Genomic DNA, 72,089 nt, shown 5'->3' with positions numbered 1-72,089 from the left:
GACCTCTATTCTTGTCGGGTGAGGTCGTTTCCCTGCTCAGAGTTTGTAACTTTGGTAACTGCAGCTCCTACTGCCTTCTTGGCAGGTTTCACCGGACAGTCTCGAAGAAAGTGCCCTGAGTTTCCGCAATATAGGCATAATTGCAACTGTTTTCTCCTTTCCCGCTCCTTTTGTGTTAGAGGACCTTTCAGACCCCCTATTTGCATGGGTTCCCCGGAGTCTACTCCTTTGGAAGGAGTTGGCGGTTTGGAAAATACTCGAGCATCAAACTTGGAACGGTCGGCCTTCCTGTTCTGCAGTCTATGATCTATTTGAACGACCAAGTCTATATAATCCAAACAGTCTTGTCGGGGATTCACTACTTGGGCTAAAACGTCTTTGAGCTCTCCACGTAGACCTCTATAAAACAGCGTAATCCTTTTGTCCTCAGGCCATTGAGTTTCCACTATTAGTCTATTGAAAGATGCAATATAAGCCAAAAGGTCTTGATTACCCTGTCGCAACGAAAGAAGCTCATTGTCCAAGGCCTGCCCCTGTGAATGTCTTGCAAACAGTTTTTCCATACTAAGCTGAAAGGCTTGAAAATCATGGAGAACCGGATCATCTTGATTAACTAGAGGGATCGACCAGTCTGCCGCATTGCCACTAAGGTACGAAAGTACAAAAGCTACTTTAGCTTGATCAGTTGGAAAGGCTGCTGGCCGGCATAAGAAGTGCAACCGGCACTGATTGATAAATACTGCAAACCTCTTTGGGTCACCAGAAAATCGTTCGGGCGGAGCCAGAGGTACATTCCCAGGTAGTTTGATCTGCACTGGATTCATAGAGGATGTTGAAGGAAGATTTGCCCCTGATGCGGGTAACGGGGTTTGTCCGGCTTGTGACTGTAGCAATTGTTTAGCAAGACCGTCTGTTCTCTCCTTGGAAATAATTAGTTCCCTTCTTAGAGCATTTGTTTCCTGACGAGCTGCATGCACTTCCGCCCTTAGTTCCCCAAGTAACCGGGCTAGGTGGTCAGTATCCGAGGTTCCCATAGCGCCTGGGCGAGAGTTTTGCGGTAGGCTTTGCGTTCTGTAACGCTCACCTGATTCTCGCAAAGGTGCCGGTCTTAACTGGGCGACTACCGTATCTTCAAAGATGATGTGTAGCACCCGGTTGGCTCTTTGGGCTGGACCTCTGTGCACTGTATGCCTGACTTCAAGAGTAAGATGTCTGCAGATAGAAAATATGGGATTAATGAACTGGGGTTATTGGGGTGTCCCTAACTCTTTCCTTTTTGCTCTCCTGTAGACCCCCAAAGGTTAACGCTCTTACCTTAGGTAAGTGAATGCCGAGCTCTCCATCTGCCTCGGGGCAGGGTGCTGTAACCAGTTTCTTCACTGGATCGGTAGCGCAGGCCTCTTGACTTCAGAGGACTGCTGTCCGTCGTTTACTGCACGAACGGTAAGTTTCGAGTAATTCTATTGTCTTTAAAGTCTTTAGTAATGATGTCTCTTGTTTTGCAGGTTCCGGCGATGGCGGATGACGGGCTGAAGTGAGTTGAAGATGGAGTCCGTGTGATGAATAGAAGCGCCTGGAAGCACGTAAGTAAGCGCTTGTTGCCTGCTTCACGATGCGCTCTAACTGTCTTTTATTTTGCAGGTACGAGTTCGGAGCGGATGCAGGATGCCGGAATACCCACTGGGTTAGAGTAATGGCACGTGAGTATTAAAGTTCCCCAATGTCTTTAAACGCACCTTGTTTTGTCTTTCAGATGCAGGATGCAGCGTCGAAGGCCTCCGGAGCGTGCGAAGAGTTGGTAAGCTTTTGTCTTTCAGATGCCGGAATGCAGTGTGAAGACCTCCGGAGCGCACGAAGAGTAGGTAAGCCTTTGTCTTTCAGACGCCGGAATGCTAACCTGTTCTTTCTTGTCTTTATAGGTGTTGCTGAAGACTGGATTCAGGATGGTAAGCCTTTTTCCTTAGGCCCAGGATCCGATGCAGAAGACACGATGAGCGTTCTGCTGCAGAGGATGCAGAATAACGCAAAGCAAGATTCATCCACCGGGTGTGGTTTAAATAGCCTCCTGTAGTGCTTAGGTGTCTCCTTCCACAGCCACGCCTTGGTAAGAAAAGTTCCTGCTTTCCAGAAGAGTTCCAGTGTTCTGAATCTAGGGAGTGGCTCCTGCCCCACCCAACAGGAAAAGTAGTTCCAAACAGAAGAGGATCAGAGGCTCAGCTGGCAGGCAAGTAAGCAGCATGGTCTGCTGCAGGTAAGTCCACCCAAGCATTATGAGCCCGGCGCTTCCAGCGCTGGGACTGGGCATATTTATGAGCCTGGTGCCACTGGCGCCAGGACCGGGTCCAAAAGGTCCCAATTGGGACTGGTTGGCCCTCGGAACCTGGGTTATGGATCTGCTTCCAAGGGAGTTGGGAAAACCCTGACCTTTTGGAAGCAGAGATCATGACACAATGATAAGTTGAGAGGGTTGGGCATGGAGAATTAGCCGACCCATCCACTTTCTAAACACATAAAAAGAGCCACTGTAAGCCAGATAGGACTTTTCTTTTTGCACTTTCTGCGGAGCATTTTGACAGACAACACCACATCCTGATTTCAGACTTCACATCCAGAAACTCCAAGAACTCTAGAACCCAACAGCTGAACTCCTATCAGCAGGCCTTCAAAACCTAGCAACCAAACCAAACTATTCAGACAGCTGGGCTGAGCTTTCTGATTCTGGCTAAAACCCTGTGAAAGAAACACCCGGAAAGCAGATCTGTACCCGGAACCAGAAACCAGACCGCCATTCAGTGCCAAGAACTTTTGTCAGAACTAGAGATCCAGACCGCTGTGCAGCGCCGCTAGCAGAGCTGACACAGATCGCTGTGAGCAGAACCAGGCCGAGATCGTCCGTGGAGAGAGAACCGCCAGGAGTCCAGTCCAACCGGTTGACCCGATCCGTGACGAAGTCGCATTCCTGTCCAAAATCTAGTGTGAGTACCCAGCTAGCACTGTGCCAAAACCAATCTCTTAGTTTAAAATAATATAATCCAAACTATTTTAACCTATTTAGAACTGCCTCCTAGAATCGTGTCATTCTGTCATCTTTAAACCTGGAAACTGTCATCTGTCATTCTGAGCTTTCAAATTTCAAATCCGAAAAACTACCTTTACTAAATCGTCCGTATCTCTGGAACCGTTTGTGCTAGGAGCGAGGTTTAACTGTCATCTTAAAGCTTTCCAACGAGTCTAAAACCGACATGCTAGCCCTTATAGTGCCTCCGTAATTGCGCTAGACGCACGCAACTAAATTGCAGTGATTTGACATTTTGCTTCATTTTAGCCACGGGTAAAAATATTTTTCTTTGCTTCCATTTCCAACCTAATAACCATCCCTGAATCATTGATAGGGCTGGCCTGAACTATCACCTACCCTGAACCTCCTATATGGAATTAAAAGCAATTTGAGTATATTTTTCACTTCATTGCCACCACATTTAAAAGGATTTTGCCTGTGTTTAAAACTCCTACCTGTTTTCCTCTAAGCTTCCTAGGGGGGAACTGAATTATATTTGATTGCATTCCTGAGAACTGTGTGCTTTCCTTCTATCTCTTTACATTGCATAAAGGGGGAGGGGGGGTGAATTGCTACCAGGGGGGAAAGTGATTTCATTGTTTTGGTTGAAATCATATCAAGTTTATTTTCTGTACTGCATTTCATTCATCATTGCATTGTCTTTGCAGCCATAAAAGCATTCTCAGCTACTTTATCCTCTCTATATCACTTCTAAGCCATCGAAAAGAGTGTACCACTGTAACATTATCCATTGTTGATCACTATCATCTTCACAAGTGTGCTATCAAATATTCATTTATTATAAAAGTGCGATATATATATATTGTTTAATTTTCAAATGAACCTTTTAAATTTGAAAAACAAACCTACTTCTTGGCTCAGCAGGGTCAGGGGGATTTTGAGAGAGGGGTGTTATATAAGGGTTGTCATCCAGAGTAAACAAACTGGACATAAAAATATATAAATAAGGGCTTTCCTTGAGCAATCCCAGACAAGGCACTGACTTAGTGGGACTGCTTGATTGGAGTCTTTAACAATTAGTGCGGCCCACGTGTCTGCACACGTTGCCTCAACATGTGACTGTGCACGAGCCATGGCCCTCGTGCACACGTTACAACAATCACACATTTATTTTGGTAAGTGCATCTCAAAAATATATGAATAGGGAAATAATTATAAACCATTTGAATGCTCTTACATTACATGGTATAAAGATTAAGGTCTGGTAGTTATATGGTGTTAGGAAACTAGATTAAACATTTTGGGCCTCATTACGAGTTTTGCATAATGGGTTAACGGGCTCCGCTAAAGGAGGAGGACCCGTTAATCCCATTACGCAAAATGTCAAGGTCCCCTAGCGGGATCCGGTAAGGATGCCTGGTAAGGATGCCTGGTAAAACCAGGCGTCGTTACCGGGTCCCGCGAGGGGAAGAGGGAGCAAACAGCGGGCCTCTCGTAATCGGCCCGTTGTTTGCTCCCTCTCCCATTCCCATTGAGCCCTATGGGGACTCAGATGGGAATGGGGAAGGTCCGGGCCCGGGTTCCCAGAGGGAGGTATTACCGGGCCCTCCGTACTTGGAATGGCCCAGTAATTCCCCATTCTGGGAACCTGGTAAAGGAGCCTGGTTTGGCGGCCGCCATGGAGCTAATAGCTCGTAATGAGGCCCTTTATATCCAAAGCAAGGCTCTGGACATTGTGAGATTGAGGATGCAGCCCAAGGTAGAAGAGCTTATATAAAATGGTTTGTGGGCCATGGGGTTCGAAATGGGAAGTGTGAGCTTGCTATTGAGGATGTTTGTATATAAGTACTTCTTCCATCATGTCGGTGCTAATCAAGGGCTTGGGGAGTACGGGGATTGTTCCTGGAGCAGAGCCTCAAACTGGGCTGTGATTCCTTTTTTACATTTTTTACTCAGGCATGTTTTAAGCGGGGCATTTGTGGTAAACTAGTTTACCAGGGCACTGCAGCAGACAGTGGATGCAGGGGTAACACTCTTTCTTTCCTGCACAATCACAGTTCACCTTCAATGATACTGTTTGGCTGAAAAGTTCTGTGACAGAAACCTCTGCATCACAATGTCCCCACTTAGCTCCCAAGCTGTACCTGCTTCAATGTAAATAGCAAGCAAATCTGATCATTCAGTTACTCTTTTTGTTAAAAATGTACAAGGCTGAAAAGGCAAGAGTATGAGGTTCACGGTCGACAAGCCATACCTTCTAGAGCCTTCCATTTGTAATGGGGCTTAAGGGCCCCTGCACTGCCCCTCTGGTTTGTCGCCCCTTTATGGGCCCGACTATGCACCAATTACCCAATTTCATTCCACAGCGGGGCGGGAGGGGACGGTCTGGCATGGACCCCTTACTGTCTGATTACACCCATGATAATAATGATTTGCCTCCCTCACCAATGTTAACTGAGGTTGCCTGTCCACTGTATGGTCCAGGGTTTGCACAGAGCGGACTGTCCTCCAGCCAGCCCATTCCAAGTGTCTCACACTCACGCTAACCAGTGGCACAACAACCATTAGGCAGATTGGGCTTTAGCGAAAAAAACAAATTTGGGTTACGTTGACTTGATCTGGCTGATCCTGGCTGAACAGAACAGGACATAGACAATAAACAATGCCTGCGGGCGCATAGTTAATAAGGCCCAGCAATTACTAATGTAAAGCGTTTCATTGTTAGTACATCCATTCCTATGCATACATTTTTATGCAATTGAAATCGTCATTGGGTGTAAGTACTTGCATGTCAAGAGGGTGATTGGAAAAGTGGCTGGGACAGGAAACAGCTCATTCTCACAGCACTCCTCAAGTGTGTGGTTTCAGACGTGAAGTAGAGAGTTAACTGCATGCAACATCGAAGCTGCACTAGAACAGTATCAGAATGTGTAAAGAAGTTAGATGCCCCCTGTGATGGATCTATTCTGAAAGAGGACTCTAACAATAACAGGCTATACAGCAGTGGTAAAGGTTGATGCTAATAGGGCAGTACTTGAGGAATTGATTGACAGCCTCTTCTACCAATAGGATTCAGATCTGGAGAGGTAGGGACCTTTTTTCTAATCTGATCCGTATATTTCTGTTGCCTGGAGACAGAAGGAGAGGAGAGCGAAAACGTCCGTTATGAGTAGGCGTATTAAAAAAAGTACAAGAAAGAAGAGTTATACATTAATTGCAGAAAACGTTGCGCCGTTGCGCTTAAGAAAGTGTGGAAATATTTGTTTGTTGCCATTGAAGAGAAGACTGAAAGGTCTTTAGCAAGAGCGGCCCCTTCCGCGACCGCTCTGAGGTGGGGTTTGTCTGTATTCCCTGCGTTGAGGAAAACAGAGTCCGTCAGCTGGGAACCAGCTGAGGCATACATAGCCAATCGGGGCGTAGTCGATGCCCAGAAGGGGAAGGAGAAAACCTGTCACCTGGTGAAGGACGAGTCCCGAGGAGGCCAATCAGGGTGAGGTTGACGCCCACAAAGGGAGGATCCGTTAGCAAAGTCACGGCCTCGTCGAAACTATGATGCTGATCATAAGAGTTGCTTTGAATGAGACTCTTACGGGCAAATCTGTGCTTTGTGAAGGTACGTGAGTAACCTCTGTTGCCCCATGCTTTGTTGCCAGCCTAAATGGAAGTACTGAGTAATTGAAGACTGAGCTAAGAAACGGGTGTGATACAGATTTTCACACAGGAACTGGTACGCAGCTGAGAACGAAGTAACGCTCTTTTGTACTGAATACACACTTGTTTTTTTTAAACTCTTGAGTACGAAACGTCCAGCAAGAGTGAGATGAAGAATAGAGAGAGTGCAGAAGGGCTAAGTCCCATATAACAGATATAACAGATGGCTCTAATAAGGAAGGAAGAGTGAGTAACAGACTGTGAAATAAGTAAAGAGCAAGAGGAGAAAGAAGGAAAACTGAGAATATAAACTTACTGTAATACTTACCAAAACAGAGAAGAGTCTCCTGTGAGCTCCTGAGGAATCTCCAATGACACGTATCCTTTAACAAAAGAAAAGAGAGAGAAACCCAAAGTTAATACAAATAATTTGTTGATAACTTACCTCTGTGTCAGTGTCTTACTCTTATCCAAACAACTGAAACTCTGACACTCCCACACAAGTAAGTCTGCCCCTCCCCAAAGACTCTGAAGTTAGCCTTGCTCCCAAATTTAAAGGTTTACCCTGCCCCCCAATCCCTGAAATTGTAGTCTTGTTGCACCAGTGTTACTTACCCATTTGTATTTGTATGTGTGCGGCAACAGAAAGGCACTACTACCGAAGGATTCTAAGTGTGCAACCCAATAAAACCTGGGTGTTAGGGAGTATTTTAATTTCTGTGCCAATTCCCCTCAACCTGAGAGATCCCCAGCACTTTTGCTGGACTTCTGGGATCTTCTGCTTTAATCTCCTGAGTGAGTGGGACTTTTTACCACTAATTCTTTTTGCTCTAACATGGGAGCCCTGTTTTTCTGCTACTTTATTCTTTTTACTTTTTACATTAAAGGCATCTGTAATGCATTGTGGCAGCTCACAGAACCCTTTGTGCATTGTTTCTAGGGAGTTCCTTGGGCTCCCCTTCCTATTTGTATTACTTTTTCCCCCCGAGAACTATTGCTCTCAAGGATAGTAAGATACTCTTATCTTACTTACCTTTCTTTTTGTGGGATCAGCACACCCCACCTTATGAGGAGTCCAGAGAGGCTACACTGTAACTCCTTTCCTACTGCCCCTGTAACTTTTATAGTTACAGTGACAAACACACCTAAATGGCTGGTGGCAGTGGATACCTTTTTTACCATTTTAGTGTTAGTCACTCTCAGGCTGTTTTCACAGTTACATTACAGCACCCTTAGATGAAAATGTTTTCCAAAATGGCCCTTTCCTCTTCTATCGCCATTCTTGTTTGCGTGTTCCTTCTTGGCCCTTCCAGGTGGGTGTGGTTCCTCTTTGAGTTTTTCCTTTGGTGGGATCCCTTTGTGAAGCCAGCCAAGGCTCCAGTGTGTCTGCTGAGGAAAGAAGTGAGGGAGGAGCCCAAAACCTCTCTGGCCTTTGCCTTAGGGTGAACCTGGCTGCAGCCAGCTTGAACTGGGCGGGTGGCTGTCCTGCAAGGACAGGCACTCCCAGGTGGTTGTTAGGTCCATAGGACTGAATGAATAGTCTCCTGCATAAAAGGCAAGTATTTTGGGACAGAAGCTTGAGTCAACCACTGGAACTGAAGCTCTGAAGAAAAAGATGACCAGAGACGCTTGCAGCACCTACAGTAACCAAAGAAGCACCGCTGCTGTCCTGAACCCATATTTGAATCGACAGGCAAGCTCCGTCAAGGACAACTTCCTCCTCTCGGCCGGTGGGCATAACCAGACGACTCAAGCCACTCTTCAATTTGAGCTGTCCCCCGATGTATGACCTTCCTGGGGTGCCGAATCTCATTAACCGGGTTACCTCGACCACCTTGTAGTGCATTGCCTTGCCATTGACGAATCTCGCGGGAACTTTGGTGGCATCCGTGTGGACCTCCCAAAGCATGAATCCTCTCCTCAGAGTCCTCTCACCAGAGTGCAGGACTGAGAAAAGCAGAAGATTCCAACCTGCAGTGATAGTTCACAACTGGTGCTGAGAAAAAAGTGGCAAAAACACAAACCGACGTTGGAGTCCTGGCGAGTGCCTCTCTTGACTGCTGCTGCAGGAGCCCATCCGGGGTCCCCCCTTTCGTCACCATGACCAAGAACTAGGAGACCGGATTTTCAGCCGTGCATCCAGAAGGCGTCCATCTGCATCATCTTCTTCACTCTGCAGGTACTGTGGGGCTCTTGGTAACCTTAACTTAAGCTATTTGTGTCGCTCCTTTGCTTTTGGAGCACTGTTTCTACTTTTTAGGTTTTCATCTATTTTCATTCGCCCAAGGCAACATTTTGTGCCCTACAGGAAGGCTTCTCTTAAGCTCCTGTACTTTTTACAAAGACCAACTAACTTGTTACATACCTGTGCTAAGAAGATTTGCATCAAAACTATTGCTTTCCTTTTGACTTGGGCATTGCTGGTTCCTTCACAGTACATCTCCTGACCCTCTTGGCTTTGGCAGCGCTCGTTTATCCCCAAAACCTGAATTGAAGAACTCCTTTCTGGTTAGGGAAGAGACTGCCAAAACCTTATAAGAGTTGCTACAGTTTTGCTTACCTGTGATTGTTGCTCTTTACATTCTTGAACTTACCTATACTTGGATAATGCAGAGTTAATTTAAAATAAGTACTTGTACTGACCTGAACAAGTCTCTCCATGTGTGGGTAAGAAAAGTATATAACAATTTAATCACCTGCTTTATTTTTCCTTATTATTCTAAATGTATGTTTGATGTTGCTAGTTGAGAAAATATTCCTTTTGTTTCTGTCTTGTGTATATACAAAATAAATCACTATTTTTGATGTAACTACAAGTGTGAAAGTGTTTCTTTGGGTCTATGTATGTTCTGATTTCTTTGTACTGATTTAAAGCTTGCATTTCTCCTTCTAAAATAAGCCTGGCTCTTCTGCCACTCTACCAACCTTTGGTAGTACAGGCCTGCATTAGATGCTGGGGCCCTAAAACCAAGGGATAAGTCTTGTAGAGTCCAGTACCAATTGGACTTTAGAAAAGCTTACCTAACACTGCACAAGGGAAGGAGATCAGAGAGATCAATTCAGGGAAGATGAGATTAAAAGAGGTGGGTTTTCTGCTTTTTATGAAATAAAGACAGATTATTGGTGTCATAAATTTCATCGGGGAGAGCGTTCCACATCTTGGATCGCAGGAAGACAGAGGGCCTCATTACGAGTCACCCGGTATGGAAATAACGGTGGCGTTAAACCCGATGCCACCGTTGTTTCCATACCGGGTGATCGAGTCCTGCAGGCGGAGGTGTCATTCCCGCCAGGTCTGACCTGGCGGGTTTAACACCGCCCGCCTGCAGGTGGTTGTGGAAACACCAGCACCATCGCGAGATGGTGCCGGTGTTTCCATGGTCCCCATTCCCATTGAGTCCCTTGGGACTCAATGGGAATGGGGATTTACCGAATTCGTCCTCCGGAATTCCCGGGTCACCGGAGTTGTAATGCCCCGGTAATTCTGGGAATCGCGGAGGCGGAATGGTAATACTAGTCCGGCGATAACCGAGCCTGAAAAACCGACAGGTTACCGCCGGACTCGTAATGAGGCCCAATGGATCTAACAAAGGCGCTCAATCACTTAAAATTGTGAATATATATGCAATTACGAGTGATCAGTCTTTGAGGGCATGAGGACTGATGCGATTTAAAGCTGTGTTTGAGGTAAAATTGGGCAGAGAGAAAAAGAGTTTGTGGGCTAAAGTAAGTCCTTTAAATGAAATCCTACTCATAAACAGCCAATGCAATTTGCCAAATACAAGAGACATGTTTGTAAATCTAAGGTGTTAGTGGCATGCACTCTGACTTCAGAAAGAAATGATTTCTTTCTGAAGCCAAATAATTTCTTTCTGTAGTCAGATTTGAGAAAGCATTCCAGTTGCCATGCAGCGATCTGGCTCCAATGTGCATGACAGGAATCTGGGGAAGATGGATAAGTAGGTAAGAAAATAATCTATTTTGTTGTGTGCGTGCGTGCAATGGTGTTGCATATTTTTGATGTATGTATGTTTGTATGTATGCAAAACAAAGGGGTGTCTGGGAGTCTCTCTACCAGCACGAACACAGCCCAATGACCTGTTCTTGGGTGAATAACCCCTGGGAGAGACTCTACCAAGTCTTTAGCTCACTGTCCCTTTCACAGAGAAGAAATTTCCCTCCATAGCAGCCTTTGTCCTGCCCTGGGACAGAAGAATTGCCTAGCATTTCGGGGCTGGACTCCCCCTGGGCAGGACAAAGACTGATATGCAGGGAATTTTCTCCTCTGTGAAAGGGACAGTGAGCTAAAGACTTGATTGAGACTCTCCCAGGTGCGACCCAACCAAGAACACTTTTTTTTAAAATTTTGTATGTATACCTGCGTGCATGTACGGCTGTCATTTATTTTGTAATGTTCCTCTAAATGAGTGAGTGTACGATTAGTATGTGTGGCTGGGTAGGTGTGTGAATGAGCGGGTGTATGGTGTATCGGGCATGTTTGAATGAGCAAGTGAACGGTGTGAGTAAATGAGTGTTGCGTGTGTTTGTGCTGGGCTGGCCACAGAAGATATAATTTTGGTGGTGGGTGGCAGGGAGTGTGTGTGTGCTGCTTGCACGTTTAGGCTCAGATTCATTTCTGACTTTTATGCATACTATTCGATTGCTCAAAAAAGAAGATAGCCATTTTACAGATTTTTCAGCTGCTAAAGCCACCTCTCTGAAACGTTGATAGAGTAGAACATGATTGATGGTTTCCAACGCGCAGAGAAATCAGTAGCAACAAAATGGCTACCTGTACTTCAACCGGGATCTGGAGGGTTGCATTTTTAATATCTAATAATGCCATCTCATTACCTCTACCTGGATGAAGGCCCAAATGGTATTCGCCAAGGAGTTGGTGTGAATCCAGGTGCAGTTGGAGTGTGAAGCGCTTTTTGATAAAATTGTCAGTAAGAATGCAGTGCTTCGTTTTGGGGATAGCTGGCGTAATCGTCAGGATCCAAAGTGGGCCTTTTCAATGCACCCTGATCCATGTTTGTTTGACCACATCCGGGACAACGTCGCCATCTTTGAAATACTCACAGGGCAAAGCGGGTATGCAGATTCCTTAATAAAGGCACTGTGCAAGGATCACTAAAAGAGTTAGATGGTTTAAGGGATGCCAACATGGCCTTTCCGAGTTAGATGGTTTAAGGGATGCCAACATGGCCTTTCCTTTATTTGCTGAGACAAAGAGAAAACAGAGAGAAAACTAACCTGCTTCAAACTGAGTTCTGAGGATATGTAAGAGCCCTGATCTGTATGTTTTTATTTTTGAAGAAAATTTGGATTTTGTTGGGCCATAAAGGTTTACCACTTGGTTAGAGAAAAATAGACCACAGATATTTGAGGTTATTCAGAATTCTGAAAAGCTCCTTTGTAGAATTAGAAGCATTATCAATCAATTGAGCATAGAAACATGTATTTGCTTCAACAGCTGCAGATTTATAAGCTTGTCTAGCAAGTTTAATATTCTTGTTATTAGCACTGTTTGTCACGCAGCTTCCGCAGCACGCAGCCTTACCTTGGACATGCTGGCGCCTGTATCCTTGGTAGGTTCTACTGGTGGTGGCGAGGAGTCACGGAGCTCGCGGCCATTACGGCTGGGTGTGCATGTTGCGACACTCGCAGCCACTCGTTGTTTTATCCCATTGCCATGACGATGCGCAGTGGTCCAATTTATTTATTTACCCTTTGTATTGCGCCAAGACAGCAACCCCGGTGGCATCAGAGAGCCCACTGACATACAAAACAATTCAACACACAGAAAGAACAGTAAGTCCCTACTCTAATCCAAAAAACACCACAGGAAGAGCTAAAGATAAATTAGTTAAGTAAAAAGGTATATTTTCAGAGCATGCCTAAATGGTTTATAGTGATAATGTCGAATTACAAAAAGTCAAAAGTGAAAATGTCGAAAAAAAATGTCTGAATTTTTTTTTTTCGAATGTCCTTTTTTTAAAATGTTCTGTTCGAAATGGGGGGGGCCATTTGTTTTCGACATTTTTGTCATTCGACTTTTTGCAGTCGACATTATAACTGCACACCTGCCTAAATGGATCTAGCAAGCAACAACACCGAAACTCGGGTGGCATAGCGTTCCAAAGCTTAGGGGCAACATAGCTTATCACCGGAAACCAGATTTCCTCTTGGCACAGTCAGCAAGTTGGTACAGTTAGACCTCAGAGTTTTCTGCATAGGTAGCCAGGAGATTATCTTCTCTAGGGCTAGCTGCATAGAGACACTTCTGATTCAGGGTAAGGAGCCGGAAAATGATCAGAGCTTTCACAGGCAACCAGTGAAGTGCACGCCTAGCCTGGGAGACATGGGGGCTCATTACAAATCAGGCAGTCCGGAAATAACGGTGGCGGTAAACCCGCCGCCACCGTTGTTTCCGGACCGCCTGATCCCGACTCCTGTAGGCGGGAGGTGATGTTCCCGCCAGGTTTCACCTGGCGGGTTTAACACCGCCCACCTGCAGGCGGACGAGGAAACACCGGCAGCATTACGAGATGCTGCCAGTGTTTCCATGATCCCCATTCCCATAGGACTCAATGGGAATGGGGATTAACACCATTCCGCCTCCGTGATTCCCGGAAAACCAGAGTTGTAATGCCCCGGTAATTCCGGGAATCACGGAGGCGGAATGGTAATAAGAGTCCGGCGGTAACCAGGCAGTTTTACCACCTCGGTTACCGCCGGACTCGTAATGAGGCCCATGATCTCTTCTTCCCAGTCTTTCCACCACTCGTACTGCACTATTCTGAATCACTTGTCATTTAGTAATACTGCCCTTACTTATTCCATTCAGCAGGCTACCACAATAATCGATTTTAGCTCCGATTGCCCTTGCTATAACTGCGCAGCTGTCCCTAGATTAAAAAAAGGTCTAATTTGGCTCAATAGTTTGAGGTTGAGACAATATTGTTAATATGAGCCTTCATGGACATTTCTGAGTCTTAACAACTTTATCTGTGGTAACAATGGTGCAACGTGCAATCGTAAAGTTTTTATGCCCAGGACCTAATTTCCTGAGTCTAGCGGAATTATCTGCTAGCATTAGCTCTGTTTTAGAGTCATTTAGTGCCAACCAATAATGTGTCATCCAGTGTTGGATAAGGGAGTACACTTCATTAATACATTCAGAGTTCTTTTGATCTCCTGATATGGGAATGAGGCATTGAGTATCATCCGCATAGTTGGTATAAGTGATGCCTTTATTGTGCAATAACTCAAACAGGGGTTTTGTAAAGATGTTATATGATGTTGGTGCTAAATATGAACCCTGAGGCACCCCACAAGGTATGTTGATAGCATCAGCCGCTACAGTCCCACTGAACACTCTAGCCGATCGATCCCACTGAAAGGATTTAACCCACTTACCCTCCAAAGTTGAGAATTTGGCATAGTGAGACAACCTGTTCACTAAAATAGTATGATCGACTAGATCAAATGCAACCAATAAATCTAGTAGAATCAGCAGGACAATATTACCTTTGTCCATAGCCTGCAGAATCTTGTCTTTCAGATCCAGCATGGCCGTGTCAGTGCCATGTGCCTGCCTAAAACCAGATTGACGCTTGCCAAGAATGTTTTGTTTGGTATTCCAAGATGGCCACGATGCTGGGAGCACTGTAGCAAAAGTTCTCCCGACCCGCATGGCCGTAAAACCATCTTAAAAGTTTTTGCAAGCCCTCCCCAGGCTCGAGAAGCAGAGTGTATAACCCCGAGGCCCAGTGGAACCAAGAGGCAGACACCGGCATTCACATCCACATTAAACAACGGCTGTCGAAACAGGTAGAGGTTTCGCCTGTTATCCGCCAATGTGATCAACAGTGTTCAGCAGGGGGGACTTCGAGGCCGAACCCACCGGCCTCCGGCAGCGCTCGGAGGAGTGAGAGTAAGCGAGGCGCAGAGAGGGAGAACGAGAAGGCGAGATAGGGGTCAGAGCGGAGCTACCAGCCCGCTTCCCCTGCCCTTGGATCTAACAAGACGGGCCAGGGCAGAACGCCGACCATCACTCCCTGGCGTATCCACAGGCACTGGGCCACAACAAAAAGCGCAGAGGACTGGCAGCCCGATCCGTGCCTGGAACAGGAAAGGAGGCCAGACCTCCCACAGAGGAAGTGGCAGCCCGCCAGAGAGAAGACCGTGGCGCAGAGGGACTGCAGCGGACACGGCAGAACGCATTCGACAAGTAAGCACAGGACGAGTGAGCACCCAACCCACACGATCCAGGCACCCTAAACATCTGGAGTGACAGAAGAGTGGGGGCATCCACCACCATCCCCACCGAGCAGGTATACCGACCTCCCAGAAAGAGGTAGGGGCGCAACACATTCAAACGGGCCCCGGGCAAGAGCACGGCCCCCGGCAATACCAGGATCTGAGCTCAGACATAGTACCCTGCTTTCGCGGAGAGAGGGAGGCGGCTGGGTGACCTCTGCGCAGTCCCCGAGTAGGTCCACCTATCGTAGAATTGGCACCAACCAAGAGTACCGCCTGGAACTATCAGGGAAAGCTCTTTTCCCACCCAACCCGCACGGAAAGGGGGGCGCCCATGAGTCACCTGTCCTGCCCAGCGGCAGTAACAGAGAGAGAAGGGAATCAGCCCTCCCCATCATCGGCTAACATCCTGCCAGCCAAAAGGAACACACACAGTTACTGGGTGCCCGACCCAGGGCACCTGAGACAGACTTCACCAGGCAGGGGCATTCCACCAGAAAAGGGAGCAGCAACTACCAAGGCGGGTTTACGCAGAGCGGGGGAAGCACTGGTGGGGGCCCCAGCCACGACAGGGACTCCGCAGGCGCCCCAACCATATGAACCATATTATTGTTGACACAGGACCAAAAGGTGTATTACCCCCACCCCGGTGCAGATGGGGCGCCGCCGTGCCCTGCACCCCAGGCGGCATTAGGCGAACCTCGGTGGCCCCTTCTCAGGGGCACAGAAGCACAATTACTCACGAGGCCCCTTAGAAGCACGAGGAGAATAAAAGCCTGGACTGTCCAGGCGCTGGAGGGCGACCCTTGGGGCACTAAGGTTGGCACAACAGAATCCAAAGCACGGATGTGACAAAGTAAGCCCTTAGGACATTGGCATATAAACGCAACTATCAACAATGTCAAAATCAAGGATAAAACTCTAAAAAAGCTCAGGAAGGCGTTCTTCTCAAGATTTGGGCCAAAGAGTCAAACCTCCTGGGAGGACCCTGTTACATTTGTTCATCCTGCTTCCCGCAAGACTAGTGCAAATCCAGCTCCGTCACACCATCTTAGGCATTCCAGGCACTCGGCACTTGGACACAAATAAAACACAAAGCCAGAAGCTGAGTGTAAAAGCTGTAATGTTGACACACACACCAGGCTCTGGAGGGCTGCATCGACTCTGACCCCTCCCAGGCCTGGCTCATACTTATGTACAATGCAAAGCTACATATTATCTCCTCCCATTACCCATAAGTATTCATAACAACAGTTCGTTTTTCACTGAAGAGAGAGGACCAAGTACATTTCGTAACTGGCTGGCTACTTCTGCAAGGCAGCCTTGGGACTTGAGCCAGCAGCTTCAGGACTGTCTACTTCTCAAAGGGAGGGCTGTTGATGCCCATCTCTGAGGCCTGCCTGGCAGGCATTCCACAGCTAGCTCGGCTGGTTGTGCTCTGGTAGTTCTCTGTAACATCTGCTTTCATGGCTGTTAGATGTGTAGGCCAGTCCTTATGCCAAATCATTAGGCCTGTCTTCCTGCTTCAGATGTGATGTATCTCAAACCAAAAGAAAGTGCAGAATCAGAAATGTGGCAAGTAACAGACCCCATACAACAGACTTGCCCACTGAACTAGGGGAAGAACCCCTACAGGAGGAACAGGACTGGCCCGTAACGCAGTCCCTGCTTAAGCAATTCTTTAACGACTTTGGAGACAAGATAAGCTCACCGGTTCAAAAATAAATGGACATTCTGAGGGAGGACCTGGTGAAAGGGCTGCAGGAGATAAAGAGAGACATCAATAAAATGGAAGAGAGAGTGGACATTAACAAAAAGGCGATCCAGGAGATGACGGAAGATGAGAGACGATCCGACGCCTTGCTGGGAAACCTGGCAACCCGCCACCCACAATCTCAAACTGCAGGCAGAGGATATAGAAAATAGATCCAGGAGGTCCAATATTCGCATTAAATGCCTCCTGGAGGATACAAAGGACCAAAACCTCACAGAAGTCGTTAAAAATATATTCATGGGCCTTCTGGAACCTGATGTCAATCTGGCAATAACATTTGATAGCATCCACAGAGTGGGCTCCCGCAGACAGGAACTAGAAGCAAGACAGAGGGAGGTTTGGGCTGCCATCCAGGACTACACAATCAAGGAGAGAATACTCCTCAAGGCTTGGGGAGCGAAACAGATCACCCACAATGGAGTAGAAATATTCCTTTACTAGGACCTGGCGCAATCAGCCATCATCAAGAGGAGGAAAATGAGCCCAATCTTGGCCTTCCTGAGGGGCCGAGAGGTCCGATACAGATGGACATTCCCATTTGGGTTACTCTTTTCTTTTTTTTTTTGAAACTTTATTTTTGGTATTTAACACACCATACAAGTACACACCCAAATTAGGGTGGACAAAAACTTTGCGCCGTCAACTTGAACCCTCACCCCGACCCACCCACCCATCCCCCATCCCCCGCCACTCCCAAGCGATGTCACCTATGGAAATCGTCTCGCCTCTCCCGATCCTTGACTCGACGACAAGTTGGCCTGGACTGGGATTGTATCAAGGTGTGCCGCCTGACTCCGATGCACCAGCAGAGGAGGCTTCTGCTTCACTCATCAGGAAAAGGATTAACGGGCCCCATATGTCGGGCGGGCGAGCGTGAAGGGGGAGAAATTTTATAAAGTCAGCTTCTACATCCTGATAGTAGAGTAAATCCTTACGCCAGGCAGCGTAGGAAGGAGGGGGGCCTTGGCTCCATGCCATGGCAACTCTCCTACGAGCTAGTGTCAGCAGAACCCCAGCCAGCTTCCTTGATGGAGCGGGAAGCAGCCTTGTCATACCGAGCAGTGCTGCTGTGTGTCTCGGGTGTATTGCTTCTCCTACGATCGCCGTCGTTGTGTCCAGTACTCTGTTCCAGAAAGAGGCTATTTCAGGGCACTCCCAGGACAGATGGACAAAGTTCGCGGGTACGATTCCGCATCTCCTGCATTCCGCCTGCGTGTCAGGGTGATGTTTGTTGATTTTGTGAAACGGGCCCCCAACACCATCCTGGTGAGAACCAAGAACATAAACGGCCACTCCACCGAATCGAACGCTTTTTCAGCGTTCAGGAGGACCGCAATTGCCTGATTTGTCGGGTCCAGTGCCTCGATAATTTCGAACATTCTCCGGATGCCGAATGTTGTATTACGGCCTGGTATGAACCCGGCTTGGTCTGCTAGAACAAGGGCTGGCATCAGGGGCATCAATCTATTAGCCAGAAACTTGGCGAGTATTTTATTGTCAAGGTTTAACAAGGAGATAGGACGGTACGACGCACATTCTTCTGGTGGTTTGCCTGGTTTGTGTAAAAGGATGACATTGGCTTCACGGGAGGAATGAGGGAGAGTCCCCACCTCTAACGCTTCTTCATATACAGCCGCTAGGAGAGGAGCCAGAGTATCTGCGAAGGCTTTGTAAAATTCTCCCGTTAGGCCGTCAGGGCCTGGTGCCTTGGAAGAGGGTAGGGTCTTTATAGCTGCTCTGATCTCTTCCTGTGAGATCATCTCATTCAGAGGTTCACACAGATGTTGTTCGACACAGTAGAGCTCTGTGTCTTCCAGGTATTCTAGTGGGATGTTCGAATCTTTTGGGAGTTTAGCACTGTAGAGATCTTGGTAGAATAAACTGAATTCCTCTGCAATCTTTTTGTCGGCGTGGACCTCCTCGCCTTGTCTGGTTCGGATCCTTTCGATTTGTGACTGTTTGTTGTCGGCTCGGATTAGGTTCACCAGCAGGGCACCCGGTTTTTGACCCTCTTTGTATTGACGGACTTGGTTGGTGCGGCATAGAAATTTGACCTCTTGCTCTGCCGCAGCATTGAATTTTTGTAGTTCCATTTTCAGAGCCGCCGCTGACTCCGGGTCGGCCATGTTCGTGTTCGGGATCTCGAGAAGCTTTCATTTGTCTTCGCTAGTTGTAAATTCTCTCCTGATTAGCTTGAGGATGCCATTTTCTTTGGCGTGGCAGACTCCTCTAATAAAACATTTTAAAGACTCCCAGATTGTGCCTGCTGAGGGGACCGAGCCTAGGTTGGCCTCCAGAAACGTGTCTATCTCCTCCCTTAATTCAGAGGCAAAGACATCATCACGTAGCGAGCCCATTTTGAAGCGCCAGCGCTGTAGTGGTGGAGTGGAGTTAGCAGGCTTGAGATTAAAAAGAATTGGAGAGTGGTCTGAGAGTGTTCTCGGATGAATAGTGCACCGGCCACATGACAAGGGGCCGTTTGTTGAAGTGAAGAACTAATTGATCCGGGAGCTTGTGTTGTGGACGGCAGAATGAAAGGTGAAATCTCGCAGTTCCCCATTAGAGACTCTCCATATGTCTTGAAGATCAAACGCTTTGCAAATTTCCTTTATTTGGAGACTGGCCTTTGAGGGCGACTGTTGTGTGGCTGTTGATCTGTCTCTTATAGGGTCCATAGCCGTGTTCATGTCCCCGCCGCAGATAATTGTTGCGGGGTCGTGAGCAGAGAGCTGAGTCAATACCCAACCAAAGTTGTCAGGGCTGTCCACATTCGGTGCATATGAGTTGAGGAAAGTCATTTTCTGACCTGCGATGATGTCACTCACCAAGAGCGCCCTTCCTTCGGTGTCTTTTGCCGTAAGTAGTAGACAGAAGCTGAGCCTCCTGTGTACGAGAATAGCAACTCCTCTCGAGTATGTAGAGTAGGATGAAAAGTATCTGTGGCAGCCCCAGCTCTTGGCCCATTGGTGATCTTTCCCGGGAATGAGATGAGTCTCCTGGATCAGGGCCACATCAACATCGTGGCGTCTGAGGTATTGCAGAATTTTTCTGGTTTTAGCTGGGTTGTTGCCGCCTCTTATATTCCATTTTAAGACATTGAATGAGGCGATTTAGTTTTTGTTTGGGACCTCTTTACCCATTCAGTGGGTAGCGAGGGTCTGGTTGTGCTAGGTCTAGTTCCAGGGTCGCTGCTCCGAGTACGGGAGTCTGGTTGTGCCGATGACTCAGACGGCGGGCACGGAATAGGCGGGGGGCAAGGTGGTCGGGATCTAGCGGCGCTGAACATTCCTAATAACTTCTGAGGGTACGGTCTACGGGCTAACCCCAACAGGCCCGAGACGTTACTCTCCAACGGGTGGGCAACTCCCAACCGGCCCACCGAGAGGTCCCTCTTTAACCAGCAGACAACTAAAATGGCCCCTGGAGTTACCATGTCGAGGAAAGAGCCACCACCTCGGCGGAACAACTTAACAGTAGCAGTGCTAGGGGCGCACGGGGCCTCCCAAGTGTCCCCACCCCATCTGTCGCTGCTTATAAATGTTCCGGTTCACTCTGTGTTGTAGGAAAGCTTCTGGATCGCTGTCTTGAAATACCTTTTATGGAGGGTTTCTAGGGTTTTCTATCTCTCTGAGGTCTAGGGCGAGCCTGGTTCTGATCTGGGCATCCCAAACGGTCTAGGAATAGGTTTGCTTCATCCGGGGTTTGGAAGAACTGGACCTTTCCCTCGTACTGGACTCTAAGGCGCGCTGGGTAGAACATTGAGTACGTCAGTTGACTGTTGCGGAACCTCTGTTTAACGGCGGCAAATGTTTTCCGTTTTGACTGCACTGATGGGGAGAAGTCGGGATAGAATTGTATTTTGTCCCCCTCGTGGTGTAATCGCCTTTCTCTCTGGCCAGTCGGAGTAGGGAGTCCCGATCTCTGTAGTTCAATAGCCTCGCTATTATTGGCCTGGGAGGAGCACCTGGCACTGGTCTCATCGTGGGAATTCTGTGAGCCCTCTCTATTATGAAAAGATGTGACAGAGCGTCACGCCCGAATAGATTGATGCAAAGGGACTCCACAAAGTCCTCCATTTTCTCCTGTGTTTGATGTTCTCTCACTCCGACTATCCGTAAATTGTTTCTTCTCGACCGGCCTTCCAAATCTTCACACTTGGCAGTGGTTGTTTTAACTTGTGCTTCCAATTGAGAGACTTTATTGGTTAGGATTGTTGAACTGTCATCGAGATTTGATACTCTCTGCTCCATTTTGTTCATGCGTTCAGCATGGGAGTCCATACGGTGTTGCAGGAGGTCGACTTTGGACGCAAGACCGTCCATTTTGTTGCTCAGACTACCAATGCCAGCCTTCAGGTCTAGTAGGATTTCTTTGATTTCAGAGGGGTTATCGACGGTTTCATCCTGGTGAGGGCAGGCCGACGAAGAAGCCTGGTCCTCCTGGTGGAGAGGCACTTTAGGGGTCGAGCCACTTTCAAAGTTCAACTTCCTCTGGGATTTGTCATTTTTCCCCATCGTGGCTGCGGGAGTGGATACGTCTGGTGGGGACTGCGGCTGAACTGGCTATGCCCGGGTCTCCTCGAGTACTTTCCCCCGGACTGGACTGGTCATTGCTCGGAGTGTTAGGTGTATTTGCGAATATGTTGGAAGTGGGGCAGTCACCACCGTGCGGGGAGGGCTCTTTGTTGATCTCAGTCCTCGAGATGTGTTGCAAAGCGTATCAGGCGTAGGTGGAGGTTACCCGCCCCGCGGACCTTCAGGGAGGAGGGGGTGTCTTCAGCGGTAGGTTTTGGGCAGGTGACAAGGCAGCTTGGCGATATTGAACGCTGGCGGTAGATGATCTCAGTCCTCGAGATGTGTTGCAAAGCGTATTAGGCGTAGGTGGAGGTTACCCACCTCTTGGGCCTTCAGGGGAGAGGAGGTGCCTTCAGCGGTAGGTTTTGGGCAGGTGACAAGCAGCTTGGTGATATTGACCGCTGGCGGTAGATTGGGAAGGAGAAGAAGTAAGGGTCTTCTGTAAGTATTTGTGCACAGAGGTGTGGGATCAAGTGGACCTCCAGGGAGTATAGGATCCCCTCAGTGTGTAGCAGGATTCCCCAGGTTTCGGATGGTGCTGTCCGCCGACATGCGGGGAGTCACAGAGCGCTCCATGTGCGCAGCTGTCGCTAGGATCCGGATGCAGCGAGTGAAAGTATGTAGATCGCTGTTGGGGCGCTCTGTGCCGCCCGAATGATTGAGGGCCTTCACTGCAGCTGGGATTATGCACACGCAGGGGGGGGAGGGCTGACCGATGGCGGGGCCGACTTCGCACAGGGATCAGCGCGGCCTCCCCTCCTCTCCTTACCTCCCAGCGCGAAGCACTTCCAGATCTTCTCCTCTAGGCGGGGGCTGCTCTGGGCGCTCCCGGGTCTTGTGGGGAGCTTCTGCTGCTAGTCCAGCCGCCGGAGCGTAGATCCCAAGGGCGGACCTGGTGGGCGTGGGCTGAGAACACGGTGCCGATCACCCGACTGCTGCACCGCTGTTGCTCCCTCTCGCTCGCTGTCTCGGGTGGAGGGGGGGAGCGGGCCTGAGTCTCCCGCCGGCCTGCTGAAGATCGAGGGGTGCCCCCCGCTCAACGGCTCACAGCCGGGATGCCGGACGCCGGTGCAGGTGTGGTGGTCGCAGGCCGAGGCGGAAGAGATGGGGGGGGCGGCGAGACAGCCCGTCCCACTGCGAGCCGTCTCCGCTGATGATGGCGATTTCCTCCTGTATGATGAGCGGCTGTTGCCCCTCCTCCGGTGCCAGCTCCAGCCGGGGGGGAAGGCGTCAGGATCCCTCACACCACGGCCGCCCTCCCTACGGCACACAAAGCACCTGCCTCGTGCACGGCGCAGGGAGAGAACACGATTCCACAGGGGAAGCGGCCGATCCCTGGTGCGCCGGCGAGTCCCCGGCCAGGTATGCGGTGCTCAGCAACAGGGCCGCGTGGGCCGATTTTCGGCAAGGAAGCACCGATTTTCCTCCAGTTTTCGTGGGGTTGCAACTGGGAAGGACATCAATACGGGAGACAGTAGTAAGGTTCACAGAGTCGCCAGGAACCGCAGGATTTCACAGGATTGATGCGGGGCTCAGTGGGAGCTTAGACTAAGGCGGCCATCTTGGATGGCCCTCTAGCGCCCTCTCCCATTCGGGTTACTCTTTAACTGACAGGGAAAGCAACATAGAATTAAATTGTACGACCAAGGAGCCACCCTACTGGGCATCGAAGAGGAGCATCAGTCGCCACCTGCCCATTGGACTGTCAACAAAATACACAGAGACCCTGGGAATGGACCACAGTAAGACTCAAAAATCCCAAGAAGGTGGAACACCAGCCACCCCTAAGAGGCCCTGCAGCAGGAAAAGATCAGGGCAAGAACAAATCATCCAACAACACCCCCGACTGAACACGCATCGAAGTGGAGGCCTACATCCCGACAGCTCGCCTGATGAGGGCGCAAGTTAAGTTAATGTTTGCTAACAAAGCTTATTGAGGTCTAGTGGGGAAGGGAGGAGGAAGGGAATCTTAGAATGGGTTCGGGAGAACCTGCGCAAGCCAGTTCAGGGGCTAGCCAAGGATTGAACTCTCGAGACATGGATTCAGGGGGGCTAGAAGCCAGTTGAATTCACCCAGACATGGGAGGGGGGGCTGGAAGGTTTGCGAAGACGGTATGTCCATAGAGGGGGGAAAAAGGGGAAGGATGGAGGTATCAAAGGGAGTGCCCCAGACAGGTTCTGAAAGCTAGACAATCAGAAGAGGAACACCTATGCAACAATGGGTACCAATAATAACCCTAAGATTACATTTCTAAACGTCAACGGCCTAAATTCCCCGACCAAGAGGAAAAGAATAGAGAGGTACCTAAGAAGGGAAGACCCGGATATAATTACCCTACAAGAACCACATGTCCACACTCGGGATAGAAGTAGAATCAAGTTCTGGGGATACATAAGACTCTTCCAAGCGACTTAACCTAATAAGAAAGGAGGGGTACTCCTGGCCCCGAAATACGGGCTGGGCCTGGCCCAAAGGGAACAGATACCAACGACCAGGGGGGATACCTGGCAGTAGCCCTGACAGGGAGAGGGGAAACCTACACTGTAGTGACACTATATGCCCCCAACTCAGGACAGGACGCATACATTCAAAAGGCACTGACCAGACTCGAAAGATTTGCAAAATCGCCCATTATCTTAACAGGGGACTTTAACATAGTGTTGGACCCCTCTAAGCAGAGAAGCTGAATAGCACAAGGGGCACAAGGGAGACCTTCAAGGGAGATCAGGTAGAAAATTCAAGACCTAGCCTTGGTAGATGTGTGGAGAGAGTTGGAGGGAGACAAGGAGGGTTACACCTTCTACTCACACGCTCATCGCACGCACTCTAGGATAGATTACGTGTGGCTCTCTAGATGTCTATTGGGTCGCACGACAGGGGTCACGGTCGGGGCTATCATAAAATCAGACCACGCGCCCATAACCCTAAACTTGAAAAGGAACTGACGACCTGCTGGCCTCTTGAGGTGGTGATATCCGGCACCTCTCTTTAAAGAGGAGAGACTGGTCTAAGAAGTCGCGGAAGCGATAGAGGCATTCTTCGAAGCCAACAAGGTCAAAGATAAGACCCCTCAGACCAGATGGGATGCCTTTAGGGCAACAATAAGGGGACAGATTATTGCCATCAAAGCAGGAAGAGATGGGGAATTGAGGCTGGTGGAGGCCCGTCTAGAACCCAAACTGAAGGAGATAAGGTCCAGCATGGGCGTAGCCCTGAGCACGGACACTAAAAGGGTGTACAGAGCCACCAAGGGTCAATTAGATCTAATTCAAACGAGGGCGGCGGAACGTAACCTTTTGGTCATGAGACAAAAATACTACATAAAGGCCAACAAGTCGGTCCGCTTACTGGCCAGAATGCTGAGGAGGGAAGAAAAGGACAAACCTATTTTGAAAATTAAAGTCGATGGGGGTAAGACTAGCGCTAACAGTAAAGGCATTGAGAGTTTTTCAAGTTCTACTCCAAGCTTTACGGGTCAGACAATCCCAGACCATCATTACAGGAACTCTATTTAAACAAGATTGACCTGGCGGGAATCACGGAGGGGGAGAGGGAGGCCCTCAAGCAGGACATAACCAGCAAAGAAATCCGAGTGGCAATAAAAAAGCTACCTATTAACAAATCCCCAGGACCAGGCGGCTTCACCACTGAGTTCTATAAGACACACAGGGAAACACTAATACCTCACCTGACAGAATTGTTTAATCAGTTTGGCATAGACAGGGCAATCACAAAGCCCTTGGAGGAGGCACAGGTGGTCCTTATTCCCGAAAAAGGCAAGGACCCCACAGTGTGCGGATCCTATCGCCCAATTGCCCTGATCAACATCGATGCCAAGATCCATACCAAAATTCTGGCAACAAGGCTCGACCAAATCCTCCCCCGGGTGGTCCAGCCAGATCAATCAGGCTTCATTAGGGGACGACAGACTGGGGACAATGTTCGAAGTATAGTGCACTTGATTGAAAAAGTACACAAGAAGGGAATCCCTGCTCTCCTCATGGCCTTAGATCAGTGGTCTTCAAACTTTTCTGGCCTGGGCCCCCCCTGAGGAAAATTTGGGCAGGCCAGGCTCCCTCAAAAGTGCCAAATGAACAGTATATAGAAATGGCTATGAACTTTTGCACGCCGTCACTGCACTCTACTCCCAGTACAGACCCTGGGCTCACCCCCCCTGCTCCCACCACTATCCTAGTGCTCCCACCCATCCTGTTCCCACCACAGTCCCATAACACAAGCATGCACGCATCCATACACATATTTAAATAAAAAATAAATCACCATAAATGTACCTTCTGCAGGGAACTATGCGTGGCTGCTAAAATGCCCTGCTCCAGGTTGCTCTGCACATATGTGCGAGGAGGTGCAGGAGCACCCCTTCGCACATACATGCAATGCCCCAGCCAGCATTTCCAATGAGCTATGCAAGCCTGGCGAAGCAAAACGTCCCCAGCGTTGCATGGCTCAGAGATCATGTGCGGCTGGGGAACTGAACTGTCAAAGGCAAACCGTGTTTCCCTTTGACAGTTCATCCAGCCCAAGAGCACTCCCTCAGCTGGAAAAAGCAGCTGAGGGAGTGCTCAGTGTTTCACTGGGCTGGCTCCTCCATAATGGGTGAGTGGGGCCAGTGGGTGGACGCCCCCTCACCCATTATGGATGAGCCGCCCGGCTTGGACTGGCCTATAGGGCAATAGGGCACTGACAGTACCAAAAATGCAAAATGCTAGTGTAGGCCAGTCAAAATGGGCCACTTGTTTGGCCAATGTGGGCCAGTTTGAGGAGTTACTTCACTATGCAGCTAGTAGTTTTGACCAATTTTGCTGAATAAATATTCTTTAAATATCACCACAATTTGTTTACATTTGAACAAAAAACACCCCCTTGGGTACTATTCAAACAGCCTGTGACTAAAAGACTGAATATCCATTTACAACTGCTGGCCACTTTTTCATTGGTGCCTAGGGCTGTTTTATGGTCCAGTCTGGCCATGTGAGCTGCCCCTGGCCATTTCCTCCGATCTAAAAAAGAAAAAAAGTTTCTTTTTTTTACATTTCATTCTGGGCTCTTGCGCCCCTCTCCCCGGGATGTGGATGCGCCCCACTGGGTGGGCGCGCCCCAACAGTTTGAAGACCTCTGCCTTAGATGCTGAGAAAGCCTTCAACCGAGTGGAGAGGGGATTCCTATTTGCAACCATGGACAAAATGGAATTTGGCAACAGATTCATGTACAGGGTAAGGGCAAACTACCAGCACCCACTCCTACGGCTTGCCATAAATGGTCAGGTTCTCGGATCCAGTGGCAGTCCAGCAGGGCACCAAGTAGGGGTGCCCACTGTCACCCATACTATTCTCAATTTATCTAGAACCCTTCCTAGAAGTGTTAAGAGCCAACAAGGACATAGTGGGAATCACATTTGCAGGAACGCCGCACAAATCGCTGCTTTCACGGATGATATTCTCCTAACAATTACCCAACCAGAACTCTCCCTGGGAGCCATAGAACATGAACTCAATCAGTTTGAGGGGAGGGAGGCCAGTCTAAAAATAAACGCAAACAAGTCAGAGGTTCTTAATGTCACGCTCCCGAAGGAAGCAGTACAGGATTTTAAGAGGGGCTATCCCTATAGATGGGTGGAACACTCCATAAGCTACTTGGGAATCAAGTTGGCCAAATCGGTCGAGCAACTATATCAAGCAAATTACCCACCCCTCCTAGAAAGTGTCAAGATGTCAAGACTAAACTGATCGACTGGGGGCCCCTATCCATAACAATGCTAGGCCAAAATGCCAGTTAATTTTGTATATTTGTTTGATATATATATATATATATATATATATATTTTTTTTTTTATATATATATATATATATATTGTTCATTGAAAACAATAAAGAAATTTTAAAAAAAAAACATTGCTTGGCCAAATAAATGTCTTAAAAATTGTTATTTTACCACAAATACTATACTACTTCTCGGCCCTCCCAGTCCAAGTACTGCCTGCCCTATTTAGGTCTATCCAAAAAATGACGAGTAGATTCCAATGGAACAACAGAGCACTGAGGGTGGCCGCCAAAGTCATAAAATTGCCTACCTCTAGAGGCGGGCTGGAGGAACCAGATTTTAAGGCCTACTACTTGGCAGCCAAGATGAGAGTTATCCGGGACTGGCAGAACGAGGATCGGGGAAAGATATGGAGGCCAATGGACCGAGTAGTACTAGGGATACACTGGAAGCCCAAAGCAGATAGGCCACCCCAAATGTACTGTAGCACTTCCCTTTCTCTGGTGGGAGACTTTTGAGATGAGGCAACGAAGAGGGCACACATCACCTATTACCCATCACCTTTCACGCCAATAGTCAATAATCCTCAATTCACCCCGGGACACAAAACCTCTGTGTTTCCCAAATGGCAGCAGGGAGGATGTCAAAAGATCAGGGATATGTTCGAGGGGAACCAAGTCAAACAATTCGACCAATGTAAAACAGACTTTGATCCGGGGGAGAGGGAGAGATTTCGCTACACACAATTGAAGCACTGGCTACTCCATCCCTCCATGAAATAAGCAGGGACACATACCAACTAACCCCCTTCCAGAAATTACCTGAATACGGACCCTGGGGACGGGTGGGTGGTTGTGTCCATATACACACACTTAAAAGCAGGCAAAGACACACCCCCAAGGCCATGTATGGAAAGATGGGAGTCATCCACGGGGGACACAATTGAGGAGATTGAGTGGCCAAAACTATGGACGGGCATTTCCCAAACTCACGCGGGAGATCCGGGTTAAACTGCTTTTTCAATGGCACCTAACGCCCACAAGACTCCACAAAATGTGCCCGGGGCAATCAAAATACTGCTGGAGGGATTGTGAAAGGGAGGGAACGTGGAGCCACATGTGGTGGGACTGTCCCAAAATAGATGGATATTGGGGGTCATACGGGAGGTGATAGTGCAAGTCCTAGGAGTGAAGGGTGGGGGTAACAGATGATTGGTGCTGATAGAACTTGATGGGACCTTGGTGGACCTTCGTTCAAAATCAGACAAGGGAAGGGTACATTATCATGATGATGGCAGGAGCACTAGGGTTGGTGAAAAAATGGAAATTCCAAGGACCCCCAGTGGAACACGAATGGGTGGCAAAAATCTGGAACTTTACAGCCTTAGAGTGGCTCACATACTCCCTCCAGGGGGACCACAGAGTGTTTCGCAAAGACTTGTCAGTCTAGAAATACGGATACCTCTACTTTGAGACCGCAAACGCATTTTGGTGGCCGTGGGCCAACCGTCTCATGCACGATATGACAAAATATAGGTTTTCGAGTTTGCCAATGAACGGCCATTTTGATGTAACAAGAATCGCCATTTTGTTTTCTAACCATTGCTCATTGCTTTCTGTTCCTATTGCTTCGCAGTATATTTTCCGCTTACACTGCTCAACTGTGAAACATTGTTGTCTGTATGTGAAAAGGACAAGGCCGTAGGGCCGTGAGGATAACAAGAGTTCGCTGAAACACAAACGTAGGCAGCGCCAGGAAGAATGCCCGGCTCCCTCCCGAATGTAGCCTTGAAGCAGAGCTGCAGGGCATCTAATCATTTCACAGCTACCAGCCAGTCTCGTTATGTGGTAGAATATGTTAGAATAATACTGCTGAAGGCTTGAATTATGCTTTTCTTACGGCCCCCCTTTGCTGAGCCCGCTAAAGCATGTCGGCTCCCAGGACGCGAATAGCACCTGATAGATAGCAAGGTCCGGAATGCAACTTCCCCCGTATGTAGTTTGCTTCCAAGAACAGAAGCACTGTGTTCTATTCAACAACTGAAAGATACCTTTGCACTCACAAATTGCAAATTGTTACTAGAATAGATGTTTGAAGGTGTCATAGTGGTCGGAGATGTCCATCATCACACCAAGTTCAAAGAAACCCAATAAAGGGGGGTGTTAAACATGTCATAGCTGATTTTTTGCATATGCATTTTGTATATATGTAACTGATGTACGTAATTCACTTCTTGCGTCCCTCGAGGTCTAGAGATACACGTCACAGGGCGTGAGACCGAGTTGGCCAACTGAGACTTTTGCTTTGCAATAAAACCCTAGCTTTGGGAATACAACCTCGTGTCTGGCGTATCTATCGTGTGTGGTGACTCGCCTCGTTTCCATAGACATCAGGGTCCCCTAGGGGCCCCTTTCAGACTGGTCAAGGTTATTAGAATTCCTACAAGAGGGATCGAGGTGAGCCTGGAGTCCAAAGATCATGCACCTCCTGGGCATAGCAGGATAGCCACTGATCGAGCTAGGACAAGGGAGTCACCCCAAGGACCAAGCGCAGAAGCATGCTGCGTTGCACCAACTCCTGACACCAAGGAACAGACTGATCGGAGAAGGCACGTGATGACTATGGACCTCCGTCGGACCAAAGGGAGGGAGGGGAGTTGTGGGGGGGTATACTTACAGTTTAATTGTTCGGTTTAAAAATGCAAATAAAAAGTTATGTTAACAAAAGAATGTTTTTTTGTTCAGGTGTTCCTGGACTTGGAGATACGCTGCTCGTTCCACGATTTTCAGTAAGAATGGCACATTCATGATGGGTCGTAATTTGCCGCAAACTCAGGGTCTAGCGTAGCCTTTTTTAGTCATGGTTTGATCCAACCTTGCTTGATAATATCAGGCACAAGTCCCTCTGGGAAGGAGCTATTAATGAACCTAGTGATAAGGGGGGCTAGAGTTGGAGAAAAGGCTTTGACCAGAATGGTTGGGCAAACATCACCTTTACAGGTGGTGGGTTTAAGCTGTGCATTAATGTCGGAGACCTCTGTTTCAGTCAATGGCCTAAACACAGAGGGCTTTAGCATTCCGCTGGGAAACTTCATAGAAGGCAAAACAAAAAAAGGGGTTGGCTGGAAGGTTTACAATGAATCTTAACCTTTGGCAATGCTCTGGGCAACCCTCTAGACCATCTTTCTTTGCCTGCCAAGCCATTACAAAAGGGCAAAGACCATATGCAAATCAGGCTTTGTCTCACCCCAAAAGGGGCAGTCCGGCCCGAACTGCTTGGTCGCATCCCTTCTGCACGAGACCACAAGCATCCCCAAACATGTTTCGGCCTCATCAGTGAGGAGTAGCTTGGCTCTCTAGGCCCAGCAAGCACTTTATAGAAGGTACACTAGATACTTGCTCTCTTTCCGAGGTCCCAGCATTAGATGATAGAACTACAGCCATCTTGAGTCTATACATGATATTCTCTCTGATGTCTTCCACGTTAACAATGGCTTCCTGAATGGACGCAGGCCAAGATTTATCTCTGCTGAGTTTATTTTCAGGGGAGGCCAGACTTTCTAATTCCTTTAAGATCTTAAACAGTTCACTAGTATTGGAGCATGCATTGGAAATGTGCAGATCATGGTCTGATTTTTTGGCTTCAATAATGGTATCCTTATAGCTTTTAGCTGCGGTAACATAGGCAACCCTGTTATCCATGGATATAGATTTGGCCCATGCATTATGAGCCTTACACTTAGTCAATTTCAGATCATGTAATACTGGTAAGTACAAGGGTTTGTTACGTTGTTTTGACTGGTAAGGGGCAGGACTTCAGAGGAGCAATTCTGTCTACAGCAGTAGTCAGCGTAGTCTGGTATGCCAATGCCAGGTTGTGCGATGTCACTTATGCATCTAGATTAAGTTGTAAAGAAGCAATAAGAGGGATCAGAGCTTCCGCTGTAAGTGCCCAAGCATTCTGGGAAACAACAGTAACGTTTAGAGACTTCTTAAACCTTGGTCGCATAGATGCGATACTATAAAAATGAGTAAAGTTTTAATGTATACATAAAAATGAGTAAAGTTTTAACGTGTACATGACGCCATGAGCATGAGCACTCCCTCAATATTACTCTTACAGTTAGCTAGCCAGTCGAGTGTGTTCCCTTTTACGTGAGTGGGTTCCCTTACACAATAGGTGAACCCTAAAGCTGTCTGCGATTGTCTAATTGACAGTGCTGTAGGGTCAGCTGCGTTAGACAGTCAGTAGTTAAAATCCCTGCATAGAATACATTTGGAGCTCGCTTTAAGTAATGGTAACAGCATTGCTAGGAATTGTTCATGAAAGTCCATCATGACAAATTTAGGTCTGTAAAGTAATAGCAGGTTAACCGTTGCATTAGGATCCATAAGAATTTTGGCATGGATGATGATATTACACCCCCCATGGCCATGCACGCCAACCTCATGAATGTGAATGAGGACCTAAAGATATGGGCAACATCCCCCCTTTACTATCAGTCCTAGCAGCTCTAATGGTACTGAAACCCGGTGGAATAGCCAGGGCAAGTGATAGACCAGCGGCACTATGAAGCCATGTCTCAGTGATGGCAAAAATGTGTATGTTATAGGCAAGACCAGCCCTCCAGATAAGCTGCGTATTAGGGCTTTTTACACACACAAATCTTTTCAATGCAGCCCTTTTCAGTCTTCCTTGTGTACCACTTGCACAAGCTATTTATTGCAGTACCCCATAAATCATGGAGCTCACTGGTGACAGCCTGGCTAGCAGCAGCTTGCAAATCCTCTCTTTACTTTAGTAATCGACACAGTTCCTTGAAAGAAGCAACTGGGATGTGTCCTGGTCTGTTTCTGTTTTTTAACACTCTCCTCTGTTAATGATTCCATCAAGATAATACTTTATGAGTAATGTAAAAGGGAATTTGTGTTTTGTTGACTTTGTTCAATTGCCTGCATTTTGTAGGTTACAGTGTTATTAAAGCATCTTGAATCACAAACATGCTTTTTACTTTGCTTTAGGACACAGGTAGCATTGTTAAAATGAAAATTGTCTTAAACAATGGCTGCATCTCTGCTTAATTGGCTTTAATAGAGGCAGCACAGTTGCAGCAGCATGGGCATTTCATACTTTGTTTGCTTTTCATCACAGAAGCACACCAATTGTATAGGTAGGCATGTGGTCTGAACTTTAACTCCCTTTGTGACCACCCACCGCAAGCAGGTATAATGAATACAGGTAAAAGCAGTGCTGTATATATTTTCAGTGGCACAGATTGTACCCGTCCCAACAGGACTACTATATATTCAGGCAAAGTAGCCAAATGTATCAATGGAGCTGCTATACCGTACGCATATCATCGCACAATGCCAGATATTCAAAGCTGGGCTGATTGCATCATGCCCACATTTCTTAGCAGGACTTCTATGTTTTGGGACAGTACCTGAATTTCTTAACAGAGCTGCTAAGAAAGCACAAACATGTATTGGCATTTTCTGCGGCGAGCTAAAGTACAGAGCAAGAACAGTGTCTGATCTCTTCCCACCAAAATCTGACAGTGTGAGAATATGGCATTGCTGTCATATACTTCAATCCCTTCTACTCGGTCTTGCGCTTTTCAAAACTTCTGCTTCTCCCATGTCCGATTACTGAGTCCCACTGCCAAAATTCAGGCACATTTCAAAGCAACATTATGAATCTACTGACTAATGTAGGATAGTCGAAACAGGCTTAGAGCTTTTGACAAGCCATTTATGTGAGGCAAGCCTCACTGTGAGGCAAGCCTCACATGGAACTGCCAGTGCCCTAAACCTATGTGCCTTTCAGTGTCAACAGCCTGTTGGGAAAGGCAGCTCAGTGGGTCAATTCCCCAGCTGCAGAGATTATCATGTAACCTGTTAACATTCCGTTAATAGATGAGTTCATGAGTCTGCATCAGAGATATGCTTTTAAGATGCAGGTAACATTCAATTGTAACACAGATGACTTAACTTTCAACTTATCAAAAGGACTACTAAATGTTAAGTGATTCAGAACACACACATTTCATCCAGGATGCTCTACTTGCAATGGCTCAAAACACACAACTCATCAGGGCTGCTATACCTGTGATTTCTCAGAACACACTCTTCAGGGCTGCTATGCTTGTAATGGCTCAGAACACACACAGCATCAGGGCTGATATACCTGTGATGGCTCAGAACACACAGCACTTCAGGGCAGCTATACCTGTAATGGCTCAGAACACACAAATCATCAGGGATGATATAGCTGTGATTACTCAGACCACAACTCTTCAGGGTCTCTCTGCTTGTAATGGCTTAGAACACACACCTCATTCGGGCTGCTGTACCTGTGATGGCTCAGAACAGACACATCTCATGTTGGCTGCTTGTCAGACTAGCCCCTACCACACCTTGGAACAATACACTAGGTACTGGTAGGTGGTACACCTTGTGTAGAGGAATAATTCTTCCCAATAATTCACCACTCTACTGGTTTGTATAATACAGCAGAGCAATTAATTAATGGAAAGACGTGGGGACACAACCGGCAACATTGCTGGCTGTAAGAAAATGCCACAGGTTAGTACATTCCAAGCTGCAGTTAGTTGTTTAAAACCACAGAAACAGCCAAGATTAGCTCACCTCCTGTAGCAGGAAGCCGTACAGCAGTTACAAAAGATTGAGCCGGTGAACACCAGAGGTTAACCCCTGAATACAACAAAAAACCAGGTAGGTATGACTTCAAGAGACCAAAACAAGAAACCAAACAACAGAAGAAAATCTCTTACCACTGCAGTACATTTGATAGAGTCACCTGAGTCCTGGAATCAGCAGGCATCCATAGAAGTCAGTATAAATCCATGAAACCCTATACCAGTAGGTGCGAGGATGCCTATGAAAGTCTGTATTCTTTTCTCCTATTCCCAACGGCACAAGTACGCCTTTCCGATGACAAGGGAGAGTCTCTAGTCCATTCGGCAGGCACCGTAGTGAAGTTAGCAAAAGGAGGGGTTCCTAAGATGTAGCAGCTATGAAGCAGAAGGCGGGATCAGGAGGGAAGTTGTTGCGGTCCGAGACGTATACCGGGCAGGTCAAAACAAAACCAAACAGGAGGCAAAAGAAGTCAGTGGAGCGTAGCAAAGAGTCAAAGCCGTTCGATCAATGCAGACAGGAGGGCAAGATGTAGCGTGGTTTGAAGGCGAAGCAGAAGGTCGATACACAGCAAAGCAACAGAGTACACACAAGAATACAAGAGTGCTTGATGATAGCAATCAGAAGCAACGCACTTTGCGAAAAGGGCAGTACTTAAACTCCCGGTGACACATGGCGTTGCAACGTGCGCCTTTGGGCATTCCGCATCCGACGTTGTGAGTTCCAGCCTTTTCCTGGCAACCCCAAGCTGGAACACAATGCAAACCTCCTGGCAAGTGAGCTTATCGAAAACCACGAAGCTGACTAGAACGGCGGAGAAGCATATCGTCTGGATGATCGTATGGTACGTGTGGAACAAGAACGTTGAGCCTTCCTAGAGGATCATGCAGCATGTGAAACATCTGAAACAGTTGAAGTATCTTTGGGGACTGAGGAGGGCTGGTGTATCCAGACACTGCTATACTTGTAATGGCCCAAAAGAAGCACATCCCATTAGGACTGCTACATGTGTAATGACTCAGAAAACACACCTCATCAGGGCTGCTATACCTGTGATGGCTCAGAAGTAGAACATGCACATCCAATGAGGACCACTATACTTGTAATGGCTCAGAACAGACTTCTCATTTGGGCTGCTATACTTGTAATGGCTCAGAAGAAGCACATCCCATGAGGACTGCTACATGTGTAATGACTCAGAAAACACACCTCATCAGGGCTGCTGTACCTGTGATGGCTTAGAACACACAACTTTTTCAGGGCTGCTATGCTTGTAATAGCTCATAATACCCACCTCATTGAGGCTGCCATACCTGTAATGGCTCAGAACACACATCTCATATGGGCCCTTGTACTTGTAATGGCATACAGTGTTGGTAAAGCATCTGTGTGGGGAATTCTGATTAATGGTAGTGCCTCGTGCTGTCACGCGACCCGTGTGATGGTTTGAAAGTGGGGCGTCGCGTGACAGCAGAGGCAGTTGCTGTAAGGGAGCTGGCGGCTGGATGTGAGTGGGTACCCTTTGTGCGGGCTCACTATAATAAGCTTATTCAACCCACCCTGCTGCTTTGGTCATCATTACAGTGGCGACGAGGAGGAGCAGCGGGCCCGTCACGGAGAAAAGAGTCGCGCTACGCAATCCAGGAGCGATCAGCTGTCGCATCAAAAGCCGCCACTGCAGCGCCACAGGAGTTCCTCCCCCTCACGGTCTTCTCCGACTCTGAGGCCGGTGAAGTGTGCGGAGCGACGGCGCTGCAGGGGGATGGTCTCCCCAGGCGAGGCTGAGCCAGGCTGAGCACACACGGCAATCACGTCCACGCGGCCTGGAAATAGTGCACCTTGGTCCCTCCCTCCCCCTAACTCCATTGGACAACAAGACAGAGGTGAGGACTTGAGGGGGAGGTGAAGGGGGGGCACGAAGGGGGGCGTTCCACTCAAATTCAGGTTGCAGATACAGCCATGACAGAGCCCTGCACTTAGCAGGCGGAGCCCTAGGAACTCTATTGACAGAAGCTCCCTCTTTGAAGTTGGCAATACAAACCCACAGCTGTGTAGAAAAAGGAAGGAAGCACACAGCAAACTGAAGGTTTTTTTTCTTCTTAAAGACACCATACTAAGGAAAACAAGACAACCACACAAAGGGGTTGCAGTGGTACAGTGGTTCAAGGCACACATCAACTTGAAGTTATTTTCCTAAGGACATAAAAATAAAGGAAAACAAGGCAACCACTCACAGTAGTACAGTGCTTCAGTGTGTACTTTGCAATCTGTCAAGAGGGTGTCACAGGTGGGTCGGTGTGGTAGTCAGGAGGAAAGCTGCTTCACATAGATAACACATAGATATGGCGGCAGCAAGTATGTCCCCGCCTCCACCATTCCTCTATGAACCAGGTACTCCGCCCATAAAATGGGACAGATGGAAGAGACTGATACCTATTTGATTGCTATAGGTGGAGAGAAATTTGCTGTGGCAAGAAAAGAGGCACTTCTCCTTCACAATTTGGGGACAGAAGGTTGTAGTGTTTACGACGGCCTGCCGGAACCTCCACAAGAGGGCCAAGGAGAGTTGGACCAATATACTGTGGTGGAGAAGAAGTTAGAGATCCACTTTGAGGGAAAGAAGAACGTTACATTTGAGAGACACAAGTTTTTTCAGAGGGTGCAGGATGCGCAAGAACCAGTGGAAAATGTTATTGCAGCTTTGAGGTCTCTCAGCCACACATGTGAGTTTGGCCCGTTGACGGACTCCATCATACGAGACCAATTAGTCCGTTGTACTAATAATCTGAAAATACAGGAGAGGCTGTTATCTAAGGATGTTCCGTTAGATGTAGCTGTAGAAACTGCCAGAGGCATGGAGCAGACACACAAATATATGTCTACAATGAAAGTTGACAAGCAAGAAGGAGAAGTAGCGGCTGTGAGAGGGTTTAGAAAAACAAACACTAACAAGGAAATTAAGTGCTACAAGTGTGGCAGCAACAGACATATTTCCACTAGTGCATTTTGTCCTGCGAGAAATGTTTCGTGCCTCAAATGCAAAAAGAGGGGACATTTTGCAAGAGTGTGTCGAGAGTCCAACCAAGTACAGAATATTGAGTTAAATTGGAGGTTGCCGGAACAGGAAGAGAATTTAGCAGCAGTGCAAGGTACCCAAGCAAAACGTGCTGGAAGTGGCAGAAGTTTCCAATAAAGTAAATGCACCGACAGATGTGTTCTTGGTGAATGGTAGAGTTGTAACTATGAAAGTGGACAGTTGCTCACCATGGACCCTGATGTCAAGAAGGACGTATGAAGACTGCCTGAAGGGAGACGTCAGTGATCTGCAGGAACACAAGATAGAACCATATGCCTACGGCAATGTGAGGATTGAAGTTTTGGGAAAGTTTCCAGCGGCAATAAAATACAAAGGGAGAAGTTGTGAATCGGAAGTGTATGTGACACAAAAAGGTTCGTCTTTAGTAGGATGGGGCGAGCAGAGGAAGTTGGGGATAAGAATTCAGGTGAGCGCGGAAGAACCTGTCACGATTGCAGAGATTAAAGACAAATGGGAAAAGGAGTTTCCCGGAGTGTTTCAAGAAGAATTAAGAATGTTAAAAGGGTTTGAACATGAAATACGTTTAAAAGGAGGAGCTATTCCAAATGTACACAAGGTGAGACCGATACCGCAAGATCTGAGGGAGAAGTTGAAGAAAGAGGTGGATACACTATTGCAGAGAGGCATCATAGAAGAGAGTGAAAGTTCGGAGTGGTTATCACCGGTGGTGGTGGCAGCAAAGTCAAATGGGGACATAAGACTTTGCGTTGACTTGAGGGAGGTAAATAGAAACATTTTGATAGACAGGCACTCTCTGCCAATAATTGGTGATAAGTTATGGACTCTCAGAGATGCAAAAATATTTTCTGTGATTGATCTTTCTCAAGCGTATCACCAGATTCCCCTGAAGGAGGAATGTCAGTATTTGACAGCATTTGTAACAATATTTGGAACTTTCAAGTACTGCAGAATGCCGTTCGGGCTTGCCTCGGCGGCATCAGTATTTCAAAGGGTAATGGACACTTTAATGGAGGGTGTAAAGAATGTAGTGGTGTTTCAAGATGACTTGGTGGTGTATGCTAGATCTAAAGATAAACATGATGATATTCGGTCTCAAGTATTGAGTAGATTGTCTGAAGCTGGGCTGACGGTGAAAAGAAGCAAATGTAAAATTGCGATTGACCGTGTGGAGTATTTGGGGCATGAGATTGATGAGCAAGGGGTGAAGCCAAAGAAATGTCTAGTGGAAGCGATTAAGAAAGCGCTTACACCGGCAAACAAAGACCAAGTGAGGTCTTTTTTAGGACTAGCAGAGTACTATCATAGATTTGTGAAAGACTTTGCCATAGTGTCCACTCCCTTAGGGATGACACTCAAAAAGGGTTCAAAGTTTGCATGGTCTCCGGAGTGCACTGTGGCTTATGAAAGTATTAAGGATGCTGTAGGAGAAGCGCCTTCGATTGGGAGGTTTGATTCCAAAGATAAAACGGTGTTGGTGGTGGATGCAAGTGTGTTGGTGTTGGGAGCAACTCTTGTGCAATACGATAAGGACAACACTGAAAGGGTAATTGCGTTTGCATCTAGAGCGCTGAGGGGAGCAGAATGCAATTACTCAGTGATTGAGAGAGAGACGTTGGCCATGTACTGGGCCATTATTAATTTTAAATATTTTTTGTGGGGGAGGCGGTTCATGATCAGGTCAGATCATAAACCTATGGTCCAGTTGTTTGAAAGTGGAAGGTGGGCCTTAGGTTCACCTAGGATAAGTAGGTGGGGTCTGGGACTTCAAGGTTACAATTTTGATGTAAGCTATCTTTCAGGAAAGAGAAATGTAGTAGTGGACTGTCTTTCCAGGCTTCCTGTGGCGGGGAAGGAAGATTTAATGGATATGGATGTGAGTGAATCGGTGGTTGCAGAGGTAGTAGCAGAAGTGGTAAATGCTGTGGGTCAGGAAAGGTGGATTAAAGAAGAAGATGCTGATGATGAACTTAAGTTGATCAAAGAGTGGACAGTGGGAGGATGGCCTACTAAGAAGAGTCTGGATAGAAAGTTTGATGTCTGGTGGGAGATAAAGGAGGACTTGAACATTTTTAAAGGTAGATTAAGGAGGGGATGTAGTGTGGTTCCTCCTGAGAGCCTTAGAAGGAGTTTGGTAGAACTTGCACATCAGGGGCACCCAGCGGAAGGGGCCATGAAGAGGAAATTAAGACAGAACTATTGGTGTCCAGGCATTGATAAAATGGCCGAGAGATGGGTAAAGGATTGTGTGGATTGCCAATGTAGTGATAAGAGCAGAATAGTAAGAGAGTCTCCTTTGGTTTCTATTGTTGTACTCGATCAACCATGGTCCAAGCTGGCAGTGGACATCATGGGTCCCATTTCAAGTCTAGGAGGAGGTCTAAGATTTCTGTTTGTACTAGTAGATTATCATTCGAAATAGATCGAATGGGACGCTGTTTAGGAAGTGACGGCTAAAGATTTAATTGCATTCTTGGAAAAAGTGTTTCTTAGAGAAGGGGTACCTACAGAATTAGTATCTGATAATGGGGTACAATTTGTTTCGGAGGCTATGAGAAAGTTTCTGAGCAGCTATGGAATAAGACATATTAGAACGGCGTTGTACCACCCCAGGGCCAATGGTCTTGTTGAAAGAGTCAATAGATATCTTAAAGGTGGTTTGCAAATGGCTATGAGGATGAATCAGCCGTGGAGTGAAGTCTTAAATCTATTGACTTGGAACTACATAACTACACCGCATTCGGTGACAGGGGTTTCTCCTTTTGTTTCCATGAACGGTAGAGAGCCGGGGACAAGACTTTGTCCAGGATGGCCAGGGATGGCCAGAGGTGTGAGTGTTGATAGGGATCAGATTATGAAACGCATATCAATGAGCAGGGAGAAGAATAAAGAGTGGTTTGATGCCAGAGAAAGAGTGAAAGCTACAGACTGGAAGGTTGGAGAGATGGTATATGTAAGGAATCCTAGGTTGGTAAGTAAGTGTGTAGAAAGTAAGTTCTTGGGTCCGAAGAAGATATGTGCTGTGAAGGTGTCACGACTTACTGGCACCGGCGTTCCCTGTGGCAACGCTGGAGATTGCGAGCACTTTCCATTTCCCCCTCTTCCAAGATGGCTCCTCATCCTTTGGGTTACGGTGCAGTGTTTTCACGTTCGCATGGCAGACGTCCTCTGACGTCATCTCGTTCTCTCATGGATTCCGGATATGGCCCAGCAGAGCCGAAGCTCAGTGCGTCGCTACTCTCTACAGACGCTACGTGAGTTCGCATCTAGGGAATTTATTATTCTATACCTTATTCCTATGCTTATCTTTTCTTCCTGCTCTTTCCTACAGCCTTGCCTATCTGCCCAGCCTTCCCGTTCCGCTGTTCACGAGTCTACAAGAAACTCCGGTAGCCTCCCCTTCCAGACACGTTAGGTACATCACCAACCATTACATTGATTCCTCTCGTACCTAGTTCCTTCACTCATCTCTTGTTTACTTATCTAGAATCCGGACTTCGCCGAGATTCTGTGACCAGATCCAGTGAATCCTGTAAACTGCCAGCGGATAAGCAACCGATTCACCCCCACATCCGTTCCAGCAGGGTTTTTTCCCCCAGGAGGGTTTCCCTGGGATCCCTCACACAACCCATTGGTTCCCTCTCAGGGAGGAGGGAGGTGTTAGGGGCCTCAGGGGACTCTCCATTTGCCTCGTTGATTGCTGCACGAGTCAGGTTAGTGTTGAAACATTACAGCTAGCGACGCCTTAAAAGAAAAAGGCTTAGATTCACATCATGGCTACTTTACAGGCAGCCTTAGACCAAGTGCAGCAATTAACGACCGCAGTACAAGGATTGTCCCATGAGGTACAAGCCTTAAAGCATGAAAATGCAATCCTCAAACAGCAAATGTTAATTAAGGCCCCCACTAGTTCAGAGATTCCTCCTGGCCCTCTACCAGGCGGGAAATACAACGGAAACCCGCATTCTTTAAGGGAATTTTTGGATGCATGTACGGTGCAATTTGCTTTTAAGACATCCTTTTTTCCCTCGGACAGAGATAGAGTGGGATATATGATTACTCATCTCACAGGTCCCGCGTTAGCTTGGGCCACGCCTATTGTCACTTCCAACAATGCCATATTAGATTTTGTGCCCGCTTTTACGGCAAGCCTAAAAGCTATGTTTTCTCGGAGGGAATACAATGTCTCCTCTCAAGAGAAACTTCTAGATTTCAAGCAAGGGTCTTTAGGAATTTTAGAATTCATTACCCGTTTTAAACAAATGGCCCTAGGCACATCATGGGCCGATGATGCGCTTATTACGTTGTTTAGGAGAGGGGTTAATGAGGAGTTGAAAGATGAACTAGCTCGAGTTCCGAGACCAAACACATTAGCTGAACTAATTTCGTTAACCATGCAGCTGGACTATCGGCTGCAAGAAAGGCAAACGGAGAGGAGAAAAGGGAGAAGTCATCGCTCTGCGCCAGAATTAGCATCCTTCCCTAAAACAGTTACTCCGGAAGAACCTATGCAGTTGGGTACTACACAGGGTCCTCTGACTCAAGAGGAACGCGCCCGCAGAAGAAACCAGGGACTATGCATGTATTGCGGCTCTTCTGGCCATGCCGTGCACGAGTGCCCAATCGTTCCTCTCAGAAAACCATTTAGTTCGGGAAACGCCAGACCTCAACCGTAAGGGGACATACGGTCGGGGTAACAGATACAGGTTCCCAATCTCCTACAAGGTTGTCTCCCTCGCTGGACATGGTAGTCCTGCGTGTCACTTTTTCTCTGTCAGATGAAAACATTGTTACTGTCCCAGCCTTGGTTGACTGTGGGGCAGCTGGTTTGTTCATTGACGATTTTTGGGCGAGAAAACTGAATATTCCCCGATCTCCTAAAGCAATCGCTGTACCTGTAGAAGGCGTAGACGGAACCCCACTAATATCGGGACCCATACGAGAACAGACTCACACTTTGAAGATGTTCATTGGATCACACAGGGAGGACGTCGTATTTGATATTATAAAAGCAGCTCACTACCCTGTCATTTTGGGCTTGCCATGGTTAAGACTACATAACCCTTACCTAAATTGGACAGCCGGTTCCATTTTTTTAGGATCAGAATACTGTACCCAACACTGTCTTGCTGAAGGATCGGTCGGATTTTGTCCTCCTTCTTCGAATCCTGTTGCCCCTCAAAGGATAGTAGACTTGATTAGTCTTGTTCCTCCTGAGAACGAAGAGTTTCTGGACATTTTCTCCTCTTCCAAATTTTCTGAACTTCCGCCTCATCGTAGAGAGGATTGTTGCCTTCGTCTAGACTCCTCTCAGCCACTCTCTTTTGGAAAGATGTACATCCTTTCCGAGAAGGAAAAATCAGTCCTACGACAGTATTTAGAAACCCACCTTAGAAATGGTTTGATTGCGGAATCGACTTCCCCTGCAAGCGCATCGTTATTCTTCATAGCAAAGAAGGACACGGACGAGTTACGTCCCTGCATTGATTATAGGGGTCTTAACAAGATCACAATTCCCGATCGATACCCAATGCCCTTAATACCAGACATTCTAGAAGCAGTAAAAGGGGCAACGATTTACACAAAGTTGGACCTCAGAGGGGCTTATCACCTCATCAGAATCAAAGAAGGGGATGAGTGGAAGACCGCGTTTCGTACCCCCTTTGGTCATTTCGAATACCGGGTGATGCCCTTCGGACTCGCGAATGCACCTGCAGTTTTTCAAAGATTCATTGACCATATATTCTCAGACCTCCTTCTTCATACGGTAGTGGTGTATCTTGATGACATATTGGTGTTTTCCAGCAATCCTACAGAACATCACCAACACGTGTGTCAGGTATTACACCGATTACGAAGTAACCACCTCTATTGCAAACCAGAAAAGTGCAGATTCCATCAGACTACGGTCACGTACCTGGGGTTCGTTCTGTCCCCTACTGGAATTTCCATGGATCCCCGCAAGGTGACCGCTATTCTGGACTGGTCCTCTCCTAGTTCTATCAAGGAACTACAGAGATTTCTGGGATTTTCAAATTTCTATAGGAAATTTATAGCGGGATTTTCCTCAATCGTTCTGCCCCTTACAAGTTTACTCAAGAAAGGAAAGCCTTTTAACTGGACAGAAGACGCCCAGTCAGCCTTTGATACTTTGAAGACTCTTTTTACTTCCGCTCCACTCTTGCGAACCCCAGATCAGAGCTTACCGTTTATTGTTGAAACTGATGCCTCCCATTTTGCTTTGGGTGCAGTACTTAAACAAGCTTTTGCCCAAGGAACAGAATACCCTGTGGCTTTTCTGTCCAAGACTTTTTCTCCCTCTGAGATCAATTACACGGTGTTAGAGAAAGAGTTGATGGCTATAAAATGGGCCTTTCAAGAATGGAGACATCTCCTTTTGGGCTCCCAACATCCCATTGAGGTCCGCACCGACCATCAGAATCTCAAGAGTTTACAATAAGCTGAGACTCGCAACAGCCGGCAAGCAAGATGGGCCCATTTTTTCTCTCCCTGCAATATCACTTTCACTATCATTCCAGGTAAAATCAATCTCCAAGCAGACGCTCTATCTCGAAGAGATCCCGATTGCAAATCTGGTTTTCAGACCGAAAGACTGTTTCCTCATGCTACATTTATATCTATAGTACAGGACTTCCTTCACTCTGTAGCAGCCCAAACTCATGTCTTAATGGACTCCATTAGATTTCAGGCGGATAAATGGGGACTAAGTCTCGAAGACGGATGTTTCTACCGGGGTCATCAGGTGTACATTCCCTCACTCGAGCTTCGAACTGAAGTATTGCACATGTGTCACGATTCTAGTGTACCAGGTCATCGTGGAATAGCCAGCACCCAGGAGCTCATACTGAGACATTTCCGGTGGGAAACATTAAGAAGGGACGTGACTGAATACGTCTCTTCCTGTGTGATCTGTCTGCAAGTCAAAGTACCTCGCAGTAAACCATTGGGAAAGCTGGCTCTAGTCCAGATACCTACTCGTCCTTGGCAATTGATTTCTACAGATTTTATTGTAGACTTACCTAAGTCTAAAGATCATACCACCATTATGGTAACAGTGGATTATTTCACCAAATTGGCTCATTTCCAGGCTTTGCCCTCAGTACCGACAGCTCCACAGATGGCCAGACATTTCATAGACTCCATCTTTTCCCGGCATGGTCTCCCTGACAGCATAGTGTCGGATCGGGGTTCCCAATATATTTCCCGATATTGGCAACAAGTGTGCTCTGCCTTAGGCATAAAGAGAGCTTTGAGTTCGGGTTACCATCCTCAAACGAATGGGCAGACTGAACGTTTAAATCAGACTCTGGAAACGTATTTGCGCTGTTTTGTATCAGCGGCACAGGACAACTGGAAGGATTTGTTACCTTTGGCAGAGTTTGCCTACAATAATGCTCCTCATGCTTCTATCAAAACTAGTCCCTTTCATTGTACCTATGGGTACAATCCTTCCTGCTATTCATCCTCTCTTCTCAGATCTTCGGCCTTTCCAGATGTGGACGCCCTAATGGGCGACATTCAACAGGGACATCTTTTGGCCAGAACCGCATTACTGGAAGCTCAAGAGCATGCTAAACGTTATGCTGACTTGCATCGTTCACCATCTCCAGTGATTGCTCCGGGGGATTTGGTCTGGCTCTCAGCAAAGTTTCTGCCCAGACATCTGGTTCCTTCTGAATTGTCTCCGAAATATTTTGGACCTTTCACGGTATTGAGAGCAAAAGGTTCCTTGGCTTTTGAGTTACGGCTTCCACCTTCTTGGTCCAGAATCTACCCAGTTTTTCGCGTTTCCCAACTCAAGCTTCACGTATCGGATCGTTTTGGTCGATCTACTAAGGCCTACCCGCCTCCAGTAGCTACTACGGAGGGTCCGGAGTTCGAAGTCTCGGGCATTTGTGATTCCCGTTATCATCGCGGTCGACTGCAGTATTTGATCCATTGGAAGGGTTACTCTGTGGCCGACCGTACATGGGAACCAGCTTCAGCGGTCCACGCCCCCGTACTTGTTCGCCATTTTCACAGGTGTCATCCGGGCAAGCCAGGGGGTGTTACCCTCGGAAGGGGGCATACTGTCACGACTTACTGGCACCGGCGTTCCCTGTGGCAACGCTGGAGATTGCGAGCACTCTCCATTTCCCCCTCTTCTAAGATGGCTCCTCATCCTTTGGGTTACGGTGCAGTGTTTTCACGTTCGCATGGCAGACGTCCTGTGACGTCATCTCGTTCTCTCAAGGATTCCGGATATGGCCCAGCAGAGCCGAAGCTCAGTGCGTCGCTACTCTCTACAGACGCTACGTGAGTTCGCATCTAGGGAATTTATTATTCTATACCTTATTCCTATGCTTATCTTTTCTTCCTGCTCTTTCCTACAGCCTTGCCTTTCTGCCCAGCCTTCCCGTTCCGCTGTTCACGAGTCTACAGGAAACTCTGGTAGCCTCCCTTTCCAGACACGTTAGGTACATCACCAACCATTACATTGATTCCTCTCGCACCTAGTTCCTTCACTCATCTCTTGTTTACTTATCTAGAATCCGGACTTCGCCAAGATTCTGTGACCAGATCCAGTGAATCCTGTAAACTGCCAGCGGATAAGCAACCGATTCACCTCCACATCCGTTCCAGCAGGGTTTTTTCCCCCAGGAGGGTTTCCCTGGGATCCCTCGCACAACCCTTTGTTTCCCTCTCAGGGAGGAGGGAGGTGTTAGGGGCCTCAGGGGACTCTCCATTTGCCTCGTTGATTGCTGCACGAGTCAGGTTAGTGTTGAAACATTACAGAAGGACAGTGTTGTGATTTTGGAGGGAGGAGAAGTGTGGTCAAAGGGGAGGATTGCAAGAGCATGTGAGTTGAATGTAAACAAAGTTGCGCCCGAGACGGGCGGGTCAAAACAAAACCAAACAGGAGGCAAAATAAGTCAGTGGAGCGTAGCAAAGAGTCAAAGCCGTTCGATCAATGCAGACAGGAGGGCAAGATGTAGCGTGGTTTGAAGGCGAAGCAGAAGGTCGATACACAGCAAAGCAACAGAGTACACACAAGAATACAAGAGTGCTTGATGATAGCAATCAGAAGCAATGCACTTTGCGAAAAGGGCAGTACTTAAACTCCCGGTGGCACATGGCGTTGCAACGTGCGCCTTTGGGCATTCCGCATCCGACGTTGTGAGTTCCAGCCTTTTCCTGGCAACCCCAAGCTGGAACACAATGCAAACCTCCTGGCAAGTGAGCTTATCGAAAACCACGAAGCAGACTAGAACGGCGGAGAAGCATATCGTCTGGATGATCGTATGGTACGTGTGGAACAAGAACGTTGAGCCTTCCTAGAGGATCATGCAGCATGTGAAACATCTGAAACAGTTGAAGTATCTTTGGGGACTGAGGAGGGCTGGTGTATCCAGACACTGCTATACTTGTAATGGCCCAAAAGAAGCACATCCTATTAGGGCTGCTACATGTGTAATGTCTCAGAAAACACACCTCATCAGGGCTGCTATACCTGTGATGGCTCAGAAGTAGAACATGCACATCCAATGAGGACCACTATACTTGTAATGGCTCAGAACAGACTTCTCATTTGGGCTGCTATACTTGTAATGGCTCAGAAGAAGCACATCCCATGAGGACTGCTACATGTGTAATGACTCAGAAAACACACCTCATCAGGGCTGCTGTATCTGTGATGGCTCAGAACACACAACTTTTCAGGGCTGCTATGCTTGTAATAGCTCATAATACCCACCTCATTGAGGCTGCCATACCTGTAATGGCTCAGAACACACATCTCATAAGGGCCCTTGTACTTGTAATGGCATACAGTGTTGGTAAAGCATCTGTGTGGGGAATTCTGATTAATGGTAGTGCCTCGTGCTGCCACGCGACCCGTGTGATGGTTTGAAAGTGGGGCGTTGCGTGACAGCAAAGGCAGTTGCTGTAAGGGAGCTGGCGGCTGGATGTGAGTGGGGACCCTTCATGCGGGCTCACTATAATAAACTTATTCAACCCACCCTGCTGGTTTGGTCATCATTACAGTGGCGACAAGGAGGAGCAGCGGGCCCGTCACGGAGAAAAGAGTCGCGCTACGTGATGAAGGAGCGATCAGCTGTCGCATCAAAAGCCGCCACCGCAGCGCCACAGGAGTTCCTCCCCCTCACGGTCTTCTCCGACTCTGAGGCCGGTGAAGTGTGCGGAGCGACGGCGCTGCAGGGGGATGGTCTCTCCAGGCGAGGCTGAGCCAGGCTGAGCTCATACGGCAATCACGTCCACGCGGCCTGGAAATAGTGCATCTTGGTCCCTCCCTCCCTCTAACTCCATTGGACAACAAGACAGAGGTGAGGAGTTGAGGGGGAGGTGAAGGGGGGGCACGAAGGGGGGCGTTCCACTCAAATTCAGGTTGCAGATACAGCCATGACAGAGCCCTGCACTTAGCAGGCGGAGCCCTAGGAACTCTATTGACAGAAGCTCCCTCTTTGAAGTTGGCAATACAAACCCACAGCTGTGTAGAAAAAGGAAGGAAGCACACAGCAAACTGAAGGTTTTTTTTCTTCTTAAAGACACCATACTAAGGAAAACAATACAACCACACACAGGGGTTGCAGTGGTACAGTGGTTCAAGGCACACATCAACTTGAAGTTATTTTCCTAAGGACATAAAAATAAAGGAAAACAAGGCAACCACTCACAGTAGCACAGTGCTTCAGTGTGTACTTTGCAATCTGTCAAGAGGGTGCCACAGGTGGGTCGGTGTGGTAGTCAGGAGGAAAGCTGCTTCACATAGATAACACATAGATATGGCGGCAGCAAGTATGTCCCCGCCTCCACCATTCCTCTATGAACCAGGTACTCCGCCCATAAAATGGGACAGATGGAAGAGACTGTTTGATACCTATTCGATTGCTATAGGTGGAGAGAAATTTGCTGTGGCAAGAAAAGAGGCACTTCTCCTTCACAATTTGGGGACAGAAGGTCGTAGTGTTTACGACGGCCTGCCGGAACCTCCACAAGAGGGCCAAGGAGAGTTGGACCAATATACTGTGGTGGAGAAGAAGTTAGAGATCCACTTTGAGGCAAAGAAGAACGTTACATTTGAGAGACACAAGTTTTTTCAGAGGGTGCAGGATGCGCAAGAACCAGTGGAAAATGTTATTGCAGCTTTGAGGTCTCTCAGCCACACATGTGAGTTTGGCCCGTTGACGGACTCCATCATACGAGACCAATTAGTCCGTTGTACTAATAATCTGAAAATACAGGAGAGGCTGTTATCTAAGGATGTTCCGTTAGATGTAGCTGTAGAAACTGCCAGAGGCATGGAGCAGACACACAAATATATGTCTACAATGAAAGTTGACAAGCAAGAAGGAGAAGTAGCGGCTGTGAGAGGGTTTAGATAAACAAACACTAACAAGGAAATTAAGTGCTACAAGTGTGGCAGCAACAGACATATTTCCACTAGTGCATTTTGTCCTGCGAGAAATGTTTCGTGCCTCAAGTGCAAAAAGAGGGGACATTTTGCAAGAGTGTGTTGAAAGTCCAACCAAGTACAGAATATTGAGTCAAATGGGAGGTTGCCGGAACAGGAAGAGAATTTAGCAGCGGTGCAAGGTACCCAAGCAAAACGTGCTGGAAGTGGCAGAAGTTTCCAATAAAGTAAATGCACCGACAGATGTGTTCTTGGTGAATGGTAGAGTTGTAACTATGAAAGTGGACAGTTGCTCACCATGGACCCTGATGTCAAGAAGGACGTATGAAGACTGCCTGAAGGGAGACGTCAGTGATCTGCAGGAACACAAGATAGAACCATATGCCTACGGCAATGTGAGGATTGAAGTTTTGGGAAAGTTTCCAGCGGCAATAAAATACAAAGGGAGAAGTTGTGAATCGGAAGTGTATGTGACACAAAAAGATTTGTCTTTAGTAGGATGGGGCGAGCAGAGGAAGTTGGGGATAACAATTCAGGTGAGCGCTGAAGAACCTGTCACGATTGCAGAGATTAAGGACAAATGGGAAAAGGAGTTTCCCAGAGTGTTTCAAGAAGAATTAGGAATGTTAAAAGGGTTTGAAAATGAAATACGTTTAAAAGCAGGAGCTATTCCAAATGTACACAAGGTGAGACCGATACCGCAAGATCTGAGGGAGAAGTTGAAGAAAGAGGTGGATACACTATTGCAGAGAGGCATCATAGAAGAGAGTGAAAGTTTGGAGTGGTTATCACCGGTGGTGGTGGCATCAAAGTCAAATGGGGACATAAGACTTTGCGTTGACTTGAGGGAGGTAAATAGAAACATTTTGATAGACAGGCACTCTCTGCCAATAATTGGTGATAAGTTATGACTCTCAGAGATGTAAAAATATTTTCTGCGATTGATCTTTCTCAAGCGTATCACCAGATTCCCCTGAAGGAGGAATGTCAGCATTTGACAGCATTTGTAACAATATTTGGAACTTTCAAGTACTGCAGAATGCCGTTCGGGCTTGCCTCGGCAGCATCAGTATTTCAAAGGGTGATGGACACTTTAATGGAGGGTGTAAAGAATGTAGTAGTGTTTCAAGATGACTTGTTGGTGTATGCTAGATCTAAAGATGAACATGATGATATTCGGTCTCAAGTATTGAGTAGATTGTCTGAAGCTGGGCTGATGGTGAAAAGAAGCAAATTTAAAATTGCGATTGACCGTGTGGAGTATTTGGGGCATGAGATTGATGAGCAAGGGGTGAAGCCAAAGAAATGTCTAGTGGAAGCGATTAAGAAAGCGCCTACACCGGCAAACAAAGACCAAGTGAGGTCTTTTTTAGGACTAGCAGAGTACTATCATAGATTTGTGAAAGACTTTGCCATAGTGTCCACTCCCTTAAGGATGATACTCAAAAAGGGTTCAAAGTTTGCATGGTCTCCGGAGTGCACTGTGGCTTATGAAAGTATTAAGGATGCTGTAGGAGAAGCGCCTTCGATTGGGAGGTTTGATTCAAAAGATAAAACGGTGTTGGTGGTGGATGTAAGTGTGTTGGGGTTGGGAGCAACTCTTGTGCAATACGATAAGGACAACACTGAAAGGGTAATTGCGTTTGAATCTAGAGTGCTGAGAGGAGCAGAATGCAATTACTCAGTGATTGAGAGAGAGACGTTGGCCATGTACTGGGCCATTATTAATTTTAAATATTTTTTGTGGGGGAGGCGGTTCATGATCAGGTCAGATCATAAACCTATGGTCCAGTTGTTTGAAAGTGGAAGGTGGGCCTTAGGTTCACCTAGGATAAGTAGGTGGGGTCTGGGACTTCAAGGTTACAATTTTGATGTAAGCTATCTTCCAGGAAAGAGAAATGTAGTAGCTGACTGTCTTTCCAGGCTTCCTGTGGAGGGGAAGGAAGATTTAATGGATATGGATGTGAGTGAATCGGTGGTTGCAGAGGTAGTAGCAGAAGTGGTAAATGCTGTGGGTCAGGAAAGATGGATTAAAGAAGAAGATGCTGATGATGAACTTAAGTTGATCAAAGAGTGGACAGTGGGAGGATGGCCTACTAAGAAGAGTCTGGATAGAAAGTTTGATGTCTGGTGGGAGATAAAGGAGGACTTGAAAATTTTCAAAGGTAGATTAAGGAGGGGATGTAGTGTGGTTCCTCCTGAGAGCCTTAGAAGGAGTTTGGTAGAACTTGCACATCAGGGGCACCCAGGGGAAGGGGCCATGAAGAGGAAATTAAGACAGAAGTATTGGTGTCCAGGCATTGATAAAATGGCTAAGAGATGGGTAAAGGATTGTGTGGATTGCCAATGTAGTGATAAGAGCAGAATAGTAAGAGAGTCTCCTTTGGTTCCTATTGTTGTACTCGATCAACCATGGTCCAAGCTGGCAGTGGACATCATGGGTCCCATTTCAAGTCTAGGAGGAGGTCTAAGATTTCTGTTTGTACTAGTAGATTATCATTCGAAATGGATCGAATGGGACGCTGTTAAGGAAGTGACGGCTAAAGATTTAATTGCATTCTTGGAGAAAGTGTTTCTTAGAGAAGGGGTACCTACAGAATTAGTATCTGATAATGGGGTACAATTTGTTTCGGAGGCTATGAGAAAGTTTCTGAGCAGCTATGGAATAAGACATATTAGAACGGCGTTGTACCACCCCAGGGCCAATGGTCTTGTTGAAAGAGTCAATAGATATCTTAAAGGTGGTTTGCAAATGGCTATGAGGATGAATCAGCCGTGGAGTGAAGTCTTAAATCTATTGACTTGGAACTACATAACTACACCGCATTCGGTGACAGGAGTTTCTCCTTTTGTTTCCATGAAAGGTAGAGAGCTGGGGACAAGACTTTGTCCAGGATGGCCAGGGATGGCCAGAGGTGTAAGTGTTGATAGGGATCAGATTATGAAACGCATATCAATGAGCAGGGAGAAGAATAAAGAGTGGTTTGATGCCAGAGAAAGAGTGAAAGCTACAGACTGGAAGGTTGGAGAGATGGTATATGTAAGGAATCCTAGCTTGGTAAGTAAGTGTGTAGAAAGTAAGTTCTTGGGTCCGAAGAAGATATGTGCTGTGAAGGACAGTGTTGTGATTTTGGAGGGAGGAGAAGTGTGGTCAAAGGGGAGGATTGCAAGAACATGTGAGCTGAATGTAAACAAAGCGAAAGGTAACATGTTGGAGGAGAAAAGGGATGTTGCTAAGAGGGGTACAGGAGAGGGTGACTCAGTGGTCAGTTCACAGAGGGCAAGGTCAAGGCCTCTATGGTTAAATGATTATGTGTATTAAGACATTGTAAACGGTTCTAATATAGTCAATCTTATTTTCAGGTTGTTTTCACACTTGTGTAGAAGATTTTGCATTTTGTTTTTCCCTTTCTTCTTGTCTATCTTTTTATTTGGTTGTTTTAGGTTATGGTTTACAAATTCGTTTTAACATGGCGGTATTCTAAGTTTGTTGTTTCTAAGGGGGGAGATATGTGGAGAAATGCGATTAATGGTAGTGCCTCGTGCTGTCACGCGACCCGTGTCATCGTTTGAAAGTGGGGCGTCGCGTGACAGCAGAGGCAGTTGCTGTAAGGGAGCTGGCAGCTGGATGTGAGTGGGGACCCTTTGTGCGGGCTCACTATAATAAACTTATTCAACCCACCCTGCTGCTTTGGTCATCATTACAATCTGCATTCAAGCAAATACTGCATCTTGTCAGACAAACCTTTAACTCTATAATTCCCAGCCTAATGGCCAAAAGAAGGTTTGCACACATCTAAAAAGGAGCACCCAATGGTAAAGCTGCACTAGATTTTTAAATAGAAAAGGAATTTTCAGCTTTTTGGATATTTATTGGTGCTATGTTAAAAGAAACACAGAAAACCAGGAGAGGAAGAGTAACTCTGAACCTAAGCAATACAGAAGAACAAAGGTGTAGTGGGGAGGAGGGGCGAAATGACAGAGAACATACTAGACAATCCAAAACAGGAATTCCGAGCAACAGGAAAAGAGAGCAATGAGCTACATGACAGGGCAACAAAGAAAGTGAGAAGGAAAACAGAGTTAATAGTAGGTCAAACACACAATAGGAGTTAGGTATAGAACCAGAGCAAAAGAGATATTTGGTGGCAGTAAAATAAAACACAGATCAACAGCAGGTGGGGGGGATGGAAATAGAAAAGCAAGACTAGACAAGGGCAGGCCAATAACATAAGAAACTGTGCACGAAAGATAATCAAAAGGTGTAGCACCCACAACCGAGAAAATGAAAAAACAGATATAGCCAGAGTAATAACATGAGATAGTAAGAGGAGTTATATCAACCGATACAGCGAGATATAGGAGGGAAAAAGCAACAATAGAATGCAAAGATGGGAGAGGCAGAGTGACAGAGAAACAGACCGCTAAATGTGGCATTGCAACACTCAAGGCTGAGAGGCAGAGCGTCAGAAAGTGAGAGACAGGGGAAACAAAGTAGCAAAGGGGAGTAGAGATGGAGCAAAAACATGCAGTGGCTATCAAGCAGGTAGTGCCAGACAGCAACCGTAGGCCCGAGAGGCAGAGAAGTGATGTTGGTAGAGTGAGGGACTTGATTTATGAATCACCTGATGTAACTAGCTGGCACCTGTAGTAACTCTTAAGAGCATTTATGCCCGAGTATCATGAAGATGAAGCTGGGTAGTATGCATCTACAAGGTTCATGTGTGGTGAAAATGCAATACATTATTTACAACCACTTTGAAAATACAGCTGTTTTGTCACTTATGTTTTCGAACAAAGTTTTAATTTTACGCACAAATTGGATAGTTGTCAGCCAATTTATTCTCTAATTCTAAAAGCTGGGAATAAAATACTCTCACTCCAAAATCCTATCTGGGGCACTGGGCAAGACTATATTCTGCTTTTTCTGCGTGCTTAACTGGAGATCGCCTATTAAGTAATACACACTTAATAGGGTTATTGGGTACCTGTCCTACCTTAATACTTGGTGAGGAGGTGGAGTCAGTGTGATGAATCTTACGGAGTTCTCACTGATTGCTTGCCTAAAGTCTCCTCTCAGGTGGCCTGGGAAAGGCAGACGCTTCCTGATCCTGACCTTGGGAGTGGTGTTCTGTGGGAGGATCACCTGGGAGGAGAAAAGGCCCAGGGGAGTGAGATGAATCTGTGGGATTAGACACAGTATTTGTCTTCCTCTAAGGAGGGTGACTCTGCAATGCCAAGTATGTAATTGGTTGTTGTAATAACCATTTTACTGTTCCACCAGATACACATACGAATAGGGGTGAACTCAATCATACATTCCTAGGCCTGAGCTGAAATCAAAACTCTCCTAAAGTTTGAGAGACCTGAAAACCTGTAAACCCCCCTAACATCCAAAGAGGCAGTTAAAGAAAATGTGTAAATGACATCAACGTAAAATAATTGCCTTCCCCTGTACAATCAAGACTATGACTTATCCGTATGGTTTTCTTTAAATAATGTTTTAAGGACCTCACCAGGGTTTAAAGGAATGGTTCGGTAAACATTTTTTATTGCCCCTACGGGTCGGCCATGTGTTTTTAAGCCTAAGTCGCTTGATTTTAGAAAACGTTCCTATGGACCTTACCCGAGTTTTCGTCCATTAAACGCATGCAAAAACAGGCATCAGGGAGCTGCCATTTTGTGATAATCCTATCATTTCCCCCATCGCCCTGGCTGACCTGCTTTTGCGGCACTAAATCATATCCCCCGCCCCTGAGCCTGACATTATCAAAACATTCATATTCCCCGCCTCTCTCTGTGACGTTTCTGTGCTGCGTAGGCAAACACGCCCAGTCATCTTCTACGCGACTTCACACAGAACCCAGAAACCAACACAGATCAACTCACAACACAGCGCGCCACAATTTGGAATATGAAACTGTACTTTAAAATCAAACAGCAACACGGTACATTTGGTAAAGTACATTTATTTCACATTAAATGTTTATAGAATATTCCGCAATTGCCATATTAACTCGGAATGCCATTTATTTTCTTTTATCTCTATCCGCAAAAACTGTTCCGTTTTATCGTGAGTCACGCGCTGTTCCTTTATGGTACACAGGGTGTTGGTTTTCATTAAAAGAAGCACTTTGGTTGCACGGTGAACCGCAAGGCTGCTCCATCAACTAGGCACTAGGCCAGCGTAAATGTTGATATGTTGCTTCTAGCCGCTAGTACCGGGTAAGGGCATATGGGCCCTTGGCGATCGTCCCATAAGATTGTCAAAGTGGTGCAGTTGTTGACAAGAAGCTGCAGCTGGCGGTTGAAGAAGCCGTCTGCCGGGGTCTGAAACTGGTGGCAGTAGCAGTAGGGTAGGATATACCTGTTTTGAAAACATAAAAATTATAATTAGTCTCGCCAGCCAATCTTTATTAATATTATTCATTTTATTTATTACGGCGATCTGAAAATATTTGCTTGCAAGGATAGTGCAATGGAGTTTGTTCGGCTCTAAAATCAATGCGAAAAGTAACTAAATAAATCGAGGTTAGCACACAATGAGAAACAACTGTTTGTCTACATGCGTGTGGAATGTGGACCTGCATGCCCATGTGCCCGCTACAAGGACGATCCCACAAACGTTTTCCTAGCTCTTCATTCATTAATTTATTCATGCATCCATTCCTTAATTCTTCATTCCGGTATAAAAGTGTCTAAAGAGTTACTTACATTATATTTGCAATTTCCATTGTGTCTCTGCGTAATGCAGTCCTTAAATCCCACTGTGCTCTTGACAACGATTTTTCATATACTGAACTAACATGAAACTCGGTGTAGTTTCAGAAATTTCTGCCTTATCGTCTCTTACGTTATTGCACCCCCACTTCAAATGAAGTTCTTTAAACTTGGTCCCTGTCTCTCAAGGTCAAAAGACAATAGAACCTTATACTGCCAGTGTGAGTTGTGGGCCTCTTCAGGCCGCAAGCTGAAAATCAAAGCCGCTGACCTTCACTAGAAATGAGCATACATTCTTTCTTTGCAACATCCCGTAGTAAAGCCATCTGTGAGAACTTGAAGTTTCGAATCCATCTATGTACTGCGCCTCAATGTGCAAATGCAAACTGGCTTCTCTCCCATCTGCAACGGCTCGCTTGGCGCGTTCTAAGGCCCCCAATTTTGTCCTCGTTGTCTGCGAGCTTTGCAGCCCCAAAGAACCATAACTATGGAGACATTTAATTTTTGGGGGAAGGTCAGGGAAAGTATAAAGTACCTGAGGAGTTGAGTTGAAAGTGAGATGTATTGTTTGTTTGTTTTATTATTTGCAATACGCAAGCCTCCCCTCGGTTAACAGTGCGCAGCATTTACATGAGATTGCGAAAATTAGTTACATCAACAAAAATATATACATACACATGTAGACAAGGTCAGCAATATGAGGTGAATAGAGAGAGAATTCAAAGATGACACCAAGGTTGTTCACCACCCAGGATGGTGAAGGTAGGGGTTAGCATACTTTGTAAGTATACTGTACAATAACATTTATTTACAAAAATACAATCGTATTACAATTATTTAAACCGGTATTTGTACTTCACAACCAGTTCTCCTTTGGGTGGACATGGCACAGTGGCAATGTTTGGGGGCAATGGATCAGTGCTCTGCACACAAACTTTCAAAATTCCATATCTGTGCTTCTCTAATACAGCAACAATAAGGCTTTTGACAAAGTTGGACTCCATTTCCTCATAGACTGGTGTGATCACCCATTGCTTACTTCTTTTTGAAAAGGCCTTAGTGTAGCGAGGCATCCTTACATTACCCGTAGTCCTAGACTGTTCACGGCCGAGATTCTCGTTATGGGCCAAGACGGCAAGTAGAGTCCTATGTTTCATGCCCTGTAAGCTGAAATGCAAGCGCTTTGGCCTGTACTTTAGGCACATATTGTGGAACACCTCCAAACCTCCTGTGTGACAGAATTCTGTCAGTCCCCTCAAATCTCTTCATAGAGTTTTATTGAAAACAATCTTCTCAATGGCTTTGTGTGTCGGTGAAGATGGAATCAACCACTTCTTCTTCCGTGCCTCCACTGGGGACAAAGGGCCATGTTCACATTGGTGGAAATGTTGGTTTTCTGACAAGCAGTGCATGTTGGTACAGTGGTGCATCAGTGACCGCCATTTTTCAAGTAGTATTTCCACTGACCCTTCACAAGTTTTGGAGCTCCACCAAAGATGGTTGCTGATAGACTGGGACCACTCTGAAATACTTTCCAAACCTTTTTTTTCCCTGCAGCTGAGATTTTCTTATTGATTGATTTAGTAAGATGCCATACGTCAAATTAATGTTTAATATGTGGGAACTGCTCCCTCATTGTCTTGGCAATTTGAAACGTGTCTGTCTGTGGCTACGAGGTCTGTTAGGGAGAATTCTCTGTAAAGGCTAATTTCCCAAACCTAGTGAGTCCCCCAGCAGCTTTGCTGGATTTTTGGGGTTTATTTTTTTTCTCCTGCTAAGAGTGAGACTCTTTTCCTCCCACTCTTAGACATGATTTGAGGTGTTCCTTTGACTTTTTATGTGTTTTATGGGCTATGGGGTCCTTTACCCCATAGGGCTTCATGTGTTTTTGGTATGTGGGTTACACAGCACCCTCGGTGCCGTAACCCAGGGGTGTCGTAGCGACCCCCAAACATAGACTCCATACCCTGGGACTGACTACTGTCTCCCAGGGCATGTAAAGTCACCATTGGCTTTACTAGTCTCAAATTGTGAACAGAACCAGTACAAACCATCCTTTTGTGGACGTACTGGTCGGGGCAATTCGATTGCCCCGGGGTCTGTTGTTCGAGGGGGCACTGTCCAGTCCCCCCCGACCGAGTTTTGGCTGGTGGCAGTGGATACTACTTTTTATATTCGACCGCGAATATATTCCTATGGATTTTCCAATTGTTCGAGGCTACCACTTTTTAATATAGCCTCGAACATACCGCCGGTTTATTAAATTAATATTAATTCACTGGTTGGTAATTTTTGCCGAAACTTGGTTCCAAAATGGCGTTTGTGTTCGCTTCTGTGACTCCAAACCAAGTCGAGCCCTTTGTTCCACATTTTGGTGGGCTTCTCCACAGAAGACTCCAAAAGTGGTGCCACTCTGTCTGGGTACCACAGGGGGTGTGGGAGGGGGTTTAGGCACCCTGGACTGAGTTGCCTTGGCAACTCAAATCTCACTCTTGTGTGATTGGCCCAAGTGGTGAGCCGCCCGGCTCACCACTTAGCATGTTTGATTGACAGCTAGGCTGAATGAATGGGGATTTTCTGCATAAAAGCAGGGCTTTGGGGACTGGAACTTCAGAAGTCGCCACAGGACCTAAAGAATCAGAGGAGGGAGAAGCTGAGCCGACCTGCAACGACGACTCCACCGGTGGAGCCCTGCTGAACCATCTCACCACTTTTCCCGACGACAGAGGAGATCTCCAGTCCGGAGAGTCTTCTTCCTTTGACTGGTGGGGATAACCAGTTTGCCCGTCTTTTCACCTTCCTGGACCATCTCGTGGCCGCCTTGCCCGTGCGAAGCACCCCAGCAACCGGAATACCACGGTTTACCACTACTGCGAAGAAAAGGGTGGTACCTTGTAACCGGGAAACTCCACGGCTGGTTTCTTCCCTGGCAGCGCAACGACCTTCAGCTTTCCTCCGCGTCGAGACCTCCTCTTCCTCTGGACGAAACACCGACTTGCACCCGCTGCCAGGAACAACTGCCCCTGCTGGGGCGTTCTTCCCACTTTCAGGTACTGTGTAACGCCTGGTTTCCCTTGCGACAGATCGTTCGGGGTGACAGTAAATCCTCGACTTTCTAACCTGGGCTAGCCTGGGACCTGTTAACTAACTTTTCCTGACTTGATCTCAATCTTTTGTGAACTTTCTACAAAGACTCTTTGGGCATAACCCCACTGTGTGATCCTGGACACATTTCGCTTGCTCTCTAAGAGTGGGCCTGGCATTTGAACTTCCTTGCTCTCCAGTAGACTTTGCCTAACCTGCCTCACTGTGGTTCTTTGAAAAGTATTGACATTTGTGTGCTTTTATAACTCTGCCTTTTTCCCTCCCTTTTTAATAACTTATTAGAGTGCCATCTTATGTTAAGCACTCACCTCTGTCTGAAAATAAGTGGTGTTTCTCAGTAAGACTTGTCTAATAAGTAATTTGGGTTGTATATATATAATAGTGACTGTGTGTTGAATTTACTTACCTCTTTGTGCTAGTGTAATTTACAAGTGTGTCTTTAAATAAATAATTATATACTTTTACACCAAAGCTCTGGTCAGTGTTTGCTTGTGCTACTGTGTCTCTGTACCTATTGTGTATACTCTGTACCTATTGTGTATACTCTATATGCTGCCTAACTCATCTTGTCTGACTGCTCAGCCACAGCTACCAGGTAAATCTGGGTGGTACAGACTGCTACCAATTGGGTTTACTGCCAACCACCTGTAGTCCTAAATCTTTTGCAGTGGTCCCTAAGGGAACTGCACAGGTTTCTGCCTAACAAGGTCGATGTGCATTGCCCTCGATGGTAGCTATTCCACTGATTTTATAAATCCTAGTTTCTCCATGGCCACTGAGGATGTACATTGTGTTACCTGCACGGCCACCGAACTCACAATTTTCTTACTATCCATGTCCTGAAAGTGGTAGGTGCAGTACTTGGCAGAAAATCCAGGGCTGTCGCACTGTCCATCGCCGGCTAGCCTGAATCGTTTGCCTTCGAATGTACTTGCTACAGACAATTGTTCAATTTTCCAAGCATCACTAATGGCCGGAAACAGATAATCATGTTGGTATTTGTAGTACTACGTTTTTGAAATGAAATGGAGTCCCACAAACTGAAAGAAAGACTAACTTTCTAAAACTGGACCCACTAAAAAGTGATGCAGCTGCACACAGTAGATTGCCTGCTGGCAGTTTCCCCAGCATCGGTTGTGCAGACCATGAGAACGTATGATTTAATCTACAGGCGGCATTTATTTTGACGTTACTGCCTTTTTTTTTTACGAGTGACATGAATCAATGGCTTCCCACATACTTTCCCTCTAACGGAATGCCCACATTTGCAGCATACTTATAATATTCATCAAACAACTGTCGAATACTATGTATTTGCCCTCTTTCATTAGACTGTCATCCGGCGTCAAAGTTGTTTCGGCGCGGGACGTTGAGGACATATCACCACATTTGAAAGAAATATCGCTGCTATCAAGTTCTGATGCGTCGGTGAATGCTGCTGCTGGTTTATTCTCTGTCATTTCAACATCTGCTACTCAACATTGATGGGAGAACACAACAATGTTGACAGCTTTTATGGTGGCAATTTTGTGGCGGGTGTAGATTGTGTGAATTGATCTGCAACTAGGGTGGCGCTGTGGAGCAGCCCAAGATGGCTGCTTAGCTCTTGAGCTCCCTGTACCTCCGGCTGAAATCCGTCATCAACTGCGGTTCCTTTTGCCTGCACTGCCTTATCTTTGGTGGAGCTGTTGCCCCTTCCCTTCTGGCAATCTTGCTGCAATCCCGACCCGAATCGGCCCCGGGAGGCCTATGAACGGGACTTCTGGGCCTGCTGGCGGTTGGCGCGCCGGGACTTGGCGGGCGCTTGTCTCCCGCTACCTGCCCTCCTTCATCAGCCGCGGGCGCGGCGGCCCCCCTAAGGACACCATCGAGCGGAGGTCAGCTGCCGGGACCCGCGTGCACTCGCCTCCTCCTCCACAGTCGGCGCCGGAGCGTGGCGACCGGACTGGGACCCCGCCTGCCACTTCTCCCTTTGTTGCATACAGCGCCGGGGCGCTCATCTCGTCTAGGCGGCTGGCGGGAGCCTGGTCACCCTGAGCTTGTGTGGCTCACATCACTGGACTAAGGAGGTGAGGAGCGGGGGGGGTGCACCGGGCAGACCCCCATCTACTTGTCTGCCTGCTCCTGTGAATCCTGGCCCTGCGTGTCATCTGAGCGGCCTGCATTCCCGGAGGGCCTGGATCTCTGGCCGCAGGCTGCTGCACTGCTTCCCATACTGGGGGCCCGGACTGCACCTTGCGCAGGCTACTGGGGACCGCCGTGTCTCGGGCCCGGCCGGGTACCGAGCCTACACATTCCCATTCCACCGGGGCCACCTGGCGAGCGGCGTCTACACGGCCTTGGCTTCCTACTCTCCTGCAGCCTACCCGGCCCTACTGCTTCTATAATCGGCCTGGGCTGCCTTTTCTACCTGCCGCTTCTGCACGCTCTGCCACGCGGTGCCGGGTCTCCTGGGGGCCACTGGTGCGACTGGTCCCTCCACTCCAGTGGCCATCTGCCATCCGTGTGTCTCTATCTACAATGCCTAATAAAACCAAGGGGGTCTCTGGGAGAGGAACCATGGACAAATTTGCCAAATCCGTCCCGAGGGAGGAGATGGGACACGAATCGTCCTTGCAGGAGGACCTGGAAAGTGACACCCCCTCTGGGGCGAGAACCCCCGATCTGACCACACTTATGGAATCCATGGCCAAGAACTTCGCCTCGTTCCACGAAAAATTGGACGACATTAACGCCAATGTTGCTTCTCTTAAAACCCGAGTGGACCAGGCAGGCACCAGAATCACTGAGGCCGAAAGTAGGATATCCACGAACGAGGACGAGATTCATGTGCTGCAGAACACCGTTGCCTCCCTGTCGCACGATATGAAGAGTGTGAGAGCCAAGTGTGACGACCTAGAATCGCGCTCCCGTAGAAACATCCTGCGTATAATCGGGGTCCCTGAGAACGCACTTAAGGGCCGCATCGGAAGACGCCGTCGAAGCTCTACTCAAGGATCTACTGGGCAACCCGAGTCTCTCACCGTACTTTACTGTCGAGCGTGCGCACAGGGCCCTGTCCCCGCACCCCAAGCCGGGGGATATCCCAAGGCCCATCATCGCCAGGATTCTCAACTATCGGGATAGAGACCTTATCCTCCGGCTGGCCCGCGAGAGGGGGACTTGCGCCATGAGTCCCACACCATCAGGATCTTCCCGGACTTTTCGGTTGCGGTGCAGCAGGAGCGGCGCCAATTCCTTGGGGTTAAGAAACTGCTTAGAGAACGCAATGTCCCGTATGCCATATTTTTCCCAGCACGGCTCAAGATTACTCACAATAATAAACTATACTTTTTCACTGTCCCGGATGAAGCGGCAAAATTCATCGAGGCTCACATACCACTCCAAAATCCGGCGCCTGACCCTGCCGGCGCTGACTGACCAGATGTAGCTTAGTCTGTCACTGCTTCACCTGTCTGGTAATCCGTCAATGTGCATGGGTCAATGGCAATTTTCTATCATCAACCATGCGGCCTGGGTACCCTTAATATACTTACGGGCCGTGGCCCGGCTTGGGACTAGCGTTGGGACCCAACATAAACTCTGTATTCCGCAGGAACCTGTTATTCAACAGCTTATGCTGTCTTACGCAATGTCTAAATGGCCGTGCACACGGCAACAGCGCACCTCACTGCAATTGCAATGTTTATGTTTTATTGGATGCTACTGCTAGTGGGCCCCAGTTGGGCCCTGGAAAGGGCATATCCCTGTTGGATTTCGCCCACCGACCCTTACTTCCTGGTGATGGTCGGGTTAGTTGTTGGCGCGTGCATCCGGGTGGGGGGGTGATTTACACTGCAAGTTGTCGGTGGGCAGTGAGGGAGGGGGGTGGTATGGTTGGGGTTTGGGGTAACAATATTGCAAATGACAGGGGCGGTTTGGCAAAGCGCACGACATCAGGGCGCCCTCATGGGAGCTCTCCTCATTCACTGTGTAAGTTTCTACGGTGGTTGTGGGATGTACCTTAGTCTCCCGTAATGTCCACAACAGTGATGTCCTGGAATATCCGGGGTTTAAGTAACTTCACCAAGGCACGCAAAATCATAGCCCACGCCAACAGACATGGTTGCAAGATATTACTATTGCAAGAAACACACTGTGGGGGCTCGCTAGCTAGGTGCATCGCGCCTGCATGGGGCCCACACAGGTACTTCACGGCTTATTCGACCCGCGCCAGAGGGGTATTGACAATGATCCACAGGTCACTTAAGTTTGTACTCCACAAGAGCTACATCGATCCAGAGGGAAGGTACATTATCCTACACTGCGCAATAGCGAACAGGGGCTATTTACTGGTTAATACGTATGGCCCCAACGTGGACTCTCCAGACTTTATTGACCGGATTGCTTCCATATTGTTGGGATATGTAGGGGTGCAGATCATTTGAGGGGGGACATGAACTTTATCTTAGATACCACACTTGACAGAACTGGCTCGGCCCCCAGACTCCTTTCCAATGCGGCGCGCAAGCTCCTTGCACATGCCATTGCCCTTGACATTCGAGACCCCTGGCGGGTAATGCACCCGCAGACGCGGGAATATACTCATTATTCCTCGGTACATGACAGCTCCTCCAGAATTGATATGTTCTTCCTGTCCAGTTCCTTGCTGGGGAGGGTGTTGGAAACTCAAATATTGGCGCGCACCCTGTCGGACCACTCACCGATCCGGCTCTCTATAGATTTGGGCGTGCCCGCCCCTACAATTAACTCTTGGCGTTTCAAGTCTTTGGCCTTACAGGACATAGTGTTTAAGGCTGATATAGTGTCCGACATCCAGTCCTACTTTGAACTTAATACACCTCAATCTACCTCTACAGGGGTCCGGTGGGAAGCTTTCAAAGTCTTCATCAGGGGAATGTCCATATCTAGGGAGGCGGGAACCCTCAGGGCCATTAGGGCTGCCCTCGCCCGCTCTGAAGCCAAATTACGCGAACTTGAGAGCGCTCATCCTACGTCTGTCGACCCCCCGACTCTATCCCAGATCAGCAAGGAACTTCAATTTTCAATGAACAAGCCACCAGGGAAGTCCAATACTTCAGTCGCCCACAGGCGGCTCGTAGATCTGGAGAGGGGGATAGACCTGGCAGGACACTGGCTACGTTGGCCAGGGGTGAGTGGGGCCAGACCCAGATAACATGCATCAAGGACAGCCTGGGGTCGTAATGGTGGTCTGACCAACATATTCTGGAGGTCTTCACGGACTTCTACTCAGAGCTGTACACACAACCCCCCGAGCACAGTGAGTCCCAAATGCGCGACCTCCTTGAGCAGATCCCCATGACTATCGTCTCCCCCGCTACCAGGGACCAATTGGACTCCCCCATCCTGCTGGATGAAATAGTTGAGGCTATATCTAAATTCCCTAAAGGAAAAGCACCTTGTCCCGACGGGCTGACAGCTGAGTTTTACCAGGAGCATGTGGCCATCTTGGCTCCCAGGCTGCTTGAGGTTTGGAACGAGTCACATCGGTTGGGCACTCTTCCCCCTTCGTTGCGCGAGGCCACCATCACGGTCCTGCTCAAACCCGGTAAACCCACTAACGAGTGTGGATCATATAGGCCCCTCTCACTGATGAATTTGGACACCAAAATCTTTGCCAAAGTGATTGCCAACCGCTTCCTCCCGGTCATGTCGTACATGGTCCACGAGGATCAATCAGGCTTTGTACCCGGAAGATCAACATCCCACAACATTAGGAGGCTGCTTAACATCATGGCACGTATTGACCAAGGGGCGAGTGCGGTTGCGGTCACACTGGATGCCCAGAAGGCATTTGACATGGTGTCTTGGAAATACATCTGGTTGGTCTTGGAAAATATGGGGGTAGGGCCCAATATGATAGCATACATTAGGTTACTGTACACTTCCCCGGTGGCCAGGGTGCGAGTTAACTCTCAGACGTCCGGTCCCTTCCCTCTCTTTAGAGGTACCCGACAAGGCTGCCCGTTCTCCCCGATCCTCTTCGCCTTGGCAATCGAGCCGATGGCCGACTACGTCAGGGAGCGGCATGCGCGGAGGGGAGTGCGGTTGAAGGACTCCCCTGAGATCATCTCTCTGTATGCGGACAATGTGCTACTCTTTATTAGAGACCCAGCTGTTCATCTGGACCCGATTTTACGTGACGTCACCCGCATAGGAACATACTCGGGGTTCACAATAAATTATACGAAATCTGAGATCCTCCCCCTCACTAGCTCCACGATACAGCCCACCACCGAGTACCCGCTCCGTTGGTGCCCGAATGGGATTAAGTACTTGGGAGTCCAGGTGTCCCTCACCAGAGAATCGCTCCTAGCAGACAACTACCAGGCAGTAGCCGAGCAAGCCGAGGCCAAAATCATGTGCTGGCGTACCCTTCCACTATCACTAGCCGGCAGACTCTCGCTGGTGAAAATGATCCTGCTACCCAAGTTGTTGTACATATTTGGTAATGTTCCTGTCTGGCCGGGTAGGAAGTATTTTACGAATCTGCATAAATTGTTTGCCCAATTCCTGTGGCACTCTGGCGCGGTGCGTAAAAAGTGGTCGGATATGTCACTACCCTACGACAGGGGGGGTTTCACAGCCCCAGACTTGCTGCGATATTGGACTGCTTCACAGGCGAAGTTCGCATCTTACTGGTACCCTGGGCCCCCACCTCGTCCCCACGTCAAACTTGAGGTTCTGGCAGCGGCATGCACTGATGTCATGTCCTTGATTCTCAACCGGCAGTATGTGCCGGACTCTCCCATTGATCCGGTCCGGACCACGGTACAGGCTTGGGGACAGATATTCAAAACTTGCGACGAGCAATGTCCGTACTACAAATGGCTCCCCGCCTGGAGGTTTCCCGGGCTGGAACCCACGCATGACACCGCCCTGGCGCGCCATTGGGAGGCCCTGGGATACCGCGCCCTCACCGATTTCTATCCAGACGGACAGTTTATAACACCGCAGATGTGGAGGCCGGGGCACTCGGGTTCTGTTCTGGAGCTCCTGCAGTTCTACAGACTCCGCGCTGCCTTCCGAAATCTATGGCCTGTCTTCCCCATCGAACCCCTGGACTCTCCTGCGATCGCTTACATCGCCAACTCGGGTGGCGCCTGCGGGGTGGTTTCCTCATTATATAAGCTCCTCTTGTCCTCGCCCTCTCCACTTCCGTCCAGGGCCCGTGATGACTGGGCCTCCGAGTTGGAACTGGTACTTACTGACCAACAGTGGGAGAAGATGTGTTCCCATACTAGCAAGGTGTCCCTAAACTTCCGCTATCGCACCATACAATATAAACTGCTTAATTGGCTGTATTACACTCCAGGTAGAGTGTCTAGGTTTGCTTGCTCCGATCCTCGGCTGTGCCCTCGCTGCGGCGCGGAGGGTGCTGACCACTTGCACATGTTCTGGAGCTGCCCGGAACTGGCCACATTTTGGAGTAAAGTCATAGAGACACTGTCTGAGATCACTGACACTGTGGTAGACCCTGATCCATTGGGGGTTTTGTTTGGAGTGTGGCAGGCTGGGGGAGCGGGAGACATTATTAAATTCTTAAATGTAAGCTGTATCATAGCCAAAAAGTGTGTCCTACTAAGCTGGAAGAGCCCCAGCCCCCCCGCATTCCAGAAATGGTTAAATTTACTCACCTGGTCCCGAAACTGTGAGGAGGAGTTTCTGGGTATGCTCCCAGTACGTTCTCGTCCTCGAAACATATGGACTGCATTCAACAGCTACTTGATTAGCTTAAATGACACTTCCTCTGTGGATGAAACCCCCTAACGTCCCTATTGCTGTTCGGCTCCTTGGTGCTCTGTGATATGTCATTATTCAACCGCTGTTACCATAATTTTGCCTATATGCTCTGTATTTACCTGTATATGCAACAAATTTGTGGTTATTGCTCGGGTGTGTGTGTATGCCTTTTGCCTCTGTCAACAAAAATAAAAGTTTAATAATAATTGATCTGAAACTACTTCAGAGCTATCTTCAATACATCCAGTATCATGTTGTTGTGGTGGTGCGGTCGCACTGTAGCAATGGTCCAATACAACTTTGCTGGATTCTCCGGACACATTCATTTCATGTTCTGGCCATTGGACATGAGCATCTCAAGTCTCAACACGCCACGTCTAAATTAATAGTTCCTCCATAGTGTAAATGGTCTGGCAAGCAACATCTCTCATTCGCTTCACTGTCTGGGTATGTATAGTTCGGACACCCATGGGTAACTAGAGGATAGATTGGAAAAGGGATGTTCAGTTTAAACACAAGATAAAGTATAGTACAATTGACTGGAAAAAAACATAAAATAGTCCCCAGCACAAAAAAATGTCTAAAGTTATGAACTGTTTGTAACTAACCTTATTTTTTTTTCTCTTCTTTGCAACTTTTTTGACTCGACCTTCAACATCTGCACGCTGTAGCTCCGATTCGTTTCCGCATCTCTTCCCTTCCTGTTGCGCTGCAACGACTATATATTTTCTGTATCCGCATAGACAGAACGGAATGAGGCTCCATCGACTCCCTGAAACATAGTACTTTCATTACTATGTATCAAAATATTTTTAGCATAAAACACACGTGAGGACGAACACACAGGTACATCTCAATAGCTAAACACGATTTAAACATTGTGTGGAACAATCAAACGACAAGTATTCGAGCTCTGATGACCTAGTTTGATGGAGCTGTCAGTATCCATACCTCTGGCTCTGCATGGACTGCCACAAATGATTGTATTGAAAAGGATGCATCAGCAACTCCCTGAAACACAGTACTTGCGTTAGTATGGTTTTCAATATTGGAAACATACACACACTTGCGGTCGACGCACAGGTACATCTAAAGAGATAACCACAAATGATGCTTTGTCTAAAAGAATCAAGGAATATTTAAATATGATCAGATTTAATCGACTTATTTGTCCGATTTCTTTACATCTGCATCATCTAAAAGGGATGTTGTGATTGTAGTGGAAGCTCCATCGTCTCCCTGAAACACTGTACTTGCGTTAATAGGGAAGAAAGTATAGCAAATGGAATCACGTTATATGATCACACTCGATGGAGCTGTCAGTATCCATACCTTGTGCTGCTGAAAAACATCTAGGGATGTTGTAAATGTAGTGCACACTTCCGAAAGCTGTTGCTCCGATTCGTATCCGCATGGTCCCACTTCCACTTCACCTGGAATTACTTGATTGTCAGGCTCCGCATCAAGTGCGGGTGTTGACGCTTCAACAACTGCCTGAAACATAGTATTTGCATTAGTAAGGATTACAATATTGAAAACATAACACACACTTGGGGTCGACCACACAGGTACATATCAACGGCTAACCATGAATGAAACATGGTGTAAAACAAACAACAAGTGTTCCAGTCCTGATGATCACAGTCGATGGAGCTGTCAGTATCCATACCTCGTGCTGCTGAAGAACATCTAGAGCTCTTGTCAATGTGGTGGACGCTTCAGCATCTCCCTGAAAGACAGTACTTGCATTAGTATGAATAACACTAATTATAACTGAAAACAAACACCAGGGGACGACAACAAAGGTGTATATCAATTGGAAAGCACTAACCAAACAATTGGTAAAATAATCACACGATACATAAAAACTATTACTTGACATGCATAAAACAAGTCTGTAGCGGAATAGCCAAGTAAGATTACCTGATACGCGCTATAAGTGGTTGATAACTGCGAGCACGTCATGGAAGTAGAATGTTCTTGCTTCAGATTCAAGGGATAGTCAAGCAGTTGTAAAGGTAAATTATTGTTTGATAATGAAATGCCAATATTTAAAATTGCCATGTAAGGAAACAGAATACTTGAGTAATGCTATTGAAAATGCACAATATAGCACAGTTCCCTGTGCCCATATATAGATTTCGTTTGTGGGTTATGAAATCTAAAAATAATATAATGATAAATGTCATTATTCTAAAAACTATACACTCATATCAATGTCGAAAGTATTACAAATTGGAAACAACACCTAAAATATCAATTAATCCATTCGGCTACCTACACACTACCGCAAGGCCTAAAGCTAAAAACGGACACTTGACTCACCAGTGGCGGAATGTAGACGAATAGAGTGGGAATAGAGTTTGCGAGCAATTTTCATGTCGTTCGCCGTTTATTCTTCTTTGTTACCCAAGATGTGGCGTACATGTTCGAGGAAAAGTGCCGGCTGCAGATGCGGAATCGATCACCCCTCTTGTCCTGTGATACTTCTTGGACTCTACTTTCAAGCTCATCCAGTGGATATCCGCAATGTCTGACCCATTCTCTTATTCGATCAACAGTTTTCGGGAATACATGCATTGTAGTGCCTTCAGATTTAGCATGGGTCTTCGAAGGGCAACCGCTAATCGAACAGGTAGGCATTGTATAAAACCTTGATGAATAAAAATGTCATAGAAAAGTAAATGAACCATACCATGTTCAATGCAAGGTTTGTTTTGGTCGCCGGAACTATACCAGTTCATCATGTGCAGCTTAGTATTTGCATAAGTTACAGAAATGTTTTAAATGATGTGACTAAACTCTGAACATGTGACTCGTCCCTTGGATGTTCTGTCTTGCACGAAAAGGAAACATGCTTACATTACAGACTGGACCCCCGAAGGATGCAATTCGATGACAATTGACACAGATGAAAATAAATAGATCTATTGATAGCATAACAATTGAAACTCAAGTCAATAGCAATGAGACCAATGACCATAGCACTATTGGGTACTGTAATCGCAAATAGATAGAAATGTAAAAATGACCTAAATATGACTAGGATACATGGGCTTCCTTGACCAACAAACAGTTTGATTCAACAGGCAGAGCTGTATGTTGCAGAACAGGTTGATGGCCACAGGTAGCACACTGACAAGTTTGCTCGAAGCGGAAACAGCAAGACGATGAGCAGATTAGCATAGATCTCAGTGCTTCTCAGGTAGAAGGTTCAGGAGTTGACTTGCAAAGCACAAAGATGTTCTCATGAGACATATCAAGTGGTTTATAAAGTATTAGAAACATGGGTGTGTTTGTGAATGAATGACGTGTGCATGTCGTGGTATTATGTGGTTTGCAGGAGGGCGGCCTGCCTCAGGGGAGGCCTGCCTGGAGACACGGGGTCTGAGGAGGCCATGTGAGCGATGGTCCCTGGGCGTGGGATACCTTTTGAAGTGTACATGCTGTTTGGCACCTTGGCCGTTTGTGCCCGTGACAGCCCCCCATGCCAGCGCTCATCCCCGGGTGCGAACCGCCTTTGATAGAGGGGGTGGGATGGATGGGCCGGTGGGCATGCAGGCAAGTGTCATCAGGCCCCTCTCATCCTTTACTTCTCAATAGAAACTCGGACCAAGTGCCTCCAGTAGTGGGTTCGCCCCTTGCCCTTATGTGATGTTAACTTTGGTTGACATTCGCGCAGATGGGACCACTGAGCAAGACACGGGGCATCCATTTTTGTACGCCCTTTCCACTCCATCTTGGTGACCAGGCCTCACTGCGCAGAGCACATGGCCCCCACCCTCGTTCCCACTCTGACTGGAAAACTCCAGAGGTATTTGCAACAGCTAATAAATGTAACACATCACTCTTCCTCTGAGATCACTGTCCTGCATGTGAACCAGCCTGAACTAAGCACATAGCTCGTTCATCTCCACAAACGTGTCCTTGCCCACGCACCCTCGCCAGTGGAAACTTACTGCCATTCTGACCCTGTGTCCCTGCAAGATATTCTCTTCATATGCCAGACCACTGACCACGCCATGATGCTCACCTAGCAGATCCCCAACTAACATTAGACCCCTACTGCAGTATATCGTTGCCTATCAATAACAAATGCCACATACCGGAGATTCTTGTGAGCACAGACCCACACTTCAAACAGTGTATTATAGTGGTCAAGACCCTTAACCTAAGCCCTGTATAATCCAATGTTGATCGATAGTATAGATATATGTGTGACTTTTATAGAGACATAACCGACTGAAAGACTTTGAACAGGTGTTATTTAGTGCAAGCATTATTGAAAATATATAATGTTAGCTTAGATAGTGACCACCCTGCTTCACAGCGACCTGACCTTCACCCATTCGGAGCACAGATGTCTGATGTCCATCCTTGAATGGAGACACACTTGATTCATTTAAAAAATCGAAACAACCATTGTTAAAATATATGTGGTGTTTTATTTTGTATCTTATTTTGATGATACAAGACTTTACACATTGTACAGGTCAGTTGCAGCACAGCAAGAGAAAATCCCCTGTACTGACCGCTGTCACTTCGGAAAGTTTCTCTTATGGCACGAACGGCACAGGCGGGCATTACTTTTCAAACGCGGTGTCCAAGCCTCCCGTGAAGCCACCATGTAAAGGAACGATAGGCCACCAGCCTGTACCACCTGTGAAAAGGAATGAAACAAACTAATTTTAAATGACCAAGATAAGTTTAATAAATGTTTGTTGTCAATGACAATTCTTGTAACTAATGGCATTCTGCTTGGACATGGACAAATGCTATCTAGACACTGCACACTATTGAACGACTTTCATGCGTTACAATGATATGTATATGTAATTTTGGATATAGTAGAAGACCATTAAATAGGAGTGGCATTACAAGCAGAGTATACTTACTCGTTACTCGGATTACGAGGACGAACAGTTGCGCGAAGTTCGTGCATAAGCACCATCATTATTCTCAACACGGACCGTGTGAGGCAGGCTGCCCTGAAGTCTGGCAGCTCGGTGATGCATTGCGGTCGTGGCTCGCCTTCCGAAATGTAGGCCACGCATCCCGAGTTTTCACAGCAGCAGCAGTTCTCGTCCTCGGTTGGCATTAGCTCACACCGATTGCATGTGCACCAGGTGGAAACACCGTCCATGCGACTTGGTCCTGGCTCTTCAGCTGTTGAATCGTACTCCCAACTGCCTTCCGAAGCCCCATCGTTTTCGCGTGTTTCCCTTTCCAGTAGTTCCTCCTCGGTATACTCGGGCTCGTACATGTAGGGCATTATTGTAGCCATTGTGTGTTAAACAAACTAAAATAATTTATAGCGGTGGTACTGGTATCTGTTCACACGGGCTACAAGCAACGAAGGTAGCTGACCAGAGCACAGAAACGGGTCACAGAATACTCAAAGTAACACAGAGAGAGGAATGGAATCGAAAATCTGCTGCTGTGTGTTGTGAAACGGTCCGTTTATACTTATTGAGGAAAGAGGCGTCCTGCCATTTCCATGGTGACACGTCATTAGCTGAAGCGCAGCGAATGTTGACACGAGACGTGCTTTGGCGTTGGGAAATGGGCGGTACGCGTCTGCTGATGACAGGCTCAGGGGCGGGGGATATGATTTAGTGCCGCAAAAGCAGGTCAGCCGGGGTGATGTGGGAAATGATAGGATTATCACAAAATGGCAGCTCCCTGATGCCTGTTTTCGTGTGCGTTTAATGGACGAAAACGCGGGTAAGGTCCATAGGAAATTTTTCTAAAATCAAGTGACTTAGGCTTAAAAACACATGGCCGACCCGTAGGGGCAATAAACATTTTTTACTGAACCATTCCTTTAATTGTAGAACAACAGAAATAAGAAAACCTAATTTTTCTATTAGGGACTTCAAGTCCAATAATTCCATGGGTACCAGGATGAAGAAGAGGGCTGAAGAGCCATATTGTTGCAGGAGTGGTCAGTTAATTAGTGCAGATTACCCACAGCTGAGGGAGCCTGGGGGGCTTAAAAGGCCCCCTCAGGTGAAGGCCATAGAGAAGGAGTTGGCGTTGGTGGTGGAGAGTAGAAGAAGTCAGAAGCCTGAGCAGTGTGGTCCATGCTGGCAGACCAGGTCGAAGCTGAAAGAGAGAGAAGACCCTGGGACCATTGCTGGGCAGATAGCAGCTGCCGGTCCTGAGAGGGTCTGTGCCCCCCGAAATCTGAAGTGCAGAGATTGCGCAGTGGGAAGCGTGCAGAAGGAAAGCTTTCCCCATTGTGACCAGGTCTGCAGAGGCTGTGCAGTGGGAAGCATGCAGGAGGTTGTCTCAGG

This window comes from Ambystoma mexicanum, chromosome 5p, assembly GCF_040938575.1.
Source record: "Ambystoma mexicanum isolate Mex_15411 chromosome 5p, UKY_AmexF1_1, whole genome shotgun sequence".
NCBI lineage: Eukaryota > Metazoa > Chordata > Amphibia > Caudata > Ambystomatidae > Ambystoma > Ambystoma mexicanum.
This window is presented reverse-complemented; position numbering follows the sequence as displayed.